Source organism: Ruditapes philippinarum, unplaced genomic scaffold (assembly GCF_026571515.1).
Source record: "Ruditapes philippinarum isolate M1 unplaced genomic scaffold, ASM2657151v2 ctg6475_1_1_1_1, whole genome shotgun sequence".
Classification (NCBI taxonomy): domain Eukaryota; kingdom Metazoa; phylum Mollusca; class Bivalvia; order Venerida; family Veneridae; genus Ruditapes; species Ruditapes philippinarum.
Genome location: NW_026855765.1, coordinates 3,435 through 75,523, shown reverse-complemented (window position 1 = coordinate 75,523; position 72,089 = coordinate 3,435). Strand labels below are relative to the sequence as shown.

Sequence of the window (72,089 nt, the reverse complement as noted above, 5' to 3'; positions counted from 1 at the left end):
ACTTGAAAACTACTGGTTGGAATTCCAAACAACTTAAAATAAAATTTGATACACTTTTGATTAAAGCTTGAAAGGCAAGACAATAGACATTTTTTAGTTATTTTGCTATGTGTTTAGTAGCAATAGCTTTAGACGTCGGGGCTTCACCATAATAAACTATAGCAAGCTTGTAACGGCTTATAACAGTGTATTATTAGCATCCTGGTTATAAAGTTGTTAAAGAAAGCAAACAATAAACATAAAGAAAGCAAACAATAAACATGCATGATAAGTCAAGTATAAAGAAATGACATCATGGCTAATGGTTAAAAATGTCAGACTAGTTATCTAAAGGTTGCTAGCTGTATGGGTTAAAACCCAGTCAGGGGTAGACTGTTGTTTCCGTTTTAATATGAAACTACACTGATTAGAAGGGCAAAAATGCGAACCATTTAAAAGGTGACTAAATAACCATGCAAAACTTTTAAACAACCGTATAAAAAGAATTCTAAGATTTTAAACTTTAACAATAAGATAGCACATTTTGTTTGTATTTTGTTATACTTGACACCAATTACAAAAAATATCTGATTACGAAGTACCATTGTCTGATAAGACTGTACTTCACAAGATAATATAGCATGCAATTGGGAAAAAAATCAACTAAAATACAAAGAAAATGTTAAATCATATCATAAATAAACACATGTTATGTTAAAAAATAAAACCCTATCTTCGTCTGTTGGTCTTGAATACTAACCTATTTCATTTTCTAACCGGTTTTTAGCTAAAAGGCTAAAAACCAACCAAAGGCGTTTAAACGGAAAAACGTGACACTCCTACTGATTACTTAGTTAGTTCCAAGAATGAATTCCAAGAATGGATTGGAAAGTGTGTCTATCAGTTTTACTGTATAGCTTTGTACACGATTGAGCTAAATTAAAGTCTATAAACTTTGTACAACTTGACATGAATGAAAGGTATGATAATAATAACAAGAATTGTCAGTATTTATTATACTAAGCTCCACTTTATGATGAAAAAAGTAGAGCTATTGTCATGAACCACTTGTTAGCAGCATTGATTAACCTTTTTGTTAAGGTCCATTTTCTCTGAAACTAAGCTGTTCTCTTCTAACTTGATAAACATGAACACTACCTCAAACAAAAGGGCAACATCAAGTTGTAATTTGCAAAGTGTTTTCCTATCTCAACATTTTCTCCATTGGTTAACTTTTTTTATTAAGGACCATTTTCAAAAACTATCTAAGACTAAGGTACTTACTTTATTCTTGAAATACTTTTTTTTCAAATTTGAATGCTATTTAGCAGGCCAGGTAACTTTATTTTTTGTTTTTCAACTGATAAGTTCTTGAATATTGGGTATATATTTCATATATTATAATAACAAAGCCATTATTTACCTTTTAAGTTTATTTACTAAGAATATTAGTTTCCTTGAAGCTGTTAACAATATTCACTTTAAACTTGAATTACTTGTTGACTATCGCTGTGGGTTCGAATCCCGACAGGGACTTTGGATTCTTTCATGGTCTACCTCCACCATTAAAGCTGGAATGTTGCCATATGACCTATACTGTGTTGATGTGACAAAAAACCCAATCAAACAAATACTGTCAACAAACTTGTTGACTTTCAAGGACATGTAAGTCTCATTCTGCCAAGCACATTTGCAGAATTTATCCTCTTTCTAATTTGGCATGTTATACAGTAACAGTAACAATACTTCAATGTTTTATATACTTTCAGAGCCTTGCCACAAAAAACTAACAGATGTGGGACTATACAGTATTGCAGGGCTGTGTGCAGTTTCTATGTCACAATTGTTCAGTGAGGAATGTCAGGAGTAGGTTTTATTACTTATATTACACATATTTATATACATGGATACACAGTGATTAATATAGATGTGCGTCTTGCGTAAAATACGCATAAACATCGAAAAAGACGCACAGTTTCAAAATATGCTATTTCAATTTGATGCATGCAAATATGGTAGTTTATAATCCAAAATATCAGGATTAGTGATTTCTATGTACCGTTTGATTACTTTAATTTCATCTGTTGAATAATTTAATTTCCGATGATTACAGGTGCAAGACTCATCCCCCATTTGCTTAAAATGTTAAATCCCAAGCAGTTGTTGCTTGTGATCGATAACCGCCCATTATCGGCATTAGCCAATCAGAGCGTCCCTTTTGCATGAGAGCGAATCGCCTACAATGGTGAAATATAAAACGAAGTTGAGGAATGTATCATACATGTATATATACACTTACTGAAAACTGATTCATTTCAAGGATTTTTATTTCCAAAGTTTTGTATCACTGATATTCATTATATAGCCTATTGCTAAATTTATGATCATTTTTTCTGTAAAAATGAATTCATTGTTATAGCGTTGTCTACCTTTTAATAAAAAAAAGCCCCATTTCTAAATATCTTTACAACAGTCCAAACAGTGAAACAATACACGATTTGATACATTTATTATTTACATAATACTGAATTATACATATTTTAATGGAAGAGGGAGACATTAGAAACCCTATCGTTATGATAAGGTTAAAGTAGATGAAACATATTATACCATTTATAAGTTAGCACAGGAAGAAAACTAATGATATACCTGTAGTGGGATTCAAACTTGAACTTGTGAGTGGTGAATTATAAATAGTCAGCATAATTATTGTGTAAAAATTTAGATCTTTGTTAAAGTTGTGTATACATATTATGTTTCTTTTTCATTTTTAGGAACTTCAAGAAGAAAACACTTACGAAGATACTGCATGAGTTTGGTCAGCCAAAACAGGTAAGAAGAACAACAAAAATCTGTTAGTTTGTTGATAGTACACACCAGAGCACTGTTTAGTGAATGTAGCAACTTTTCAGTCATGCTAGGGTTGTTTGAGATTTAGAATCTGTCAGAAAAATAAGATTTTAAAGTTTTAAATGTGAAAATTGTTTTTCTTAGTGTTTTATATAGCCAGAAAATGATATTTTCCATGTTCCTAGTAAGTTGTTAAATGTTCAGTCTTGATAAGTGGGGAAAAAAAATGGTTTAGGGTTTAAGGTTTTAAATGAAACTAGTATCAGAAAATAAGATTTAACTTAACTAAAAAAATTATTAATGTTACAAAACAACAATTTTTCACCAAAATTAGGTGAAAGACTACATATTAACATGGAAAAACTAGATTTTGGGTGATTCCTGAGTTTTTCATCATTTTTTGTTAACCCTTTACCTCATATATAGTTACACGAAACAATGCACTTTCGACCCTCCCCCCCCCTTTTTTAGGTCTAAAATAGTGAAAAAATGTCCTATTTGGGCCCCAAACACATGTTTTCGTTTGAGAAATGTTGCAAAAAAAAGTGAGCATTTTTTCGACACCGCCCCCCCCCATCCAAAAGATACATCAGGGGGTTGCCAGAAGGGGGATGTGACCCCTTCTGTTTGGGGTGCGATGGTGGGGCGGAGTCCCCCTCATCGCCAAGAAAATTTTGGACTTGTGAGAGGCTAAAAATGACCCCAAGTCGATCATAAGGTAACGTGTAACCAACGCTGAAAAGCCTTTGACTCTATCTCAATCCCTTGAGAAGTTGCAGCACTTTGAAATCAATTTTGATGGAAAAAATCGAGGCAAAATAGTGATTTTTGGCAATTTTGAGATGTCCCCTCGTTGCCATGGTAACAGGAAATTTAAGACTGAGCATGTCGTTACAAAGGCAATGGTCCAGTCAAGATTTGTGCCAAGTTTGATTAGTATTGAAACATTTTTCATAGTTTCATAGCAGTTTGAACTTGTAAGAGGAGGCTTTTCAGTGAAAATGGCCATTTTTCACAATATGCTCATGGGGGAAAGGGTTAAGTTAGCAATTTTCTTGTATTTCTTGTACTTGTAATTTAGAGAACCCCACTTTTATAGATAGCAAATGATTCTCATAACACAGGAAGCAAAAACTGCTAATTACCCATAGTTGAATGCTAGCGGTCAGTGCTTCAACTTGGGTATCTGCTTGTGTCAGAGTAACCTTAAAAGAGAATAATGTACTACAAGAAGGAGCACCTGGGGTCTTTCTCAGTAAATCTGGAAAATGGCCATATAGCCTTTTCAATGTTGGTGACTTAAAATCCAATAAAATAGACATAGAATACATTGATGTTTCCTTTTCTTGCTTTTCAGAAGAACAAATTCAGTTAACAAGAGAAATAGAATATACGTGTAGTTGTATTATAAAGGTGCAATTTTGCTGTAAAATAGAATTGTTTATTATATACATATAAATGAGATATTGAGAAATATTGATGTCATAAAATGCATGCTTTCATTTTCTGTGTTTTCACTGTAAAAAGTATATTTTCCACTACAGTGAAACATATTTTCCATATTTTTACTGGTGTCTTGCCATACTACTTTCTTCTAAATTCAGCCAATAAACAACATTATAGAGGAAAAATCTTTTGAATTTAAAGGTCAAAATAGAGATATGTTATTTAATAAACAGAAAATTCAAGTTTTTCTATAAATATGACATTCGTTTTTTCTGTGGCTTATTGTGAAATTTTTATTTTCATACTGCCTGTATTAATAGAAAAAAACTTGAATATCCTCTATTATTATATTGCTAGTGAAGGTAACAAAAGTAAGGAAAAAAATTCCACTGACTCACTTTTATGATACATTCCAGACAAATGACTCGATGTTTGCCTTAATGGAAGGGGAGATAATGACAGAATGCGATGCCTTTGTAGACTCTTTAATGGCGGAGGAATGTTTGAAGGAGTCCAGACAACCCCTTATAGTTGAACTTATTACAATAGCAATCAACGAAGGTGAGAACCAAGTTCATCCTGTCCCCACTGTTTTTGTATAGTGGACTTGTCCATCTGTGAATTTTGAATGTTACAATATTGTAAATAAATATAGGATGTGAATGTGTATTCTTTTAGTTTATACAGAATTTATTTAAGTTTGATTGTATAGGGAGCCATAAGCTTATAGACTCACTCTCGAGCCTGTTCCTGGAACCAACCAGTACTGAGCAATTAGTGTAAAGTTTCTATCTCAAGCAAACAATGACTTGCCCCTGACAGGGTTTCAACCCACATTGTTAGAAAGCATAACATTACAAGTCAGATGTGTTAACCAATTGGCCATGGCACCTCAAGAATTGTTTTCTTTAGAAAATGTTTAAAATTGTTTTAATAACAACTCTGAGTGATAGGGACATTATTTGTGTTAAACTGCAGAGTTATGTCACTTGATACCCAGTTTTTGTAATAAATATATAATTGTTCTGCTACAGTAACATTGATTTTAAGAATTTCAGAATTTGATGCATGTAGACTTTATCGAACTCCTCAATAACATAAGATAAAATAGCATAAATATTATTTTCAGAAAATTACTGCATTGAATAATTGCATTGCATTGAATACAGTGTATTTTAGTTAACAAATACTTTGTGTTTATACAGGTTGCTATGATGCTCGGATGCGAGTATTAATCAAGCATATTGCCTGGCAGCTGAGAGTTACGTGGGATGATGTTGAGGCTATCGAGGAAGAATTTGCCGAGACATTAGAATATGATACATACGTAATGTCAGAGTAAGTTTTTACGAACTTTGAAATTTTTTGATTGAGTATAATAGTCTATGAGACATGGTAACTATTGTGCAAAATCATTTGAGTCGCGTCATGACAAAACCAACATAATGGGTTTGCGACCAGCATGGATCCAGACCAGCCTGCGCATCCGCGCAGTCTGATCAGGACCAATGCTGTTCGCTATCAGTTTCTCTACTTGTTGTATGGTTGGTAAGCAAACAGCATGGATCCTGATCAGACTGCGCAGATGCTGGTCTGGATCCATGCTGGTCGCAAACCCATTATGGATTGTGCATAATAAAATATAATGAATATATAATAAATAAAGATATATAAATATGATAAAAAACTGAGTGTCAGCAAGGGGTTTATGGACATATCTTTAGGAACAAGATTTGCAATAATTACTTTAAAATGATAATATTCTATCAGCCTTTTCTCTTGAATGTTATATCCACATTTAACATCTATCTCTACTATGTGTACATTTGAAAATTAAAAAAAGAGACTATGTAGCAGTTATAAAATTTTGGAGCATAATATATCTTTAAATAATAAAACAACAATAGATATAAATGGCATAAATAACTAAAGCCTGCAAGCAAATTTTTAAAAATACATTTATCCATGGGCAAAAGAAAAAAGTCATCCACACCCCAGTACAATGTAGATGAAATTCTATTTTTTCTGATAATTTAAGTCCTTCCAAGAGGGAGAGGTATATCTATGTGTTGTCAGTGTACATACACATTGTTCTTATTATTTCTTGTAATTTTATTATTATTATTATATTATTATTATTTAAATGTTAGATAGCTGATTAAAAGGCTTTCATTTTAATTTAGAATGATTTATAATTCATTACACTTTTTGTTTGTTTAATTGTTTTAGATTTAAAGTGACTATGTTATTGTTTATATTAAGCACTTTAAGGCTGTGCTGTGTTATTGTTTATACTAAGCACTCAAAGGCAAGCCTTAAAATTATATTTGTTTCCCGTCCTTTGACCCATGCCAGTTTTGGTAAAGTAGGTACCATAGTTAAAGAAAGATTTTCCCCACCCCCACCTACTGTATAAGTAGATATTTATGGGTCACAAAAATGTTCGTCACAAAGATTTCTTGAATTGTATACTGTTTGTGTGATATCATTAATTAAGCAGGTACATGTTAAGAATATGCAATGATTGTAATTCTTCTATTAATTTGTTTTATACCTTTCTTATCTATATAATTGTTTGAAATATACATAGTAAGTTTGATAAAGGACCCAATCACAAATTTCTTTATCATATTTTGAAACATTCTTTTGTTATATGAATAACCTATTGCATTATTAACACATATATTGTTTCTTTAAATCATTTGTGAATTGTTAAGACCAAACTTAAACAAACAAGCAATGAGGAAATTTTATCTCATTGCCAGAACAGTCAAACTTATTCTTGTAAGATGCTATTTGAAAACGTGTTTTCAAATGATAGAAAGATTGTCCAAAAATAAATAATTTTTGCGCAATTAAATTTTTGCGAATAATTTCATTTCGCAAAAATCACAAATATTTCCATGTCGCAAAACTAACCCCTTATACAGTATTTCAGTTGCATTGGTTTGTATTTCTTTTTTCCTTAAGAATTCCTAAAATGAACATACCGATGTTATATTATTTGGTACTGAAGATGGTCATTGATTTCAGATAACTTGCCCAGTTCATTCATTATAGAGTATTTCAGTTTCTCAATCCTCTTAAGACTAAACTCCATGTAAAACACTTGTTCTTACAAATGTACTTTACCTCTGTCAGCATTAATTTGTTCATATTGTATTGTATTGATTGATATTGAGAAGATTGTAAGGGAAACTTTGATGGCTAGTAAGCCACTTGTGTATGGTTGGAATAAAATGTTTTATTGATTAATGAAATCTACAGTTTAACTTCCTTGCACTTTATTTTTCTGTATATTGTACCATTTATAACAGATGTTTATTTTATATTTATTTATTATACTTACTTGTATTGAAAATGTTCTTTTATAATTTAAATATAAAGCAGAAGAACATAATGTCAGATGTAGGGCTAGTATTATCTTATTAATATACCAATATTAGAGAGGACGTTATTTGTACATGTACATCATTGCAGCAAAATCATGCATGGCTAACTGATATAAATATGGAATTAAGATTGATAGGGGTATTTCTGACTGCATCGTTGGAAGTTGACTAATTCTTGACTTTAAACTCCTAAAAACCATATTTTTCTCCAAAAAAAACTTTATACCAAAATGCCAAGTACAAACTTTCATACAACTTTCACCCATGTGAATAAATTATAGAAATGTTTAATGGCTTTATTATGACGGATTGCATTCAGAATACAGAATTTTTATTATATAATTACCACATTTATTGTTAAAAATCTACAGTATAAGAAAAAAGGGTAATGACAACATGTTATACAGGGAAATTTGATATAAATTTCATGCTTTTTTTAGAGAAGAAATGAAAGAAAAAGCAAAGAAATCCAGAAATAGAAAGGTAAAAAGATATGCTTTGATTGGCCTGGCAACAGTAGGAGGCGGAGCTTTGATAGGTAAGAAACTCCCATATTGAACTTTATTATTTCTGAAATGAAAGCAATGAGGTAAATAAGGCTCCACCCTGTTAGTTTAATCATTATTGTCATCAAAAAAACATAGTTGGAAGAATTTCAAATGTAAATTATTATCAGTCAAATAACTTATTATAAGTTCAATGTGCTAAGTTCTTAAAAATACAAATTCTTGAAATCTTTTTAATTGAATTTTACTGGAATTGTTAAGAATTATACTGTGTTTGTTGTAAAGTTTGGATCTCTGGTTGTAATTTCATGGTTGGTGATAATACTTAGATACACGTAGATGTTAAAATGAAATCTATATAGTATTACATTTATTAGTAAAAAATATAGACCTGAATTTTAATAATAAATTGATTTCTTTAAAATCATATATTTAAAAAAAAAAAATCTGTTTATGATTACTTTCAATGGTAAAAAGTGGAAATATTGTTTACTTGTAAAGGTTTGACTGGGGGATTAGCTGCACCATTGGTAGCAGCAGGAGCCGGGGCTGTTATAGGTGGAGCAGGTGCAGCGGCACTTGGATCTGCTGCTGGTGTGGCTATAATAGGGTCACTGTTTGGTGTGGCTGGAGCTGGCTTGACTGGTAAGTTATTTCTAGAAGGGGAATCTGTTGCTGAGTGGTTAAGGTCATTGACTTCAAACCACTTGCCTTTCACAACTGTAGGTTCTAATTCCCCAAGGGACTTTGTATATTTTCCTGGGAGGAAGCATATTTTCCTGGAAGGAAGCTATCCAGCTAGCTTACAGAATGTCTGTGTGTATATTCAGGTGCCAGCTTGTGCTTAAATTAATACACAAAGGGGCACCTATTAGGTTTTTCTACCCTCAGTAAAGCTGGAAAGTCACTGATTGACCTTAACAGTGTGACTGTGTCTATGAGACATTAAATCAAACAAAACAAACAACAAAATTAATATTACTCAATGTCAGATTGAAATTAATGATTATAACTTAAGGGGCTTGATTGTTAAAATGTATGTGGCTCTCAATAGATTAATGATTATAACTTAAGGGGCTTGATTGTTAAAATGTATGTGCCTCTCAATAGATTAATGATTATAACTTAAGGGGCTTGATTGTTAAAAATGTATGTGCCTCTCAATAGATTAATGATTATAACTTAAGGGGCTTGATTGTTAAAATGTATGTGCCTCTCAATAGATTAATGATTATAACTTAAGGGGCTTGATTGTTAAAATGTATGTGCCTCTCAATAGATTAATGATTATAACTTAAGGGGCTTGATTGTTAAAATGTATGTGCCTCTCAATAGATTAATGATTATAACTTAAGGGCTTGATTGTTAAAATGTATGTGCCTCTCAATAGATTAATGATTATAACTTAAGGGGCTTGATTGTTAAAATGTATGTGCCTCTCAATAGATTAATGATTATAACTTAAGGGGCTTGATTGTTAAAATGTATGTGCCTCTCAATAGATTTCTGGTCCTGGCCTTACTGAGGTTGCCATCATATTTCTTTATATATGAGCAAAGTTGGTGAATATCACTGTATGTTTGTCTGTCAGCAAAACAATTTTGTATTTCAGCCTTACTCTGGTTCTTAAAAATATTTCCCTATTTACTTTTGCACTGGGTTATCTAGATAATGATATAAATGAGTTCTAAGCCCTCTTAGTGTCTACTTTACAGTTTGTACAGATTCTAGTGAGGATAAAAAATATATCAGTGTTTTGGAAGTTTGATATACGATAGTTGTTTGTTAAAATGATGTTTACATGAAAGCATTGCAAATTATTTTGAAAATTTTTGTCATTTTAGGTTACAAGATGAAGCGGAGGGTTGGGGCGATAGATGAGTTTGCCTTTGAACCACTAACATTGATGGGTAGTCGACTGAATTGTGCACGGAGCGTAAAACAACTTCATATAACTATAGCAGTCACTGGCTGGATCAATGATAGATTACAAGGTATTCCAAACCTTTCATTATGATGATATACATAGTATTGTAATATTACAGTGGTTAATGTAAAAACAAGTGAAAATTTGCATCATTATTCGCTAGGGAGCGTGAACGAAAACTAGCTTATAGCAATGTACAAGCCCAATCAGACCAAGCTTGCAACATTTTCAATTTTGCCCTGCATCATGCTACTATGTAATACTTGTATATAAGTGTTGTTCTCAGCCCCCCCCCCCCCTCTTTTTTACACAAAAAGTATAAAACTTAACTTGAGTACAGTAGATCTAAATAATAAATGAAAGAAAGTGTTGGAGTACCACACTAAATACCATATTCCAGAATATACCGGACAAGGCGCTTGAATGATTAAATGTTAAAATCTTGCCTTTTCACCCAAAAGAATAAACTTTAAAATGTCTACTGGTAATTCATCTTTTCTTATCGATTTATATACGATAATGAATAAAAAATGTAAGAATCGACAGAAAAAGCGATATTTTTCTACTTTGTGATCATGAATTCTGCCAGGGTCTATTGGTACTGCTCCAACACTGAAGTGAGTTAAATTCAGTGACCAGTAATAAACACGTTTAATTTTCAGATTTTAGAATTCCATGGAGTGCATTGGCTGATTCTAAGGAACAGTATAGTGTGAGATGGGAGTCCAAATATCTGTATCAATTAGGGGAGGCATTTGACTATCTTCTACAGACTGGACTTAGTATGGCTACCACAGAGGCCTTGAAATACACCGTTTTATCAGGTACCTTATACTTACTTTAAAATATGAGTTTTATTGAAATTAGCAATGGAAATACAACATAATTATATGACTATCTGTAGCTTGAAAATTAGATTGAAGGAATATGGGGTAAGACAGTGTGAAATAGGGGATTGACCTGTGAATTTTCAAAGGGCTTACATTTTCTATCTGTTTAAACTGGGGATTTATATTAATTGATGTCTTAAACTGTAAAATATTTTAGGAATTTGAAATTTAAGATTTTCATGTCAAACTTGACTTCAAACTAATTACTTTCAGTTCCAGTGGGTTACATGTTAAAACTTTATTATGTATATAAAAAACAGGGATAATCAGTGCCATAGCCTGGCCAGCAGCGTTGATTGCAGCATCAGGGGCTATAGACAATCCATGGCATGTTTGTACACAGAGAGCTACTGAAACCGGGAAACAGCTCGCTGAGGTTTTATTAGCTAGAGAGCAGGGAAACAGACCCGTCACTCTGATTGGTTTCAGTCTAGGAGCTAGAGTTATCTTCTCTTGTTTAGAGGAACTTGCTAAAAGAAAGGGTATTTTATTTTTAATTAAGTTATATTAAGCTGTTTTTCTGAGTAGTTATCATATAGAGCCATCTATTGCAGGTCAGTCATAATTATAGAAGTATAATATTTTTCATGAATCAAAAACTTCCAAGATTTAAGATACTTTAAAGAAGCTTCAATGAGGTCATAAAGATTAAAAACATAAAATTGGAAACTCTTACTTTGATTAAGTGAAGGACTTAACTGGGAAAATCTGCAAAGATGAATAAAGGAATTTACTTGAAATTAAATTCAATATTGATGTATTGTGCAATTTTAAGCCTGATTTTAGTTAAAAGTGTTGCATATTTGTGTCATTTTGCATATCAAAAATAATTATTCTGGAAAAACTGAGCGGGAGAATGATCTGTTCACACAAGTTATTGGACCAGCCTTACATCAAATGGTACACAAATTTCAGAAAAATATTTTTGGTCCTGTCATGTGAAAGTGGAATTCCTTTAATGATGGTTTGTTTATCAGGTAACAGAAAAGGAATACAGTAAGGTTTTTATTTTCATAAATTCACTGGTAAATGATTCATCCCTATAAAAATACTGATGAACACTCACAAATTAGTGAAATGTAAATCAAATTTTAATAATATAATTTCTTATCAAAGTTTTCAATGATGTTATGTTATTTATGACTTCAGGTGGTGAAGGTTTGGTAGAAGATGTGATATTGTTAGGTGCACCTGTATCAGGGGACCCAAAAAACTGGCAACCACTTATCAAAGTTGTAGGTGGAAAAATTGTAAATGGTTATGCCAGGTGAGTTATTTGCCCACAATACACGTGGTCAAGTAAATACATGATGTTAAGATGTTGTCATTAGATTAAATTTTAATAAAAGAGAGACACCGTCAAGGTTTCATATTTATGCCCTTGATTGATTCAAATAAGTTTCTTTCATAGAACACATTGGGTATTGCTTTGAAAATTATAGCTCTTTTAGTTGAAAAAAATTACTGTTTGTTTTTTAGCTTGTTTGTTTTAACTATTATGATCCTTGCATTGTCATTGTCATCATTTTGCATAAATTTGAATATAGCCCATTATCCAATCATTTAAAAGTTATCAACTTTGAATATTTGCTTATCACAACAAAAGTGCAGTCGTTAGACAAGGGGGATAACTCTGAAAGCTATATTTTTTTAGTTATACCCGTTTCTAATTAAGTATTTTTGTTAAAACTAGTTGCACTTAACAGTGAGTGTTAACATTGCATGCATGCTCTTTTTTTTCAGACTCGCTACTGTGAACAATTAGCATACTGTTCTGTTAACAGCACTTGTCTATTACTAGTATTCTGTTTTGTTTGACTTATTTAGAGGTTTAATTTTTTATTGCAATTTAAGGCATCTGTTTAAATATTAAGCCTTTTCAGATAATTAAATTTACATAATGAATTCTGCTTCTTTTTATACAGAGGTGATTGGTTGCTCAAGTTTTTATATAGAACAGCATCTGTCACATTCCATGTAGCAGGTCTGTCCCCAGTGAAATGGGACAACAGAAGGATGCACAACATTGATCTTAGTGATATAGTAAGTTCTGACTCTACTATGTAACATTTTTTTTATGTTTAAAAAAACATTTGAGGATCTTTTACACATAGGTTAATGATGTTACTGTCTTGGAATACCCTGATATTACTTGTGATAATGGAACTACCCCGAGGTACTAAACGCATAAAAACATAAAATTTGAAAATCTTACAAATATCAAATGAAGCTCTTAAAATGGAAAACTATGCAAAGGATTCCACACATGATAGAATCCAGTCATTAATGGGATTCAAATAAACAGTGGTGATGGGCAAGTGAATATACTGTGGAAGTAAATAAAAAACACTTTTACTGAAATTATCATAAAATAATTATGATTTTGTTCCAGGGGATAAAAAAATTCCATTTTTCTAGAATTTATTCTTTTGTCTGTCTTTACACAGAACTGATATTTTTATGTTGCTTATGCAGTTATGAAGGAATGTTGATTGAAAGGAAGCAGATTTATATCATAATTTGTGTAAAATGAAGCGAAGAGATTTTATGATGTATATTACTGTATACTCATGTTATCTCGAAGACTGGTTATAAATGGCCATGATAAATATTTGCCACTAATAAAGAGTAATACCAGTCTGAAAATGAAATATAATTATTAACTCTTTATTATGAATATTTTAAATTTTTATAATATTTTTAGATTGTTGGCCTTGATAAATATTTGCTTTTAGTAAAAATAATGAGCATTTTAAATTGTATGATATTTTCAGATTGACGGGCATGGAGATTATAAAAATAATCTAGACATTATTCTAAAAGCTGTTGGTGTTCGCACAAAAGATGAACTGAAAATTACACAGAAATTTACAAAAGAAATTGGTGAATTAAAAGAATTCCCTATAAAACCTGATGTTGAAAACGTGAATGGAGCTTGCGTTACAAACACAGGAAACGTTAGGGAATCAAACTCTGAAAGTAGAAATGACAATGAAGCCAATAAATCTAGAACTTCTAGTGAATTGAAGCTTGAAGACTCAAGTTTAAAATTTGTGGACATGGGTGAAGCAGATACAGGCAGCAAAACAACAGCAACAAGTGAAACTCCTTCCAATGTTCAAACTGATGATAATATTACTAAAGGAGTGAGAGAAGACAGTCATGATGAGCCTGCAAGTGCAATTAAGAAACAAAGTGCAATTATTGACAAAACATCTGAGAAAAATTTAAATACTCAGGGAGACTTAAGCAATGGTGAAAGCATTCCTAATAAAGATGGACATGAAAATGCTGGTGATAAATCTGGAGATGGTTTGAATAGTATGGGGTTTGTATGTGTGACAGATCAGGACAAGTTAAAGAGCAAGGATACTGATAAATGTGTAACAGCAGGAGATGAAGATGAAGAAGGGTGTTACTTTACAGATTCAAATCCTGAATCTGATGAGGAAGATGAAAATGTAGTAAAATCATAGTTATTAACCACCTATACCAGAACATATACACAAATACTTTCATTTATTTGCGGCAGGTACTTTACTAGCAAATATAGATATACCTATTAACCACCCAGAATATGATTAATACTTTTGACTCAAAAATGAAATAAACCATATTCACATGAATTTAACTTTCCTGGCAAACATTTTTTTTCTGATAAAAACCATCTAGTTTTTAGGAAAAGATAGTTGTTTTAGATAATATTCTTTGCTAATTGAAAAGAAATCAACTGTTATAATAAGTAAATGCCTTGTGGCAAAATACTGTAACCGTGGTACAAGTTCTTTGGTTTAAGGAAAAATAATATGTAGTGTTTATTCTTGAAGCTATTTGATGGCTCAGTGCTTGTTGTTATTGTTGCTGTACAAACTGAAGACAAATTTATATGTAACTTGATTATTATATACATGTCTAGAAATGTTCAGTTCTTCAGCAGAACATACTCTTAGGGTTTGCAAGATGTAGACACAAATTACGCAACAAGTGATCTTAAGAACTCGGCAAAATGTAGCTTTAGAAATAAACTGTACAAGATGGTTTGCCAAAACTACTGAAAGAAATTGGTTGAAACTTCATACACTTTTTTGAGAGCATAATAGGAGGTCCCTGTTCTACACCCATAACTGTAACATGGACTTTAACAGAATTATGGCTCTTTTTGAACGTGAAAAATTCTTCTCTTGTTTTACAATCAAGCACTGAGAATAGTTGTGCACGCTGTTCTACTGACAGGTCTTGTTGTTACAAGTTTTTGGAATAATTTATATAGCCTATTTAGTATAACCTTAACATAGGTATAGTTATTTTATTTTTCACATTGATTAACTGTATCTTGTACAGGACAGAAATTTCTCGCACTTCACATAAATTATGATCATTTAATTATATCATAATGCAGTTATTTAGTATCATTCATTCTTGTGATAACCTTATATTTTTTTCTCAAGATATTCTACAAAAAAAACAGATAATGGATTTGTTTTAAGAATTTTTTGAAGGCATTGTTATATAAACTGTGTTCATGTATCATACATTTTACTTATGATTTTCTTATAAATATTTATCATTGGTGCTTTTAATAAAAAATAATCATATTTTTGTTTATATAATCATAAGAGGTATCTCTATCAGGAAATTATATTGTTTTTGATTTGATTCAAATAGGCCAGGCCCCGTGTTCACAAAGATTTAAGGATCATGATCAAATTTAAAAACTGAAATATTCTCCATTATTTATCCTCATGAATTAATTTTACAGTAATAACTTAATAAAACTGGACCTGAAATAGCATGTTTATGAAACTTTAGAATGAATTTATTGTTATTTTTAGCTCACCTGTCACAAAATGACAGGGTGAGCTTTTGTGATCGCTTTTCGTCCGGCATCCGTCCGGCATCCGTCCATCCGTCGTCCGTAAACTTTTACTTTAAATGACATCTCCTCATAAACCACTAAGCCAATTTCCTCCAAACTTCACAGGAATGTTCCTTTGGTGGTCACCTTTGAAAATTGTTCTAAGAATTTAATTCCATGCAGAACTCTGGTTGCCATGGCAACCAAAAGAAAAAAACTTTAAATATCTTCTAAAAAACCCAAAGAGCTAGAGCTTAGATATTTGGCATGAAACATCTTCTAGTGAGTGTCTATCAAGTTTGTTCAAATAAAAGCCCTGGGGTCAAAATTGGCCCCGCCCCAGGGGGTCATTGATTTTCCCTATAGGCATATAGTAAAAACTTAAAAAATCTTCTTTTAAAGAACCAAAAGAGCCAGAGCTAAGATATTTAGCATGAAACATCTTCTAATGGGTGTCTACTAAGTTTGTTCAAATAAAAGTCCTGGGGTCAAAATTGGCCCCGCCTTAGGGGGTCATTGATTTTCCCTATATACATATAGTAAAAACTTGAAAAATCTTCTTTTAAAGAACCGAAAGAGCTAGAGCTAAGATATTTAGCATGAAACATGTTCTAATGGATGTCTACCAAGTTTGTTCAAATAAGAGCCCTGGGGTCAAAATTGGCCCCGCCCTGGGGTCATTGATTTTCCTTATATGTGTATAGCAAAACTTAAAAAATCTTCTTTGAAAAAACCAAATAGCTAGAGTTTAGATACTAAGCATCAAACCTCTTCTAATGAGTGTCTACCAAGTTTGTTCAAATAAAAGCCCTGGAGTCAAAGTTGGCCCGCCCTGGGGGACATTGATTTGCTTTATATGTGTATAGCAAAAACTTAAAAATCTTCTTTGAAAAAACCTGAATAGCTAGAGTTTAGATATTAAGCATGGAACATTTTCTAGTAAGTGTCTACAAAGATTGTTCAAATAGAAGTCCTTGGGTCAAAATTGGCCCTGCCCAATGTGTGTCATTGTTTTTGACTATATGTGTAAAGAAAAAACTTGACCAGCTAGACCTTAGATGTTTAGCATGAAACATTTTCTAATGGGTGTCTACCAAGTTTGTTCAAATAAAAGCCCTGGGGTTTAAACTGGCCCCGCTCCGGGAGCGACTTCAGGGCTATCATGGCCCTCTTGTTACAAGATATGGGTATTTTACAGTTGATCCAAATTTTGATCTTGATCCTAAAATAGATCCTCATTTTGATCCGATTATTTTTGTATTTGTTTTGTAATTTGTTGATTTTATCCCAAAATAGGTTGGTTTCTTTGCAAATAAGCAATTATTTATATTTCGAATATTTACCATTTAATTCTAGCATAATACGATCAGTTTTAGTTTTATAAAACAATGAAAATAAAGTCAGGATCAACTGATCCTGATCTTTTCTTTGTGAACACAGGGCCGGGTTTTTATGAGACTCAGAAGCAACAAGTAGTATTTTCTAGCGCAGTCCAAAGTCTTGGAGCTGATAAGAAGAAATAGATTAGGACTCAATGTTATAAAATATTTCCTCAATTTTCAGGATTTTCATTGGCCAATTGTACACTCAGATACCCAAGCTGAGAAATTTCTTTTTAACATCATACCCTGAATTCTTGCACATCAGACAAGAATATCTACTGTTTACAATGATGCTAGAAAAACCTGTCTTACACCTACCATGTAAGACAAGTCACTTGCTTTGATTGATGTCATTCCCGCTTGCCTTTCATGAATGATTTGCATTCTTAGAATGACATCAGTTTGACATTATGAATGTTGTAAATCCATATGCTTCTATAAGAAACTAGAAATGTGTCCATAGGACACAGATACCCCCACACGCCACTGTTCTGTCAATCTTATGACTCTAGGTCAAATATTTTTTGGACTACATGTGCCACAAGTAGAAAACTAAAATTCAACAAAGGGCCATAATTCTATTAAATTTGGTCGCAGCAAAAATTCCTTCCTTTACTACCATCTACACATTAAGGTTGTTAATCCCTGGAAGTTTAAGCAAAATCTGCCATCCGGTTTAAGAGGAGTTGCGTTCACAAAATTTCTACATAGTATATAATGAAAAAATCAACAAAGGGCCATAATTCTGTTAAATTTGGTTGCAGCAAAAATTCCTTCCTTTACTGCCATCTACACATTAAGGTTGTCCATCCCTGGAAGTTTAAGCAAAATCTGCCATCCGGTTTAAGAGGAGTTGCATTCACAAAATTTCTACATAGTATCTAGTGAAAAAATCAACAAAGGGCCATAATTCTGTAAAATTTGGTCGCAGCGAAAATTCCTTCCTTTACTACCATCTACACCTTAAGGTTGTTCATCCCTGTAAGTTTAAGCAAAATCTGCCATCCGGTTTAAGAGGAGTTGCGTTCACAAAATTTCTACATAGTATCTAGTGAAAAAATCAACAAAGGGCCATAATTCTGTTAAATTTGGTGGCAGCAAAAATTCCTTCCTTTACTACCATCTACACATTAAGGTTGTTCATCCCTGTAAGTTTAAGCAAAATCTGCCATCCGGTTTAAGAGGAGTTGCGTTCACAAGATTTCGGGACGGACGGACAAGTGCAACGCTATATGCTCCCACATTGTGGGGGCATAAAAAGTGCTAAATGAAAATAGTAGTTATCGTAATTTCTTTCCTTATGATTAATTTGTTACATGGAAAAAAAGAATTAGACATTTGCTGTCATCTCAGATACGAATATCTAGCTCTCGGTTTTACTCGGCAGAGCCTTACTACCGTAAACAGTTACCCTCGAGCTAGATATTCCGGCCTGTATTCTCGTACAATTATTGTTTTATAACATACCTCAATGAATTTAAACTATATATTCAACTGTTACTTATTGCCACAATATCATCAATGTCATTCTGGATACATTTGTATACATAGTGGATAGTAGTATTTTTATGTCAAACATGTATGTGATACATGCAATAAATACACTCCTAATCTGTATAATAATAAATAATTGATTCAAGACCAGGATTATACTAAAATCTGATAATCTGTTAGTTTTTTAATCAACAAAATTTGCTCATAATTTTGAAGAAAGAAGTGTTTATTTACAACTTTGAATTTTCATAGCAGACTTACTTTGAGGACTTGTAGCTGAAAAGAAATATTGAGGCTACACTCAGATAAGTTTCCATGTAAATATTGCACATATTATTTTTTTACTTTGCTAGTGTATCAATGAGACCACCTTGTTTTCATTATGTTTCTTCATTTTTTATTAAAATGCTATTTGTTTAGATTTCTGTTATTGATTTGTTTAAAGGGGAAATGCAATATTTTGAAAAGCTGCTGTTTAGTCATATAAGCTTGTTTTGTTTTTTCTTTTTGCTGTTTTTGTTGTTTTTTTAGCCCACCTGTCACAAAGTGACATGGTGAGCTTTTGTGATCGCTTTTCGTCCGTCCATCCGTCTGTCGTCCTTCCGGTGTCCGGCCATAAACTTTTACTTTAAACTGTTATAGACATCTCATAAACCGCTAAGCCAATTTCATCCAAACTTCACAGGAATGTTCCTGTGGTAGTCAACTTAAAAAATTGATCAAAGAATTTAATTCCATGCAGAACTCTGGTTGCCATGGCAACCGAAAGAAAAAACTTAAAAAATCTTTTTTAAAAAAACCGAAAGAGTTAGAGCTTAAATATTTGGCATGAAACATTGTCTAGTCAGTGTCTACCAAGTTTGTACAAATAAAAGCCCTTGGGTCAAAATTGGCCGGGGGGAGGGGGGTCATTGATTTTCCTTATTTGTATAAAGTAAAAACTTAAAAAATCTTCTTCTAAAAAAATCAAAATAGCTAGAGCTTAGATATTAAGGTATAAGGACCCTAATGGGCACTATAAGGAACTGAAAAATTGACATCATAGGTCAGATGTATACCTTAAAGTACACCTGTATGCAAAATTTAAACAAAGTTTACCGTACGGAAATCAAGTTATGGCCACTTTTCTGAACTCAAGCTAGGATGTTATGAGGGCCCTTTTTTAGAAATGAGGAATCTTTAAATAATCTGCAATAACTTTCTAATGAAAAATGTTTTCCCATTAATTTTTGGTAAGAAACAAATAGTACCATTCAGCTAACAATCCACATAAGCAAAATTATAGTTTCTACATAAAATTTATGAAATCTGTATAAAAAATGTTACCCTACCCCACCCATTTTTACCACGTGTCTGACCATTTTTCTACTTAGGGAGCCTAATTTAAAAAATTCTTTAAATTTACCCAAATGAATGCCTGTTTTCAAAGTTTCCCTAAATTTTTAAAAAAGTATATTGGTTGATCTTGTAAAATATGAAATACTTTTACCGTCTAGTTTTGATTATATTACACTTTGAAAATATCAGGTATCATATTTATTACTAGATTTAGCATAATTTAGCCAATAAATACCTATATAAATTAAAAAATCAAAATTAAACACTTTTTTCTTTCCAAATGGGACATGAGAGATACATAAATAATGTTAAAAGAAAAAAAGAAAGAAAAAAAAAGTTGACCCTTCTGGGGATTGAACCCATGGCCCTCATTTTCAATGTAGTTAACAGTAGTTCTAGCCTATTTGAATACTCTTCAACGCGGAGGTAATGCACCTTAAGCATGAAACATCTTCCAGTGGGTGTCTACCAAGTTTGTTCAAATAAATGCCCTAGGGTCAAATTTGGCCCCGCCCCAGGGGGGTCATTGTTTTTTCCTTTATGTATATAGTAAAAACTTAAAAAATATTTTTTTAAAAATTATGTTGTCACCAAAAAAAATCTAATTCAGCACATTTTTTTGGTCATAAGATTGTCTGCTGTGATTTTCTTAATTATGCCTTGTTTATGGAACTCTCACATGTTCCACATGTTCCTGTGATATATTTTGTCTCAAGAATCCATATTAGATTTCATTATAATTTTATATTCTCCATATAGAATATCATTTTATATTCTATTAGCACTGTTCAGATTGAATTTAATGAATGTTGTGAATGTTAGACTTTGTTGAATTGATAATCATATTAAAACCATCACTTTATATTATATTATATATGAAATCATAGCTTTATTTCTGATTTCTTTTCCACTATTTAACAATATCTACACAAATGTATTATAAACCAGGAAAAGATTTTGATTTGTCAGAATATTTTCCTATTTCTTCATAAATTTTAAAGCTGAATGCCTCCAGATGAACCAAAATATTTCAAGAAAACCAAACTTGAGTAAAAAGTACTGACATTTTAAGAAAAGTTTCAAGGTAAAAGTTCCATGTGATTTATGACCCATTTTGCAGTATTTTTCACCATATTTCAACTGTGTTACTAATGCATTCAGGTTTATTTTTGCATATTTTGACTTCTTTTTGGTAAATTTACTTTGGTTGCAATGTGAAAATTATTTTCTTTGTTTACTTCAAAATATTTTACTTTTTGATACATTTTCGGACTTTTTTTTAATGAAAATTAGCAAATTTAATCTGGAGGCATGCTGCTTTAATGTACAGGTAATTATTAAAATAGTATAAGCCTTAATTAACTTGAACCACCTGAGACCATGCAGAGTTTTTATGTGTTATAATATAGCTTTTTATAAAGATTATGAATTTTTTTATCAATAAAATAACTTTGCTACAAATGTTGTTGTTGTTTGATTTGCATATAAATCTGTTTGAAACTTCACCTAAAATAAATGGAGTATGATAAAGAAGATGAGGTTGAATTGAAAATGATTGGATTGTTCCAGGGCATGAGCTGGGACACTAGGTTGGAGACCAAAATATTCTATGGAGAAAAAAATGCCCCTTCAAAAGACAAAAAAGAGGCAATGCTTTGGAAGTGTTTTGATATTCACTGAGGTCAATCAGTGTATGCTATCTACCATACTAATGAAGTGCAAATTTGTATTGTCCGCTGGGTTGTGTTTGACATAGAATGTCTTCAGACTGAAATCAGTCTTGAGACCAAAGGTGAGACATTTTTGCATTTCAAAGAATATGTCAACATATTACTCCTATGTTTTGATTAATTTCTGAATTGCAATGTAGATGAACATTAACACATTGCAGATCAATGTGCATATTGTTGTATTTCTTAACTTTTCTCTCTTAAGACTTTGACTAACAATTAAATGTTTGTCGAACTGGTCTTACAATGTAAGTTGGTCTTACATCCTAGGATTTGGGACCAATACGTATTTTCGTTTATAACAGTTCCTTTCGCTATTAAGGTTAAAATAAAGACGCAGTATCGAATTATTTTTATTTTGAAAGTGTTTAATGGTAGGCCTACATAATAGTCATTTCTTTCCATTATTTTTTATGTATATTAAAATTATTAAATAAGTATTATGTCGGATAAGAGGACCTTTGTCAAAAATTATAATCCGAATATTTGTCTAACGTTTGACAGCGGCCTTGACCTTACACTTACCTAGAGGTTGATTAAAATAGTTATTGACATAAATATCTACTGTCATGACTTAAAACCTTAATATACAAGAAGTAAAATGAGGAACAGAAGTAATTCTGGCGTTCGGCTAGATTATTTTCAGCGTCTCGTGAACAAAACCATCCTCAAACATCAGGTAAGATAAAACTGTCAGTCACTCATTGATATTTTTTTTTATAATTTTTTTTATTAGTAGGGTATTTCCATCACTCTTTAACTTTTAATGTTGATAACTGCTTAATTTTCTGACCAGTCTTGATTGCTTGATTGTATGTATGTGATGATCCTCAATCAGTTCATGTAAATTAACTAGAAAGATTCTATTCAAGTTTGGGATTTTGTGGCCATTTGATTTCAAGCCACTTAAGTTGCCATTCACAACAGTTGTTGGTTTGAATCCCGTGATGGACTTTGAGAATTCTTCCCTATGAAGAAACTATCTAGCTAGCTTACCTAATGATTGTGGTTCTACCCCAGGTGCCCTCTTGCAAACCCGAAAATTGCAAAGAAGTGGGACATGACTCTTCAAAAACCAGTAAAGTTGGGGAAATGGCGGGGATAGCTCAGTTTTGGGTTTGACCCCTGATTTTTAAATCCCGAGGGCCTGGTTCGGTCTTAGGTAACACCCTTTAACTAGTCAGGCTAGTGTTTTCACCTACCAGAGGTGTGCTGGTTTAAAAAATCCAGGGAAACCTTGCAAACTTCAGTGCTATACTCTGGGATGTAAAAAAAAACCCAAAGGGGCCCATTCAAAAAGAGCTAGGGACTGGGTTTTTTTGGGTTTTATGTAGGGCCCACCTTTATCTGTCTTGAAGTGGGCGGCGTGAAAGGGAAATTTTTTCATTAATGGAAAATAGATAAAAATAGATAAATCAAACCAACTTTTTTGAAACCCTTTTAATGTGGGTGTGACTTAAACCCAGTCTTAGGGGGAAAATAATCATCAGGACATATCAAAATTGAATATTTGGAAATGGATCATCTATAGAATTGATGGATCAAGAGTGAAACCATCAAGTGTGATTCATCTTGGGAGTGAAATGTCTTCAGTGTGAAATATCTTGGACGCAAAATGTTCTGCATTCTTCTTTCATTGTTTTTTTGTTCAGATTTTAAAGTCAATATTAGGTTATATTCCCAATTGAAAGTAGTATATTTTTCGCATTATGCAGACAAACATTCCCAGTTGAAATTAAAATAAAAAAAATATTTGAAATAAATGATATCAAGAGATATTTCAAGGAACATACTTGAAAGTTCCCATGTTTGTTTTCATTTAACCAATGCTAAATGTCTGACATGCAATTTTTCCTGATTTTTAGCAAAACACACAGTAATTTTTAAACCCAAAATTCTGACAAAAGTCAACACTTGTATTTGGTAACACAGGTTATTGACATAAGATTTTACTATAGATATAAATGATTAATTTTGACATTGTATCCAACAACAACAACAACAACAACAAAAAATCAACAAAAAACATGAATAAACAAATCATTGGCAACTTTGTTAATTTATAATGCTACCCTGAAGCAGAAAATCATGTCTTGGCTAATTCTATAAAATAAAGATGCTTTGAATCTAATGAATATTTAATGATTCAGACTTTAATAGCATTTGAATTTAAGTAATAATATCAGTTTATGATTAGCAAAATACTGACCATTTAATTTTTGTTATTTTTTCAAAATTTAGCATCCAGTAACAGGCTTATTTCCTGCTACGGAACACAACAGTCATGCGTGGGTTAGAGACAATGTATATTCAATCCTTGCAGTATGGGGACTGTCCTTGGCTTACAGGAAGACTGCAGATCTTGATGAAGATTTAGCTAAGGCTTATGAGCTGGAACAGGTATATTACTGAACATGTTCTTAAAAATGTAAAACTGCTTAAAAATGTATAAGAAACCTTTGACTATTTTTTATTGATTGGAAACTCTAAGATGTGAATTTTATTTATATAGATGTATTTGTATTTTTTAGTAACTATAATTTAGATATAAATACATAAAGTCACTAAGTTTCTTAACTTTATTACATAGTTTACAATTTGAATTGTTTTTACAAAATTATTCTACAAAGCATAATAGTAGAATACAGCCATCTGAAAAGGGGAATTAAGCTTCTTTCGTTCCACAGCAGTTTATCAAATGGCTTAAGTGGCAAGGCAGTGTAACTCCAATATTGCTTTGCCATTTTTGCTGGCTTTTTTTTGTCATTTTATCTTTGTGTTTTTTTTGGCTGCTTTTCTGTTACAAGATTAATTCTAAAACATCAAATTTCTTATCATTTCTCTTGACATAGTTTCTATTAAAATACAATCTCTATTCAGCAAGCCTCTCACTAATTCATTTAAAACATGCTCAAAACGTAAAAGACAAAGGTATGCCTTAAGTCTAATTAAATCTCATATATAGCATCATCTAATCAATATGACTATTTGATTTTTTACAGTCAGTTGTAAAGTTGATGCGAGGTCTAATGAGGAGTATGATGCTACAAATGAATAAACTAGAGAAGTTCAAGATTACCCAATCCAAGAACGATTGTCTTCATGCCAAGTACAGTAGTTTGACAGGCAAGCCTGTAGTTGGTGATAACGAGTGGGGACATTTACAGATTGATGCAACATCTTTATATGTACTGTTCCTGGCACAGATGACTGCTGCAGGTATAGCTAGTTTTGTAAATTAACTCTTTTATTGCTAAATTAGCTGAGGAAGGTAGTCTAGTACTGGTGTAACTCTCCAGGAATGATGGTTAGGAAACTACCCGCCTATATGACTGAAATACTGTTGGGAAAAGGCGTAAAATGAAACAAACAAAATTGCTAAATTAGAATTATGGACTGGGTTTTGCTTTTGTTTGGAACAGTTATGTTAATTAAGAGGTTTTAGTATTAAATGGCTTAAATAGGGAAGGAGAGTGTTTAGAGTCTGGTTAGATTGTACAGTATACAGGCATGCTGTCTCATTCAACTAACTTTACTTATGGTAAAAACCTGTAGTTATCACTGCTAATGTGCAAAGAGTAAACATCAGTACATATATAAAAGATATCATTAGCAATACACATGTATGTACAAATAGGAAAATATCTTAAAATTATTGCCTTCCATCCTGATTATTCACTAAACTTTTCAAGTTTGATCTTGCTAACACTTTGAGCAGTGTAAAAAGATAAATGTATTCTGAGATTTTAATTTCAAAGGAAGTAAACAACGTAAGTTTGGTACGTGATCTCAAATATGTTATTGCTTTAAAGAATATTAAAACTGTTAAACTAAAAATGTCTATCACTGCTGATTCTAAAATCGTGTGGGATTATTAGTTGGTCTTTTGCTGTGATATTGGTAATTACTGGTTAGTTAATTAGGAAAGCTGATTAGGAGGATTGACTGTAGAGATATGACCACAAAATATGTAAAAATCGGCTTAAAAACAAGAAAAGCAAAGAATGTAAAAATTGAACCAAGGTTGAAAGCCTTCTACATATCGTTATTAAAGTTTCAGCAGCATGATAAATATGTTCTCTGTTATATTATTGACTACAGGTTTACAGATAGTGTACACACTAGATGAAGCATCTTTTATACAGAACCTTGTTTTCTACATAGAAACTGCTTACAGAACACCAGTAAGTTCTTAATTTTTTTCAGAATTGTTATTGTGAAAAGTACTTAAAGCTTCATGCCTCCAGCTGAACCAAATTATTTCAAGAAAATTAACCTTGAGAAAGATTTACTAAGATTTTAAGTAAGAATATTCATGTTTCAAGAGATATTTGCAAGACTTATTTTATTAAATAAATTACACATTGTTGTGTTCACTGCTTTTGATTTGAATTTTTCACTTATAGTTGAACTCTTTTTACAAAGAAACTAATAAGCTATTAGAAAGGGGACATAGTACCTCCCATTATTTAACAACCCTTGTTTGAAAAAGTACACCGAAAAGATCTGTGGTCTTCCTTAACCAGTGAAAACATGACATTAGAATTGTTATTATAGCCTCATAAATGAATCATAAAAATCAATAACGTATTTAAAGTCACTAATTATTTGTGTTTTTCAGGATTATGGAATCTGGGAAAGAGGTGACAAAACAAATCATGGTCTTCCTGAATTAAACTCTAGCTCCATTGGAATGGCAAAAGTAATACTTTAGTATTATATTCTATGATAAATAGATTTTAAGCATAGCTAAATATATATTATTGCTAAATGTTTAATGTAAATGAAAATAGGGTTTTTAAGTCTTAAAGTATTTGTGTTTCTGTTTTGTTTGTTTTGAATTTTCATTAATGCTAGGGGCCTTTTAATTTTGTTGACTTCAAAAAACCTGCCATTCACCGCTTTGGGTTTGAATCCCTCCAGGAATTTTAATTCTTTCATATCATAGGTCTGTAATACTATCTATACCAGTGTCTGTATGTGCCTGAAATTGTGCACATAGGTGCACAAGATAAAGCTGAAAATTCACATTTGATAAACAATATGCATGTTATTTAAAATTAAAAAAAAAAATGAGTTTAGTAATACTATATTGTACATTGTTGCAGGCAGCATTAGAGGCTATTAATGAGCTAGATTTGTTTGGGGCTCGCGGTGGACCTGCCTCTATTATACATGCCCTGCCAGATGAGGCCCAGCAATGTCAGGCCATTTTACACTCCATGCTTCCCAGGGAATCTAGCTCTAAGGTAAGTTTCCCAGTTATAATGTTATTAGTCAATTAGATTCTCTTGATGAATTACTAGTATGACACTATTAATGCTTGATTTTTAAGTCTGTTATTAACATCACTGGTTTTGAATTTGGAACTGTCCTCTGATGGTGAAAAATTAAGAGATTTCAATGTCAAATTTGCCAACAGTGAGAATTGTGCTTTGACTGCTGCATAGATAAACAAGACAAACTGGGTATGTGCTATTAGCACTTGTTTGTTATTTATTACCTTAGCTGTACTTAGGTAACAGTCAAGTTAAAACATTATTTTTCAAATTCATTTTATTGATTAGAACACTGTACCTGTTATTTTAAGTCTGACATGTAGAGATTAATGAAAAAAATGTTTGTATATTACGTTTTTATGTATCAATGAAGCCTACATTTAGGAGCTTACATAGTTATATTTGTTTTGATTTAAATTGCTTGTCAATTTTCTTATATTTGGATGAGATTTGAAATCTTCTCAGTTGTAACTGTGTAATGCAGGTGTTTTATATGAAGATAGTAGATTTATCACAAGCATTGCCGTGGCTATTAAAGTGATCAGTGTTTGAAGTTATGTTGATAGTAATGATGGATACATTATTTACAGGAGATAGATGCTGCCCTTATATCTGTGATAAGTTTTCCTGCCTTTGCCGTTGACGATATTGATATTATAAACAAAACTAGAGAACAGATAGAAACCAAACTTATGGTGAGTTAAATTTCTTTGTGCTCCATTCAACAAGATCAGTATCATTCAATTTAGCTCACCTGAGCTAGCTCAGGGTGAGCTTTTTGGATCGTTGAATGTCCATCGTCTGTCCACATTTGTTCGTTAACACTCTAGCGGTCACATTTTTGCCTCAATCATCATCAAACTTTGTCAGGATGCTTGTATAGGTAATTGCTCGGATGAGTTCCAACATAAGTCATCTGGAATGAAAAACTAGGTCACAGTAATGAACTTACTTGACGCTTGAAATGAAAATACTTTATGTTTTCATGTCAAATTTTTTACCTATTCTGTATATACACTGGTTATTATCTGTATTGTTAGCACACATGAGATGGGTCATCTAGGGTCAAAAACTAGGCCACAGAGCCCAAATATGAAAAACCCTTGTTAACACTATAAAAGTAATATTTTCAGCCCAAATAATTGAAAATTTGTCAGGACTGTTGTTTAAATGATCTCTAGATCAAGTTGGAATATGGGTCATTTTGGGTCAAAATCTAGGTGACAGCCCATATGAAAAAATCTTGTTTACATTAAATTTTGTACTATTTAATGTGCAGATATGAACGTTATATCAGTTTAAGATTTTGACATTTTATCTGCTTTTCATTCATTGCTTTAATATATTGATTAAGAGCCTTTATAATCAGGTGAGCAATATGTGGGCTATCATGGCCCTCTTGTTTCCAAAACTTCCATTCAGGATGCTTCTTTTGTGTCACATTGACTTCTGTGTCACATTGACTTCTGTGTCACATTGACTTCTGTATCACATTGACCTCTGTATCACATTGACTTCTGTATCACATTGACCTCTGTATCACATTGACTTCTGTATCACATTGACATCTGTGTCACATTGACTTCTGTGTCACATTGACTTCTGTGTCACATTGACTTCTGTGTCACATTGAGTTGCTAGAATTTTAATCACTGTCTTTGCACAATATGTCACACTAATTTACTTTTTCAGGGTAAATATGGTTGTCGAAGATTTTTACGTGACGGTTATAAGACAGCTATGGAAGATTCAAACAGACTTCATTACGAACCTTGGGAACTTCTTGCATTTGAGAAAATCGAAAATATGTGGCCCATGTTCTTTGCATACTTTATACTAGATGGATTGTATAGTGGGGACGAAGAAAGAGTGAGATATTTTTATCATTTCTCTTAAAATACATGTATATCATAATGATTTGAATGCTTGTTTGTTGATAATGAAATATTGTAAACTCTTTGCTGTTAATTTTCCTGAGTACGAAAGTGTTTTTATACATTGTTTATTACTGAGTCTGTAAAAGTGTATCAAACTACCATGGCCACATTTATATAGTGTATAGAAGACTATTGTTAAAATGATGTGGATTTATAGCATAAAAACTTTGAAAATTTAGCATTACATTGACTTGGTGAGCTAAAATATTGTGAAAAATAAAAGTGCATTGTTTAAAGATACAATTTTATCTTGACCGCATAATACATTTGTTTGTATATATTTATTGGTTGTAACTGGTGTTTATAGGTGTCCAAGTACAGGTCAATGTTGGAGAGTGTAATCTTAAAAAATGAAGAAGGGATACCAATGATGCCAGAAATGTACGCTGTGCCAAAGGATAAGGTATCTGACATCATTTTCACAGCTAGATTCGTAATTAAGATCATATTGAGATCTTGGGGGAAAAATGAAGGATTTAAAAGGAGCTTCACTATGGTCAAAAATCCTAAAATATAAAAAATTGAAATTCTTACATAGTGAAGCACTTAAAATGGAAAAATCTGTCTGCAAAGGACAGTATGAAATATACTTCGAATTATATTGAAAATCTTTCTTTTTTTTTGTGCAATTTTAACTCTAATTTGAGTTAAAAGCATTTCAGTTTTTTGGTCATTTGGATAATAAAAAATCATGATTCTGTACAAAAAGTGGGGGGAGACTGGGAATGATCTGAAAATTTGCATACTACATGTAGTTATTTGTCCAGTCTTACATTAAATGGTACACAAATCTTCAAAAAATATTTTTTATTCTGTTATGAAAAAAATTCAATGGAATCCCCTTAAGTATAACTTTAAATGATCATATTTTGTAGTAGCTTATTATATTTTTAAATCAATTATAACCATTATATAAAACCCAGGGAAGCAGATCCGTGTTTAGTTATAAAACTCTCAAGCTTTCATCATAGGAAAGTTGAAAGAAATTCACTTAAACTGATGAAACATTTTGCTATTAGACAGAGGAATACTATGCCTATATTATATATTTGAATTGTTATTTTCACTGCATGAATGTAGGTTGATCAAGAAGTTAGAAAACCTGACAGTCAGAAAAGGCAACAGATAGGGAAACCCTTACATATGTGGGGACAGTCTCTATATATACTGGGCAGGCTTATTGAGGAGGTAAACATATTCATTATTTCACAAACATGATTTACAACAGTTAAACAACTTTGCTGAGATTTATCTCAGAACTTTTTAATTCAGACGATGTTTCACTTAAACTTTTGTTTAGTACTTGTTTTAAAATAAGCAGTCTACTCAGTTGCCCTCTCATGCCTGAAGTAATGTACTTAGGGGCACCTGAGGTCTTCCTCCTCCAGTAAAGCTGGAAAGTAGCAGGTAATTGTTAATAATATTAAATAATGTTTATTGGTAAAGAAAAATGTAAAATGCTAATCTGTTGTCAATTTTCTGTCTAGAAATTTATTTCCCCTGGAGAGTTAGATCCTTTGAATAGAAGACTGATAACAGAGCCAAGACCTGATGTTGTGGTTCAAGGTATGTAGTGTCTGCTGATGTCTTTATTTTAAAGCACAAATTTTAGTCTATTTTAGGAATGGTATCTTTCTTTGTAAACTACATACTTACAATGATAGGCCAGTAGGCCCATTTGACAGTCTGGAAAGCATGTGCATTTGTGAAGTCTTAAAAATAATAATCAGTTCTGCTTAATTCTACACATTTTGACCCTGAAATTGTTTGTCAGCTATTTTCTTACATTAAAAGTAGAGGTGTCATCGATAAGGATTTTTGTATCAATATATCGGTAATGAATTATCGGCGATACAGCGATATATCGATTGCCAGGCTAAATTTTAGCTTTCAAGTCATTTTAAATGTTTCCTTAGAACACTAACAAAGCAGTTATATTAAGACAAATGCAATAAGATAAACTATGAAAACTGAACAATTTGTTACTTTTTTTATCATATTGCTATAAATGAAAACTAATGACTAGTAACTATAAAGTTTAAAGCCTTTTGTTGCTATTACGCAGTTACTGATCATGCTAAATCCCGTCCTTGCCGTTCCAATTAAGCCGGGTTTAATTGGCAAATTATAGTGTTTAGAACTTGAATAATTATTAAAGTTTAACATTTTGTTATCATAATTTTTACAAAGAAACACTGACAAATATTTCTTGGCATTTTCCCTTTTTGAAATCTGAATTGAGGGATCTTGACGTCCACTTAGCAGACGTGTGAGATTACAACGAAATTAGGCAGCATTCGTTAAAGACACTGGGAGGTTACTTTGGCATTGATTTCCGTTTTCATTTTAGAAAAAATGTTTCTGGCTTCCATAACTTTATAAGTCGCTTTTATTCTGACGTTTTGCGACAGTAAACAGGTCTATCAGTTCTATAAATCCTGTTCGCTGAAGTCTCTTTAGCTAGAAATATATGTGCATTCGATATACGATATTTAAAAAATGATTGAATTGATGACACCCCTAATTAAAAGCTTGCTAAAAATAACAACAGTAATTTTTGTATCTCTGAAAAAAATTTATTCCTTGATATGTTCTTAAATTTGATTTACCAGTTATAAGTTATTAATTGAAGAGTACGGAGAGCTATTGTACAAGCCACGGCGACAGTGTTGGCGTCACACTTAGGTGTTAAGTTTTTTGTGTGCAAGTTTGTATCTCCAAACCTACTGAAGGGAATTGATTGAAACTTCACACATTTGTTCTCTGTGATTATCTAACATGTTAAGCACATGTCCCATTACTCATTAGTAATCTTTTTACAGAGTTATGCCCATTTGTTTACTGTCAAGCCCTGAAAATAGTGGAGTGCATTGTCTTACGGACAACTCTTGTTTAAGAAAATTGTTTGTGTATTTCCAGTTGTAATCCTGGCAGAAGATGTGACAATACAAGACAAGTTATCAGAGAATGGTATATTTGTGCAGACCATACCGGAGGTGGCACCCATACAGGTCTACCCAGCTAGAGTACTCAGTCAAATTTACTCTTTACTTGGTAATTTTTCACATTATATATAATTCAATGATATATTATTTAGCTCAGTAATGCCAACTTTGCTTAAAAGTTTAATCAATACATGTATTTGGAATTGAAAGGAAATATTGATATAAAAACAGCATGCCTCAAGAATTTAGATTCATAATAATTATCATAAAAAAAATTGAAATTGTATTTGAAAATGAAATATTGTGAACTGAACAATGAAAGTAATTTACACAATGCAAATGGCAGTAACAGTCCATATAAGTTATCAAAAAGATGTCAAAATATGCAAAAAAAATAGCCCTTTCTGCCTTAGTCATGCAGTAGAAATATTGTGATGAATATTTTAAAAGCAGTCATTACATGTAAATTATCATTTTGGATCTTTTTACTTTTCTTTGAATTTTAGTACATTTTTCTCAAATTTGATTTTCTTGAAATATTCTTATCTTGAGGCATGTTGCTTTAATAGAGCAAAAAAAAAATGATAAATTATAAATGTTCCTATAGTAAAAATTAAAGATTTTAATGCAGCAAATCGTTTAAAACTAAGGACATCAATTGTGCCTGGTTATTTCAGGTAAGAATAAAAGGATGGGTTTGACAGGACGACCTTCTAGTGAGATTGGTCTCCTAGCAACCAGTAAACTATATATCCTACAAGACCAGATCCTAGCTTTTATACCACAGGTTAGTCTTACCATATATCTATATTATATGTGATTGTATAATACATATATGCTAAGTCATGTCTCAATGTCTTTGTTGATAAGAGACCATTTAAGTCATAATAATTCTATATGCTGTTCCGTTAATGTAATTCTCTGGATTTATATTTTATCATAGTTTAGTACATAATTATATAAGAAATTTTAAAGCAAGAAATGAAGACTCAAATGTATAGTACAAAAAGAAAGAGATTGATTAAGTGAAGTCAGATTGTTATATCAAATCTGAATTTAGAAGTCTTATCATAAACAAGATTTCAAATGGTAATACCAAGGTCCAAGGTTATAAAGAAATTCTTCAAACTCAAACTTGGATCTCAGGTATTTGATTGGTCAGAAACTCTCACAGAATGTACACTGACCAATGATTATCCTGAGATTTGAGTGAAGATTCAGAAAAAAAATTTATAACCTTGAGCCCTAACTAAAATGCTCACTATCAGAGAAACTTTTAATATTTAATGTTTTAATGTTTAAAAATATTCAATACAGTGTTAATTACTGTCTATAGATATATATATATATTTCTTCACAATTATGTCTCTTGTTACAAGTGATCTTAATCAATTTTTTTATCTGCCTGAATGGCTTTTGAGTCAAATCCTGCCGGCAATTTTTGGATTTTTTATTTGTGAAAGCTGTTTAGCTAGAAAGCTGTTTAGCTTATTGACAGATAGTTGGGGGTATACTCTGGGGCCTGCATGTGCCTGAAATAATGAAAAGAGGTCAGCTGTGGGGCTTTTCTGTACTATTTCTGTACTAACAAAGCTGGAATGTCAGCATATGACTTGAAGCACCATTGAGACTATATCAATCAAAATAAAACAATATCAAAAATGATAAACTTTACTACTGTCAGGGTTCGCACAGGTCTTGAAAAGTGCTTGAAAACAATCTCTGTCTTGAAAAGTGCTTGAATTGAGGGTGTCCTTGAAAAAGTGCTAAAAAAGGGCTTGATTTTGAAAAAAAATCCTTGAAAATCTCTGATTCTCGTAAAAATAAAAATGATCATCAGTTAACAAGGAAAATTAAACCATTTTTGTCCAAAATGGAAAGGAAAACTTTGCCGAAAATATTTATTTACCCATACTTATTTATGTTATGAATGTTTATGAGTATAAAATGAACAGAAAATGTGTTCTACGTCATCGGTAAAAGTGTACAACGTCATCACTTTTTGCATTACTGGTTTTCACGAGTATAAACAGAAAGTAAACTTCGAAAATTATGGTTAGAAATGTCTAAGAATGGAAAAAATGTAAATTCTTACTCACATTGCTTCAAGATTATCCATCAGTTATCATATAAAGCAATGTTTGAAATGCCCATTGCAGAGTACAGGCAGATATGCATGAAGATAATTGAAATAAATGGTATACAAATGACTGTGATAAGGTTCCTGAAGTGTACAATTTGCTTTTAGATAGAAATCTTTGCTTGAAACTTCGATTGTTTGCAAGAACTCTATTGCAGACTGTCCTTGAAAATGAAAAATTGGCCTTAAAAAAGTTCTTGAAAAGTGCTTAAAATTAGTTGACAGATTTCTGTTTGAACCCTGACTGTAATTTAGTTTTTGAGTCTGAGACATTATTCAGATTTTCATTGTTACATACAGGAACTGTTTATATGAGACTTTTGTTAAATCTTATCTGTTGTAATTTTTTTATTTCCTCAAAACAGGCAACAAATTAGATGTAAACCAATGATTAAAAAGCATAGACTGTTTGCATGCAACCTAATAGCTTTTAAATTTAAGCTGAAAAGAGAATTCAGTTTTTCCATTCATCATCATCAAAAATATATAAAGTCTTCAATGGATTATCAGAGCTTTACAGTGCAGTGCTATGTTTAATTTCATAGAGTTACACAGCAATGTTTCCATAGAACCTCTATCATGGTCTGTCTGTTGTTTTACCTGGTTTTAAAGGGCCCCTGTGGTTAAATGATCATGGTGACTGACTGAATGAATAAATTACCCCATCACCACTGTCAGTTTAAATTCTGGAAGGTACATGGAATTCCAGTCATGTGATATAAGGTAACTAGATAGCTGACAAAAGGTTTGTGGTTCCACTCAAGTCGAGTTTGAACTTGAAATAATTCACAGTGTGGACTCCAATTTCTTTGTGCCAATAAAGCTGGAAAGTTGCTATTGAACTAGCATCTTAGTGACATGAAACCCATTCAAATCTGTAAGAAGTCTTCTTGTCCGTGTAATATGGAGTTGCCTATTTAAACAAAGCATTTGATGGATGGAATAACTTTAGTCTTGATTCCCACTGATGAAATGAAGTCTTATTATTAGGATTATGAAAAATTGAAATGTTTTGTTGTAAGGCTTTTGAATGCATTGTAACTAACTGACTTGATGCTTTCTAACCAGATGATGTAAGAATAATGTAAGATGTGAATCAGAAAAAAAATTGTCCTAATATGATAAAGCTTGTAATGTCATTGTCTTACTATATTTTAACCTAGGAAACTTGTTAGGTATGGTATTATTTTGAAAGGGAAATTATCAGCACATATTTTTTTTTTTTTTTGACAAAGAAGAGATAAGAATAAAATTTTGAAAAGGATCTATCAAAGTTTATGCGTTTAGTTTACTGTGTAAATTTATAGGAAACTAACTCAATTATAACTGAAAAGTTATAACTGGTGCATTTTAAAATATATGTATGACATGGGTTTTTTTTATAGTGGTAAACAACAACCTTAGATTAGGAAACTGGAAGAAAATCATTCTTTGATTAATCATATAATTATAGCAATATTTACAATGATCTTAACTTTCTGCTATAGTTGAGTAGTTATAATTTGTTAGATTTATTGTATTTGAATCATTTCATTGCTTTCTTTCCCCCTGCTTATGTTTTTTTAGCTCACCTGAGCTGAACATAGGTATTTTATAAATTTACTGAAACCTGACCCACTTTGTGTGTTTGACATCCTTTATTTTTTATTAGAATTTATTCTAGTTTGATTGTGTAGGAAGCTTAAAGCTTATAACCTGTTCCCGAAACCAACCAGTACTGAGCAATGAGCGTCAAGTTTCTTGTTCAAGGAAACAACGGCTTGCCTCTGATGGGGTTTGAACCCACGAGGACAGCAATTATTAGATAACTAGTCTGATGCAATAACTACTCGGCCATGCCGCCAATGTAGTTTATTGGATAATTAATGTATAAGAACTGTATTGTTGATAAAATTTTCAAGAATCAATATTCTTTATAATCTTTGAAATGTAGCTGTTGATTTATATAGATATTTGGCTGACTAATTGCTAACCTTGAAATGATCTTTGTTTCCCTTCCCACGACCCATGCCAGTTTGGGTAGGGTAGGTAGGTAAAAAAAAAATTGTCATCCTTGAACATTTATGTTTGATTTATATATGGCTTTCAAAAAACTGTGCTAACTTTTGATGAGTTTAGTTTATATAATAAATCCAAAGTTTCAAAGTTTAAGTATATTTACAAGGCAAAGACTTTCAACAGATGTAAATATGTGATTCTCTATGATTAACTGCGGAAGGGGAAACAACAACTAAGTGAGAAGTTGGTTTGTTGTTTAAATCTCTGTCTCTCAGTCTAGGGGTCTGGGTTTGAACCCTTCTATTGCCAAAACAGTTTTTCTTTATAGAGTTCCAGTATTCAATCAGGTCCTAAAAGTTGACTCGAGAGAACATGTAATTGAAATAAGCTAAAAGATTTCTGATTGGAGCATAAGTAATCAAAGCATAGTAACTAATTCCAAATGAGTACCAGTATATAAAACAAAACAAAGTTGTCATTTTACAGCTATATGTTTGCAACTTACTAACCAGTTGTATTTATGATATAATGCTAAGGATACATGTTATTTATGATGTAAGTAAATGATACAATGCTGCAAAAGAAAATGGGGTTGGGCAAGGGTGGAAAAACAAGGTATATACATGTATATTGGCTAACATTTCTATTGGCTGAATTTAATAGTTTAATGATGTAATGTATATAATTAAGTAAGTGGCATGTTACAATATACAAGTAGCATGTTATAAGAATGGCAAGAAATTTGCAGCAGACGACATTTTTACAGCTCTAGAACTGCACCATTTCAGTTTGTAGACCAACATCAGTTCTACTTGCCGCTCGATATGGATTTTCTTGTAGACACAATGAAAAACAATATGGACGACTTGGCACACAACTGGAGAATGATGGGAAGGCCGACATTTATCTGTCCTGTAAACAGGTCAACATTAGGTGCGAAACTATGATATTGTGATGAAGGAGTCATTATAGAGTTATATTTGTTTATCTGTGCATGTCCTATTTTTCTATGTAATCCCAGGCTTTATGTTATTTCGTTCATTGTGCTTAACTGTGTAGTAAAGCAGTCCTCTTCTGACATTTTCTTTAGGGTTCCTGTATGATTTTCTAGAGGCTAATAACATATATTTTATGTATGTTCATTTTGATAATTGTCTCTTTTTTGTGTTTCTTTTCAGAATGGTTTGAATATATTTTTTTTTCATATTTTAGAAAATATTTGCCGTTTTCATTATCGAGACTAAACTTGTGTACATTGAGTAACAATTTTCATGAGTATAACATATTGATGTAAAAAGCAGAATTTGCTTCTTGGCAATAGTATATATTGAGACAAGGAAACTCATTTTTGTCTTCTATTTAATGTTTCCTAATGCATTCCCATTAACTACAAATTTTAAGTAAATGAAGGATATTTTATCAATTTAATTTTAATCCCTTTCAAAAGTGGTTAGAAATATAATTTCTGCAAAGAACATTCAGAAAAGAAGAAAGAAAAAAAAACAAAAATCAGAAATAATCGTGATCAAGTCTTTGTTTTGGGGTGGTGGGTGGGGTAAGTAATATTTCCCATATTTTATTTGGGTCAGAAGGGGATTGTATATGGCTGTGATCGACCATGCTTTTTCCATTTTGTTTATACTTATTACAATTACTATGATCCTGTCTAAAAAAAGCTTAAAGCTTGATGCTCAGGCTTCTTTTTGTGATTTTTTATTTGACAGTTTTTGGACCATCAGCAATTTTACACGTCACTAGATGCCACTTTTATGGTTGACATTCTTCGTTCGGAAGTTTCCTATATAAAAAATTGCTGGAAGGGCATGGGGCGACCTTTAATGGCCATTAGTATTTCCTCCGACCTCTTTGGTAAGAAAAGGTCAAGGTTTTAAAGTGTGCTATAAATAGAAAACTTCCTAGAAATGTGGTATGAGGTAAACAGTGATTAGAGTTGTGATTTGTTGATGAATCTGTGAATATATTATGTGATGTCTTGTAAAAGTTGAACTTAGCACGAGTTCAGCGTAATTGATCGGTTTAGACAGTATTATCGACAAAGTCTTATGTCTTACATTTCTAAAAGTCATAAATGATTTGTAAGAATTTGATTGTAAAATAATAAATTGTACGAATGGAGTAAGAAATTTTAGAAGTTTTGAAAAACCCTTTAGTAATTGATATTGATACTGTATTAGGAATGAATTAGTAATGCTTAAAAAAAAATTTAATAGTTTATTCTAATTAAGCAGAAAATTAATCTATAAATAGCCAAGATACGAATCAAGTTTAACGTCACATGATATATTGACAGGTTCATCGAGAATATGGAGTACATTAAACAAACTAATATTGATGAATTTCTAACAAACTAATATATCTACATCTCTCTCTTGATGGTACACAATTTGTGTTATTTAATGGCTTTTTGTTATACTTTTCGTTACATCACATGTGGGTGGGATTTCGGGATTTGTTTCATATATGCTTCTAAAAATTTTTGTTTACTGCTTTTGTAATGGAAGCTTCTGTAACTGGTTATCAGAACTGCTCTTGTTATATATGAACATTGACATACCTTTAGCCTGATGATAGGTACAGAATTTGCATATCTGACCAGTGCAGACAAAATGCAGACGGCACATCTTTCCTGTCTGATCATTGTCTGCACTGTCATACAGGATGTACAGTACATATTTTAATTTTTTTCCCTAAAAATGATGAATGGTTTTGTCCAAATTGAAAATGACAATTCCATCTAAGATATTTAGGGTGGTTAAAGTTATTATGGCTAGATAACAGTTTTTGTAGAATCATTGGTTGAAAAAAGTTACATCAAACTTGATGTTAAAACAAATACTTTTTCCATGATACAAATTCTGTTCAGCAGGATGTGAATTTACTTCAGTAGATATTGTACTTACATAATATAATCAATGAGTTTTAAAACTTTAACATTTTATATTATATATAAATTAATTCTAAAAAATAAAAGTGGTAATGACTTAATATTTTAGATTTCTAAATTAAAGATATATAAGCCATATAATGGTTTTATACTTGAATATAACCTCTGAAACAAAAAAATTAATATCAACATATTAATAAAAAAGATACAGATGCTAAGATAATTAATAACTTACCAGTAAAAATTTCAATTCACAATATATTTACTTAGCATCTAAAAAAAGCTTATCACCTCTTTCACCTCTACCTACATGTATCTCTTCTGCAGGCTGTCTAGCTGGCCCTACTTTTTCCTACATTTATCACTCAAGCTCTGTTTCCTTTTTATTTCCACAAAAATTATTGCCAATTGCTGTCAAATATGAAACATTTTAAAATGTTTCAAAAAGTTTTAAAATTAATTACCCTACCATATTTAATTACCCTACCATATTTAGTAGGGTTTCATTGTGCTGTAAAGAAGCTTCACAAAGTAAATTGATATTAAGTACAAGGCACAAAGAAATGTAAATTTTATACGAGGACAGTGCAGGTCACTTTTATTGTCATTGATCATGAAATCCTTTCTATGGCCATTCACACTGTACCATTGGTTTGGCATGTACAAATTTATCAGTTCCTTGTGAATGTGAAGGCAACTAGTACTGGTAAACTGCTTGACAGTCTGCCCAGGAATGATGCAGTTGCTGAACTATGCTCTAATGAATTCAAATGGCTTACTGCTATGATCCAAAGGATGTACTAACACGACCACCAATGTACATTTTATAAAAGAAAGTAAGGAAAGTAGGAGGGTGGATGATACATGTCAAAATGCTTCTTATTACCAAAAGTCAGTAACAAAGTCCATTATATGAAGTATGATAAGGGTTTCTCATAAAATATTTTGCTGGTATTTTTTTTTTCATCAAACAAAATGATCTCCAACTGTTTGAAGATTGTTAATATTGTGTATATATGTTGTTGTTGTACACTGTTCGTTATTTTGCTTGTTTCTCCATGTGGGAAGCCTTTTGGAATAAAATAAAATGTTTACTGTCCACTGTTAAAATGGCAAACAAAACAAAAAAAATTGTTAAAATGAGTGTGAAATGAAATACTTCTTAAAGGAACTCCACTGAAGTCCAGATGCCTAAAAACATTAAATTTGAATTTCTTACACAGGTTAACTTGGGCACTTTTTAGGGGGATTCTTAACCAGATTTGAGTTAAAAGCAAGTTAAAAGCATTTAACTGTTTTGTATTTCTAGTTTATTTTTAGCCTCACTATTTAAAGAATAGGGAGAGCTATTGTACTCATCCAGTTGTCAGCTTCTTAGCTTGGTACAAGGTGTTATCTTAAAAAGAACTAAGAGAGTGGGTTGGAACTTCACTCACTAATCTGACAGCATAATAGAGGTCTTTGTCCAAGTTCCGTAACTCTAACATGGAATTTTATAAAATAATGTGGCCTTTTTTGAACTATGAAATCTCTACATGATCCAAACTCTTGTTTTACTATCAAGCATTGAGAATATTCAAGCTCAAGGTCCTACCAACAGCTCTTGGTCATAATTCAAATAATTATGTTGGAAAAATGGACTTAGTGGACAATCTTAAATTTTACACACAAATTATTGGTCAAACTGGACATATACATATGTATATGGAAAAAATACTTCCAGTCTCGTCATGTCAAAAAACCACAGATGAGTCCCTTTAAAGTTAAATGATATTCCAAAATTGCCAGATACAAGTTTTGTCAAGTTTCTTGCCTGAATATATTTACCGTAAAATTCCTATTAAACGCCCCCCGGGGCTAAACATTTTCCAAAAGGGGGGCTATTATTAAAATACATTTTTCCTAAATCAAAAAATCACTGTAAATACATTTAGTGTTAGCAAGTGTTGGTAATAACATTAAAACTTGTAAAGGTTTTTTAGTTCATATTATACATATTTGTGTTTACTATAAAATAAAATGAATGATTTGAATAATATTATGTATTTAATTATGAGTTCAGCACTGATGAGTAGATTATTTTCATTATTAAAAGACCTGGGGTGCTTTATTAGGGGAGGGGCGTTTATTAGGAATTTAACGGTATATGAAGGTTGCAGGCCAGGTAAGTAACCAACAATATAGAGTCTAGATCAATGCTAAACAGTTCAGAGGCAGGTTAATGATTAACTAAAAAAAAAACGGAACAAAAAAAACTAAGTTTTACCCTTTGCATATGGCAGATGGACCATTGTAGATGTTAATTAAATGTTGTTGGAATATATACTGTTTGTACTGTACTGTTTTTGGTTGTTATGTTTTGCTGTTTTAGATATAGCTCTAAATTAAAAAAAAAAAGGAAAATGAATGCCATCTTAGGTCAATGAGAATAATATTATAGAAAGTAGTGAAGCTTATAGGTGTTCTGAATTAGAATTTTCAGATTTAATGTATGTGAATATAATATCCTGTTTGAGATTGCTTAGTTATTTTTATAGTGATGGCATAATTATTTTTGTAGTGATTGCATAGTTATTTTTGTAGTGATTGCATAGTTATTTTTGTAATGGCTGTTAGGTAGTTTTTCCATTTAATTAGAAATTTTTGTTTTGTCTTCCATTATTGTGTTCTCTGTATACAATGCATGCTCTCTGGCGTACTGTACTGTTAATTTTTAAAGTTTCTTGCTCAAATAATTTTCTTAATTATATTTTCTGTGAAAGATTTCACAATCGTAACTATTTCTAAACCTCAGAAATTTTATTATTTTGATTATAGAATAACTACTTTTGATATATATTAACTTTCAGAAAATTTTATCAAGATTATTTATAAACTTGTGAAATATTTAATATTTTTAAGTTGGCTGATTTTCTCTTTATTTCAAATGCTATTCTATGATGTCTTTTAGGTTTAAAATTGTTATCATTCGGTTTATCCCTTAATCTGCTGGAAGCAAAATTGATAAACCTTACCACCAGTAGAGAGCCAGGCTGCACATCTCTGTAGTCTGACCAGGCTCTCTATACTGTTGGGTGACTAACTTAAAATTTTGATCTTGATAACCCCAAAGTTCATAATGGACTATTCCAATAATGGAAGCTGGACTAGTCCATGTTAGAAATTCAGCAGGTTAAAGGCTTATACTGCTCACAATATTTTACGAATATTGATTTATTTTGCTGATTTTGTAAAAAAAAAGAAAAAAGAGTAATACCGTACATGTATAGTTTCAACTTCTGTAATGTATACAAGTAGATGTAACTTGGATGTAATATATATTGTTTCATTTATAGATCAATATGGAGAACCCCCAAGCTCTCTGATTGGTACCCTGAAGAAGTTACAAAGTGGTTATATAGCTGGTACCCGTGTTCACCTAGGACTGTTGTCAGATTTCATCTCAACTTCCTGTGTAACCAAACTAAGTTTTGTGAGGGATTTTGACCAGTCTAATGAAAGTGTGTATATACAAAATATATAAAAAAAAATGTTTTACTAAAGCGTTTAATTAATTTTGTTCCAGTGATATGAGCCTAGAAGCCTAAAAAATATGGCTTTTTATTGATACTCTATCTAACTTGTGTGTAAATTTATATATTTATAATTTATGTTCTTTTATCATTATGAGGGGAATCTTTCTACAAGTAAAAAATTTACGAGACTATGCTTATCAATAACTGTTACATGTACATTTAAAACTAGGTTTACAATGCAAAAAGGGTAAGTAATTTTTAGTCACTGACTTAACTTCTTGTACAAGTTTGAAGTCTGAAATGGGCAACGATTCTTGTATGGGAAAGATACCCTGTTACTGTAAAGTAGATTGTCTGTCTTTAGTCAGTTTGTGTGTTGGTTATGTATTTAGTGGCACAAGAGGTTTATATATGACATATTGCACCAAGAGTTAAGTATGAAATCTGTTGTATGACCCAAATATACAAGCAGTGCATGGAATAGTCCATTGATAAAACTGGCTTGTAATGCAGGGAGTGTGGGTAATTCCCTGCTACTCGTGTTTAAGATACAAATATTAATATTAAAAGGTCTTTACCTCCGCTGTTTGAAGAGGCTATCCTACACCAATATCCAAGACTCACAACTATGTAAATGGAATCCTCCTCTATGTTAATTCTTACATTTATAGCTAGGCTGAAGTTTTATAGTTTTACTATCAAGCACAGAATTGTCGAGCATCCTGTCCTTCTTATGGCTGGTGTTAAATTATACTTTTACAACTAAGTTCTGGTGTACTGGTGCTTTACATTTGTGCTTTTTGATCATCTGTGGGCATAAATCTCTAGAACCAAGAATCTCTGTACACTGCACTCTATCCTCCAATGAAATATCACCATTTTCCTAGAGAAGGTCCTTCATTTGGGTTTCAAGTGGCAACTGTAAATGTGTATGACACACAAAATATTAGCATTATGTAAAGAATACAATGGCATCATCCAAGAAAATTACCGTATTTCTCCTTATTAACATGCCCAGGTGCATAACTTTTTCCAAGGTATGTGTCTGTTTGATTTTTTTTTTCCTCTTTTCTTTAAGAAGCTCGTGCACAGTTACGACTGAAAATCAAGAAAACGATTACTATATTGAAACAAAATAAGAGTCCTCTGATGTAGGTGGAACTAAGTAAACACTTCTTTACCTAAATTGATGAATTAAGACAATGTTTTATTAGTGCTAACTTTTGTCAAGATTGAAAATGGCACTCCCATTGCAATGGGATGAGGGAGCCGCAATTAGGGCAGGGATAATAATAAGGAGAAATACGGTACCATTATACACATTAAGGTATTTCTGGTTTTTATTAGCTCGACTATACAAAGTAAATGGAGAGCTGTCCTACTCGCCCCGGCGTCCGCGTCCAGATTTTAGATTAAAGTTTTGGTGCAGTAAAATATTTTTCACTATAACTTTGTCATTTCTTAAGGTATCAACTTCAAACTTCAAATATATGTTCCTTATCATCAACCACATCTTATGTGACAAGGTTCATAACTCTAGCACCAATATTTTCAGATTTATCTCCCCTTGAACTTAGAATTTCCTTAAAAAATACAATTTTTTACTGTTACTTCTTTATTTCTTAGGGGATCAACCTCATACTTCAAATATATGTACCTTATCATCATCCCCATCTTATGTGACACCATCTTATGTGACAAGGTTCATAACTCTAGCACCAATATTTTCAGATTTATCTCCCCTTGAACTTAGAATTTTCCTCAAAAAATACTATTTCTTACTGTTTCTTCTTAATTTCTTAAGGGATCAACCTCATACTTCAAATATATGTACCTTATCATCATCCCCATCTTATGTGACAAGGTTCATAACTCTAGCACCAATATTTTCAGATTTATCTCCCTTTGAACTTAGAATTTTCCATAAAAAATATTATTTTTTACTGTTACTTATTTATTTCTAAAGGGATCAACTTCATACTTCAAATATATTTACGTTATCATCATCCACATCTTATGTGACAAGGTTCATAACTCTAGCACCAATATTGCAAGAATTATCTCCCCATAAACTTAGATTTTTTTACTAGAAAAATGTTATTTTTTATTATATTATTTTTATTTTTAAAGGTATCTACTTCAAACTTCAAATACTTATTCCTTATCATCAATTACATTTTATGTGACAATGTTCATAACTCTTGAAGCAATATTTACAGATTTATCTCTCTTTGAACTTAGGATTTTCTTTAAGAAATATAATAACTTCTTTACTTTTTAAGGTATCTACTTCAAACTTCAAATATATATTTCTTATCATTACACAAATGTTGTGTGACAAGGTCCATTACTCTAGCATGACTATTTCTATCTAGAATTATTCCCCTTGACCTTGGAATTAATGTTAACAAATGTTATTTTTTTACTATAACTTAATACATAATTATACATAATTGATTTTTCTTTCATAGTTTTGTCCTCCTTACTGCGTCCAGTATTTTATTAGTTGGCTTCGCTGTCTCCTGTGACAGCTCTTGTTTTCTTCATTGTTGTCATTAAGGATATGGAAAAACAGATATAAGTCGATCATTTAATCTTGTTCTATGTATAGCATAACATTTTACCTCCTTAAAACATGAGGAGGAGAGTACTCGGTTAAAAAAATAGTTTAGCATTACACTTTAAGTATCTTATTATTTTGTTTTTTCATTCATTTCAAGTGTACAAATTGTCACGGTTCAGAACTGTTCACTATTTGGGAAAAAAGATGTTTAAGTGGCCGAATAGCTAAGTCAGAAGATCAGCAGAACGGTATTCCGAGGGTCACTTGTTCAAGTCCCGGTCAGACTGCAGATCTTTCTCACCCTGTGACACAAATTAAAGAACTTTTTTTTTCATACAGTTGACACACAGCTGATGAAGTTGTTGAGTGATGTATTAAAGAGGTCATCACCGCGACAAAGATTACTCAGTTTCGGCAAGAAGGCAAGCCGTTCATACAGACATAGTTCCGTTAGGGGAATCGTACGACGGTCAAGGTCTATAAATGTAGATGCTGTTGACGTTCAAGGTAAGACAACATTTTATGACTTTGTTTCTAAATATAGAACAAAATAAACCTTCTGCCTCGGGATCTTTGGACTACTTTATGTTTATATATAGAATGAATAGACTGTTGCTAAGGGTCTTGGGACTTCTTTATGTTTGTAGTTTAATTTTCATTCTTCACATTAAAATGGCCAGTTTAATCTATTAAATTTTAAAAATTCAGAAAGTGAATTTAATTTTTAAAGTTTTCAACAAAAAAAATCCATTTTAATGTGATGAAGTTTTTGTTTCGTCAGTATTTGTTATTATTTTCATTTAAGTAAATGAATAGCATTTAATTTGTTATAATTTTACTGTATTTTTCATTTATTGTTGATTGAATTCTTTTCCTATACTTTCCAATATTTTAACATTTTATGTTTATCTTCAGTTATAGTAATTTATAGATATTATCTGGTTAAAATATGAGTATAATATAATTATTATCTAACAAATTAATATATTTGTAAGCATGACTTTGTAGAATTTTTATTTAAAGTATACTCTAAACTTTCTTGTTTTTTTTATGTTATATAATTTGCAGTCAGTTCATTTGCATACCCATGTACGTCTGTGTCGGTGTTCATGTCTGGAATTATTTGTATATTAGAAATAAGGACATGTTTTCTTATTATAAACTTGTGTAAATAATTGAGAGAGAGAAAAAAACATACATTATATTGTCTCCAGATAATCCATGCATTTGCATATTTTAAATTGAATTTGCATATTGATATCATTAATTTGCATATTGATATCATTAATTTGCATATATGGTATTTAAATATGTACTTTGCATATTTGAATTATAAGTTATTGTGTATATTAATTATAAAGGAAGCCCCATGATAATTCTGTATGGCTATTAATTGTTGGAAAGTTATAGCTGATAAAAATTTAATAACTTTTATAATCATTGTATTTGCATACATTACCATAAAGGATTGCATATTCATTAATATTCATAACCTGAGACTAATTAATATTAATGATATTTAGCTCTTCGACAGACAGGTATGGTTAAGATTATAACACAAACATTTTACGGGAAAATATGACTGAAAATCTTATTGCTTTTGCCTGGCAACTGCTGCACGTTTGTTCAAAGATCAAAGTATCTTCTATAACCAAGACCCTTTTTATTTAAAAGATAATTTAACAAAAATTTGAATAAGAATTATTTAATATTTTGGTACTGATTTAAATGTTTGAAAAGAAAGAGTTAAATACTAACAAGAGTCAGTATGATTTGTAATAAAAGAAAGTACAGTGAATATATGCCTGAGTCTTGCGAACAAATGAATTTGGTTTGTTGTAAAATCTGAATTTTTATGCAAAATAATGGCAGGTTTATTAACTTAATATTATTTGCACATAACCCTTTAACCCGCCAGCAAAATCCCTTTTTTAACTGGCAATATTGGCGAAATGTTAATAAATTTGAGCCATATATAATTATTGTCAATAATACTCATTAATATTGTATATTTGTTATTATATGCATATTTATGGCTTTCCTTACCTTTGTTAATACATATAATATTGTACTGAATAAATTAATTTATGGTTAATTAAATAATTGATATTCTTTTGAGAGTGAATTTGGAATTAAAATGTGGTGAATTGAATCCTTGTAAATGAAAGTTATGGTAGTAGTGAGTGGGGTCTATATAATATATGTAATTGTTGGGCTTTTATAATTATGTTCTCCCTTTGTACACAACCTCCCTGTAGGGTTTAGTAGGAAACTCTTGTATTTATACTTCATTTACAATTGTTTTACTTTATACCCTCAAAGTCAACTGTTTTACATTATACCCTCAAAAACAATTGTTTTACATTATACCCTCAAAATCAACTGTTTTCCTCAAAAGCAACTGTTTTACATTATACCCTCAAAATCAACTGTTATACATTATACTCTCATTAGCAACTGTTTTACATTATACCCTCAAAATAATTTGTTTTACATTAATCCAGCAAAATCACTGGGTCTTTTTTACTCTAAAAAAACAACAAAAAACAAATACCAAAAAATGATAAGGACTTTTATGTTGGAGGGAATTAAGAACTACTTTTGCAGAAAATTTTATAAAAAAATGAAGTTATGTGAATATTATGATAGCAAGGCCAAATTAATCGGGCTCTGCCATAACTTAATTTTATGTTTTAAGTAATAAATTGCTTACAAAGTCATGTATTTAACCCAGGGATAAAATTTCATATATATTTTGATTATGAAAAAATTATAATAAACAAGAAGGTAACTGGTAAATATCTGTATGTCAGATAAATTCTTTTTGCGGAATTTGAGAGTACATGTAATGTTTAATGTAGAATCTAATATTGAATAAAATTTATGTTTTTTTCCATATTTTTAGTCATTTGAATACCAGCTACAACTATAAAAAAAATTAAAGAAGATTTTAGCTGATACACAGATTTTTGTATATCATTTGATTGAAACAGAGACTAAAATTTTACAGAAACTGTCTTTGACCAAAATACTTACAAGTTTCTTAGCAGCTCTACCTAACTTGTATACATGTATCGTGTTTATGTTTTTATTGTATATGTTTTTATTTCGCTGGCTCTATGTTTGTTTTTCTTTCTTGAGCTATACATGCTCAGTTAAGGCAACGTGGGATTCACATTGCCCCGTCTCCAACAAGTCCAGGTACGTCTTGCCTCTAACGGACAGGAATTCATGTACCTTTTTATTTAACTCTTAACATCTTGCTAATATTCCATCCTACTTTTTCTATTGTGAGGTGATATTTTACTTTATACAAACAGAGATGCAATTTGTCAATGAATGGGAACATTGAGTCTTTTACAAAAATTATACATCTAGAAAAAAATACACACCAAACAACGCAACACCTTTTTAAAGATCAATGTTTAAATAATTAGTTTTGAAGTTATATATCTGAAACAAAATTTTGAGATTTGGCTTCAAGTGTGAAAAAGTGCCTGAATTTCTGTTATTGGCCAAGCTCACAATTTTGTATGTAAGATATGAATGACAATTCTTATTGAAACATAATACATGTAGATCTACTTGTAAAATGTATTTACAAAATACCGTTATTTGAAAATGAATAATGATTATCATGGCATTAATTCTGCCATTGGAAAGGCAGTATTGGCTTCCATAAATTGATATCGGAAATAAATTAAGTTTGATAGTTTGCATCTCTGACAGTAAAGTATGTGTAATTTTTCACCTGCTTTATATAGTGAAAATCTACTGCTTTTACATTGATGCACACACACAATTATGTTGTGTACTGAATAATTCAACATGGCTGATAGATGCGATATTATTCATATAATGCACATTGTGAGGACTGTGTAATAATCATTATTTAAAGTGTGTAAAAAAAAAAAACACACATATATATATAAAGGACTTGTTTAACAAATTTGAAAGATGCCGGCAATATGTTGTTAGAGTCAATCATTTCTGCGCTCATTTCTGCGCTTGATGAAGCAAGTTCACAAAAGCCCTTTTATTTCAGGGACTCCACTGAGGTTTTTTGACATGAAGGGACGAAATATTTTTTCAAGATTAATGTTCGATTTGATGTAGGTCTAGACCAATGTTTGTGCAGAACTTCAGATCATTCGTTCACTCCATATTCAGAATAAATATTCTAATTGTGAAAAATGACAAAAGTTGGCAATCCTTTTCACATAAGTTGGGCTAAGAATAGCACAAAAATACGATTTTTTCGTTTTTTTCGAGTATGTTTCTAAAATTAATGATCTTTTGATTTTCTGTTTTAAGTGACCCAACTTATCTATGTAAGGAATTCAAATTTTGTTTTCTTAGGCTTTTGTGCCTCAGTGGAGTTCCTTCCACATTTTACTTATTGAAAATGGTAATGTGAAAGCAGTATTTTTCTTGTGTATTTTTCTAACATCTTCAACATGACAGTTTGGTGTATACATTATAATAGGTTGTAGGCAATATGGCGATTTATATCGTAATTTAGGTTCAAAAGCCTTTTAGCATGGCACTTTTATTATATACATATTATACTCCTTGTAGCCTATACAGACTGTTAAATATCTCTTTAATTATATATAGTTACACTTGTATACAAGTATGAATCTTCATTATATTTCAGCATTTCAGAGGATTCAATAATATTAAACATTTAGAAATGAGAATTTATATTGTAGAAAAATCGTTCACTGTGTACATGTATTAAGTAATAAATATTTCCTACAAATAGTTACATTTTAATGTTGATAAAATATCTGATACATGTACTTTACCTCTCTGAATAAAGTAGATTTTGAAATTGAAAAACAAAAAGAAAATACTTTACCAGTACTGAGAATAGAGAGGTAAATTCAAGATACCATAGATATAAGAAAATTTTCATAAGTATTTTTTTTCTGCTTTCACCTTTACTGACAAAAAGAAAAGTCTTTTGATCCTAAATATTTACTGCTGTTCTTAGTTAATACACAGATTAAATGTGTGTTTTTTTGCTTTAACTTTCTGTTTATAGAACCATTTTGCGTTTTATCCTATATGTTTTCTACACAGAAAATAGATGTTAGTCAAGCATCTTGGCTTATTTACTCTCATGAGCACAAAATTGCTTATGATGAGTCATTTGGATCCCCTCTGTCCGTTTAACTTTTTGTATCCACAATGTCTGGAAAGAAATCCTGTGTGTTCGTGTCAGAATGGTTTAGGTCATTGACTTCAAAACACTTGCCCCTCACCACTGCGGCTTCAAATCCCGACTTCCAGGTTGTACATTCATGCCTGAAATAATGCACCTGAAGTCTTCTAAAGCTGGAAAGTAGTCAAATGACCCATATTGTGTATTTTGACATGATAATCCCTTAATTAAATAATGGTCACTTCCCGATTTTTAGAAGAAAAAGTCCCTTTAATGTTGAACTAGGCTGCTTTGGATAGGTAGAGCGATAGAAGGCCATTAAGGTCATCTTGTATCAATTTTGTTCTGTTTTATCATCATATCATGCATTTAATTCATCTTGTTAAACACATTTCACTTAACTCAGTACAATGTATCAAACAGGCTCCCATTACTTTTGATAACTAACATAGGTTTTTATGAGTTTTACAGAAAATATGTTTAACTTTTAGCCTGCCGGATTCCACCCATGTGACTAGTGCAGACCAAGATCAACTTGCACATCTGAGACTGATATTGGTCTGCACTGTTGTCAGTACAAAAATTTAAATTTTTCCTTAAGAAATGATAAATGATTTTGCCTAATTGAAATACGGACAAATAGGTTTAAGACTTAAGTGTGGAAAGGGTAAATTTGATTCTGTTATGTTTTGTTTGTAGTCTTGAAATAGAATAAGGAGCTCTATACCTCTTTAATGTAAAGTTAAGCTAGAAGTGAAATGATATTGATGTCGGAAAAGTAATCATTGAATCAAATTAAACTTTTTTTGTATAATGATCTCTCAGAAAAGAAGAAAAAGTTACTTTTGTGCCCTTTTATATACTCACTTGTTCTTTTATTTTATTATATATAAGTTGTGTATTGAATTATGTTTCATATTTCTTTCTACAAAGTTTCATTATAGATTTCTATACTTTATATACATATACTTATTATACCATGTAAAATGCAGAAAAAATAAAGCATTCCAAACGGATGGCAGTGATCTTTGGGCGTATGTATGATTTGAAACTTAAACTAGCTTTGGATGACTAGGGGAAATTTTGTAGATGTTTTCCGCTTTGATTATTTCTATGCGTAGCTGCAAATATTTACAATACACATTTATATAATTTATGTCTGTGTCTTTTTTCTATTGCATATTTAAAAGTTTTTTTTAGCATATTGCAAGCTAGAATTTTTTTGTCTGAATATTTGTAGATTCAATTTATTGCTTGCAATTATAATTTATATCACTTTCAGAAATTGGCAAAATATTTTTTTATGAATATGAAAACTCATTTATATGTTTGTACATTCGTTTGTATAGATATGTAAAACTATATTATATGTACATGTACTTGAAAAGTTAAAATAACAATTTTTTCATTAATTTAGATGATATTTATTATTATAAAACAGTGTAACTTAAAGATAGGAAAAAATCAAGGTTTTTGTTGCTTTTTACACTTCTATAACATGCTGTAACTTTTAACATGTTTGTAAAGCTATTAGCTGTAAATAAAAAAAACTTCCAGGCAACTTCTTACATTAATTGTGTTTACTAAAAAAACAAAATGCCTGACAATATTTATAGAGACACTGCCAACTTAAAAACAATCTATTGACTGTTAAAAAGTGAAGTTGAAGTAAAAGTTTAATTCATTGTAACACCATCTAAATACAATGCCGTTTTTACAAAAATCATGAAACTCCACTAGAATTATCTTCCTGTCAACTTCCGAAAAGTTAGGAAAAAAAAGTTTTATGACCTTATTAAAAGCAATTTAGATCCATTGGATTAAGATTAATTGATACTGTCTCTCTTTGATTACAATTTAGTGTAAATGGTGTAGTATTTATAAAGGGGAGTAACTCATGGGAAAATAATGTAAACATTGTCAGTGTTTTAACTTTCATTTTATTTTTTCTGTCGACTTCTCAGTAACTAATATTTCAAATACTTAAACAGAAAGCAGATTGTGTAAAGACAGTACAAACTTAAACTTTCATACTAACTAAGTCTTGTATTTTCCTGAATACCCATTGTATTATTGAAAACTTATTTCCAGTTTGATTATTTGTAAACAGGAAGTAAAAATATCAATTGTTCAAACAGGTTTTAGAGCTAATCCCTGTTCCAGCACATTTATACATGTAGATAGTTCTTAGAAACAAACCACCTTTTATACACGGAATTATAGGCTTCCAAACTAACATTTTTATCACCATGTCTTTATTTTTGTACATGTCTTGTTCAGTGATTATTTACATAATACATATGTGAAAATGTTTCCAACAACGAAGATGAATTTGGGTTACCTATGTGTACATTGTGGACTTATCACTATAAATGAGCCCTGTCATGACAAAACCAACAAAGTGGGTTTGCGACCAGCATGGATCCAGACCAGCCTGCGCATCCGCGCAGTCTGATCAGGATCCATGCTGTTCGCTTAACCACTCTATTACAAGTAGAGAAACTGATAGCGAACAGCATGGATCCTGACCAGACTGCGCGGATGCGCAGGCTGGTCTGGATCCATGCTGGTCGCAAACCCACTATGTTGGTTTTGTCATGACGCGGCTCAAATACTGGAATGATGATGTCAAAGTGGAAGTGCTTCCAATTCCATTGACAGCTTATATAGAATATGTTGCTAGTGTCTGATATTACAAAATTTATTAGGCAAGGCTTATCAGGCATGCACTGTGAGACGTCAATGTAATGACATGATAAAAGCCTTTCTGTGAAGTAAATTGTTAGGATTTGCTTTCTCTATTTACCAATGTAAGATACTTGTTATATATCTTATGATATTTGTTTGCTGCCACACTTTGAATCTGTTTTTACTATGTGTTACAAGGCTAATCAAAAGGTTTTGACTTGTAAAAGTATTATTCCAGGCAGAACTGCCAACCTGGCATTTGACATAGCCTGTAAAAATTAGTGACAGATTTAACAAGTTTGCTTTTAAAATCTTTGGATCTGAATGTGTGTTGTTTTTGTTGGTTTGATTTTGGGGTATTTTTTTGGCACAAAGATGTCACCACAAGACTAAATCCTGAAAAATGGATTTTTGTGTCTCGTTTACAAAACAATACTTTATTTTATTGCCCATTTGCACTTTTACACTTGTTATATTCAGATGAAGTTTTTCTAAGTTTTGATGGAGGAGGTAAAATCAGTACGGCATGATTTTGTGCATGTTATTTTGGGACTTGATATTACTTTGTATGGTTGCCACCTCTGGGATTTCTAGGGGTCTTTTTGCAGTAATTTTCCTGTCTCGTTTTGCAGTAAATTCTTGTTTGGGATTTTTTCATCACTTGACATTAATACTTTCTGTGTACCATTGTCCTGTCACAAATTGTCAAACTGACTCATAACTTCATGTATTTGTGAAATTATAACAAAACAAAGTTGTTATTCAGTTGTCCACTCCAGTATTTTCTTGTTACCTTTATAATATTGCATTTTGTTTTTTCTAATATACACAATAGTCTGGGTTTCATAGCTTATGAAATTGACAGTGTTTTAAGGTGAACTGTTTAAAGCAATTTCAAAGCAATTGTCTATCTTGATGCGGAGCTCTTTTTTCTCTCCTCAAAATGTTTACTTTGAAATAGCTAGGGTTTTTATATTTTTGACGGAAGACTATAAGTTTCCTGCGAGGGATTATTTGTTTCATGAGGGAATATTTGTTTCACGACAAATCTTATGTATGAATATCTTTTATGATAGATAGTGGAAACTGATTGTTTAGGAAGATGCAAAAAATATTTGTTTACAGGTGTTAAGAATAGCATATAGTTGTGTATATTTAAATGAAGAATGTTTGCCAGTTTTGGAAGAAGTTGAGAAATCTGGAGTTTCATGTCTGTAAATATGTCTTGATTAACGTGCTTCTGATATATATGCTCTTGTATTTTACTGTGTATTACTTTTTTATTATATGTTTATGTGTTTCCTAATGTATCATTGTTATTCAATGAATTTAATTGTATGAGCTGTTTGAAATGTGGCGTTACGTTCTCAACTATAAATGTAATCCCGAACTGGGCAAATGTGGGGTTTTGTCCATGTAGTCCTGGGGTACAAACAAACTTTACCATTTATACAATTTCATGGAGCATGAATATGCTGAGGCCCACATGGAAGATCAGGAAACCGAATGTGCTAGCCTCATTAAATAAAGTTGTTACTTACTTACTTACTACTATTCACAATAAAATGATCAACCTGTTACACTTAATATTGATGTATTTATCAGGATACGGACAAAAAGCCCCCCCCCCCCCCCATCTAAAAATAACAAGGTGGACAAAAGCCCCTCCATGAAATTTACACATAGGACAAAAGCCCCCCATCAAAAATACAGGTAGGACAAATGTTTGATGGAATGGGGGGGGGGGCTTTTGTCCTACCTGTATTTTTGAGGGGGGGGGGGCTTTTGTCCTATGTGTAAATTTCATGGGGAGGCTTTTGTCCACCTTGTCATTTTTAAATGGGGGGGGGGGGGGCTTTGTCCAGGGGGGGGCTATTGTCCTACACTCTTATTTATCACATTGTGACCATAAAAGTTTGTTTATACCCCAGGATTACATAAGGAAAATGATTTTTTAATTATTTGTTTGAATTTCTTTGATGATCATATCATCATTATAAATCTACATAATTATAATCAGAACATGCAACATTATATTCTACTAACAAATAAATGTTTGATTTGACATCTTGCGGATCAAGGAAGATTTACATGATGTATTAACAGTCCTTAAGTGGAGATAAGAGGTCTACTGCGTTTTGCGTCTGGCCAAATGTTTAAGTAAATGTCCATCATAGCATTGATTGGCAATTTTGTTGACATTGAAGTTTTCAGAACAAAATTTTTTTAATTGTTGTAACATTTTAAAGCGCCTGAAAAAATTGAACTATTGTTGACATTAAATTTTGTTCTTCCTTTATATTATTATTGCATTAATAGGAAAATGGTTGAAATTTACCATACTAGAAAATTTTAAATGACAAAAATCTAAATAGAAATTTTAGTTCTTTTATTGTTAAAAAAAGGTAGGGTCATTTTACTTTATTCATCATTCCTTCATTAAACATACTTTATTGCAACATTTCATCATGCTTTGAGTTTTATCCTTTATTTTGATATTAAAGTTGTTTTTTGCTGTGTATTGTGTTTGTGAAAATGACTTGAGAGTGGTTCTTAATTTTTAGAATAATTGTCTTGCAAACTAATTGAATATAGTTTTACTATGAGTCAATATAATATGATAATTTTCTTAAATAATCGATGTATATCATAATATTTAATTTTTATATAGATTTAAAATCAAAGTAATGTACAGTAATATATTTTTATTTATAAGTAACCCATATATCACAGATTTTTACTTAATGTGTGCCTATGAAAAAATGAATTATACAAATGAATATAACACTTTCTTAATAATAAGTAAATTATACATTTATATTATCATTGCATATAAAACTGATGTGTAACAAACATATTGCATTGTTTATTTCAGAAGACCGCCCATTACCTGGCTCAGAACACCCAGAAGGTAAATATTTTACTCTGTTCAAGAACAAACAAACTTGATTACATGGGCGCTCACCAGATGGCTTTAACACTTTCCTTCATGAGCATAGTTTGAAAAATGGCCGTTTTGATTGAAACGCCCCCTGTTACAAGTTCAAACTGCTATGAAACTATGAAAAATGCTTGATACTGATGAAACTCGGCACAAATGTTGATTGGACCATAGCCTTTGTAACAACATGCTCAATCTTAAATTTCCCATTACCATGGCAATGGGGGACGTCTCAAAATTGCCAAAAATCACTATTTTGCATTATTTTTTTTTTCCATCAAAACTGATTGCAAAGTGCTGCAACTTCCCAATGAATTGAGATAGAGTAAAAGGATTTTCAGCTTTGGTTACACGTTACCTTACGATCAACCTGAGGCCATTTTTAGCCTTTCACATGTCAAAAAAATTTTGGGGGATCAAACATCCCCTTCTGGCAACCCCTTGATGTACCTTTTTGATAAAGGGGTGGCGCTGAAAAAGTGATCACTTTTTTATCAACATTTGTCAAATGAAAAAAAGTGTTTAATACCTAAATAGGGCATTTTTTCACTGTTTGAGGCTTCAAAAAGGGGGGGGGTTGGACGAAAAGCCGTCAAAACATGTCTATATGTGGTAAAGGGTTAAGGAAATCGGCAGAGTGTGGAAATAGCAATGTTTCAGAATGACTATGTTCAAGTAGTTTTGCATTGGATTTTCCAAAAGCTGTAAAATTGGTACAGTTGTTTTTGTTTGTTTGTGAAGTGATCACTGATGTTACTTGGCAGAAATCAATCAGCCGTTGTGTTACTATTGTGTGTTCATGTAAAAAGTAAAGAAAATAAAACTTGAAAGGAAAAAAAATACTGGCATGGATGGTTTTAAGCTGCAGAATTAAATCAACATAAGCTAATATTCATGAAGCCAGGTTTAAAAGAATTTAGCTGTAAAAAGTTAATATCTAGTCATTTTAATATCTAGTCATTTAATCACATCACAAGTTCAAGGTCACACTCAGAGGTCAATGTTTCAATACATAAAATATACACTCTTGTTCGTCCAAGCACTAATGCTCTTGCTTGTACCATGTTTTAGCGAAAGTTAAAACTTTTTTGAAACAGAGCAAAACCGATGGGAATAAAACAATTTTCCTCTTTATGGTATAATTTAATAAGAACTTGAAAACTAATGTTGCATTGATCAGTTAAGACTTTTCTTCTAAAATTTAAAAAATGTTTGTTCTAAAAATAGACATAATTTTCTTGTGAAAATTATATGATTATATATAGATGTTATACATTATAACTAACTTAATTGTCAATATTATCTTCTACAGAATCCTCCCACCATCATTTAAAAGATGCATCACCCTGGGCGTCTCCTGCACCTAGTCCGGTGCCGAGCCCGAAAGCAAGCCCACAGGGTTCCCCCAAGTTACAGAGAAAGAAATGGGCATTCAGTGAAAAACATGCTTTTACACAGGAAAACAACTATGAGAGTGTGAATGCCCATGAGTTAGTGGAGCAGCTGGCACAGTCAGAAAATCTCCAGGAACAGGCTGATATTATTCATTATCTGTACATGAAAAAGTAAGTGCTACATTTTATGTATTAGAAATAATGTAGGTTAACATTTTGTGATAAATGGAATAAGAAGTTAATGCAAAAATACAGAATGATATTTTTTTGTATTTTATTTTTAATGGCAGAACACTGTGAACTAACTGTGGTTTTCGTGTATTCTTGAGGTTAAACTTCATAATGAATTTCCTTTACGATGTATGATATGTTCATTTCAGAGGTACAGATTGGGATACAGAAGTTGATGGGAAATATTGTACAGTAGGAGAACTGTTATTGGAACTGTATGAAAAGGTATGTAAACTGGACATTGTTGTCATAACAGTCAAAGCTGGGTTTATAGACCACCTCTGTCCAAGTCACCCAAGCATTGTCTTATTCTACATGTAATAATGCTATCCTGTCAGCTTACGATACATCATCGGTTCTACTCAGGTGCCTAAAATAATGCACAAATGGGCACCTTAGGTCTTTCTCCACCATCAAAGCTTGAAAGTTGCCATATGAGCTATGCTGTACTGATGCAACATAAATCCAATCAAACAAAAAAACAGTTTTCAATCATTTCAAATGACAGGTTAATCAGCAAAATCTCTTGATTTCTTAAAATTGGAACAAACTTTTCATACACAATTAAATTTTTACTTAGAATAAACTTGTATATGTCAAGGCTACAAATGAAACAAGATTTTTTTTTATCAGTCCACGTTTGATTTCAGTGATAATTTGCCAATAAGATGTCACTTTACTTGTTTAATTATTTTCTAGGCCGGACATTTCAAGCAATGGTGGCTAGTGAGGCACGCAGCTGGTATGTTAAAGAAACGGGTTGAAGACCTGGCCCTAGCAGCCACTGATTTACTTGTGCGTCAGAAACAGCTCTCTGTTGGGCTACCCCCTGATAGCGAGAAAACTATTACCAGGTATATGATGATATGAAAATATGCATTGTTTATCTGACTTTCTTTGGTCTTATAATTTCATAAATGTTTTTTCTTTATAAGAAAAAAAAATAGGCATGGAAAAAAATTGCTTCTGTGCTTATTTTAACAACACTGCGAAATATTTATTCTTTTAATAATGCACATTAATTTTGTAATATCAATTTTCTTGGGATAATTATGATGTTTATATTAACCATATACACTGTTGCTATAGATTTATTAAACTGTTTGTATTTTCATTTTTCTTCTCAAATGACTTGTGTTGTATCATAAATTTGGTATAATGACTTTTGACAGGTTATATTGCCATATACAGTCCAACCCCGTTTATTCGAAGTGCCTGGGACTGAATATTTACTTCGAATAATCGAAATCGGAATCTTGTGATAGACGAAAACTACTCTACTTTGACCAATCATCGCAAAACTACCGTTTACAACACAAAACCTTGATAATGGCCGTGTTGTCACTACGGTATTTACAGCTAAACTCTGGTATTTTCGATTAGGATAAAGGCTCTCATGTAGCGTTACAATTAATGAAAAAATTGTTTTGGATGTTTTGACAAATTCACATAATACGGAATGTATAGAATTATTGCTGTCATCTTCTAGCAATTACAGTAACAAAATCGGACACGGTGCATAGCTTTTCATTTTCGGTAATTAAAGAACACACAAAGAGTTATTATCATGATTGTCTAATTACACGCATGACTGTGGATATTTTTCACAAGTCGACTGGTCAGCGAGTGGATCTGCGCCAATTAGTCTGGCTACGAATAATAATTATGCTGGCTTCGAATAATAGGCGTGAAATTCTTTCATAATTATATAATCGGGACCGCAATTTTACTTCGAAAAATAGGAGGTATTCGGATAATGCATTTCGAATAATACGCTGGTATTTATATTGTTTTATATAGAGACAAAAACGGGACCGCCGATCTACTTCGGATAACGCCGGGTATTCGAATAAAGGGTTGTCGAATAACCGGGGTCGGACTGTATATAGAAAGGTTGTTTTGTCCTAAAGCCCTTACCATACAGCTTGGGTTATATAACCTTTTACACTGAACCATATAACCTGTCAAATAGCCTTACAACTTATATTCGTTTCTGATGGTCATATATCTCTCAATGATGTTTCAGAAATCGTGTCAGAATAAAACTCTTGTCTCTTGCAGAGAATTTGGTTATTCATGGTTAGATATCTAGGAAAGCTGATTAGATGAACTCACCACCAAGATATGACCAAAAATAAGTTAAATTGAGAGTAAAATCAGACAAATTAACAAACTTATATTATAATATAATAATTATGTTAATATACAATTAATAATATATTACTATTTTCAGTCCATTACCACCAGATGAGCTTGCCACCATTATATACAGTGTATGTGGGGAAGATCTCAGCACAGCTTCTCTTACTCAGGTATTGATAGTTTTATAAATAATTCTAATAATATAACTGTACTGCAGATCTAAAATCTATTTATATTACACCTACATGGTTATCTCAACAGAGATTGTAAGTGATCTTGTTCAGACCCGAGTCTCTACATTGGGATCTCAGAATGATTTGGTTGTAGAAAGCCATTTGATCAAGTGTGTAATTTAAACAGTGAAAATGTATTCCATAAACTCTTGTAAAACAAGTGCATTCTGGTGTATTACCAAATTAATGTTTATGGCTTAAAGTCAACTTGCTTAATATCAAACAAACATAAAATATACTGTATGCTTAAAGCTTTTTACTGTCTTTTTTTACATGCCATGAATGGTAAAATATTTTTTTTTTAATCTTGACATCTTTGAGAGAAAAAGCAAAATATTGAAAGTGTAAATGAAATATAACTATTTATTAAGAGAATCTGATAACCTACTGGTAACTTAAAATCTGTATTTAATTATTTCAGGAGCTGTTGATATACTTAGCCATGTTTATCAGAACAGAGCCAAAACTTTTCAATGAAATGTTACGATTAAGAGTTGGTCTAATCATACAAGTGATGGCTACAGAGTTGGCGCGTCTCTTTAAATGTACAGGTATGTTACGACATCATTGAAGTCTTTCCAAACTAAACTGTTGATTTGATATTTATTGCATTCATTGTGTGTGTATATGAGTCTATTTTTACTCACCACTGGTTGCCCATATGACCGAGTCCTCCAAAAGAGTATTAGTCATTTTAGATTTTGGAGGATAGTGCAAGACACAGATACAGAAAGATGCCCGAATTCCAGAAGCTTCTATGGTTCTTTAGCATGCCTATTGTTTAAGCACCTATACACAGGGCCTCGATTTAAAGTCTCGTCCAAAAGACTGATTAGTAATTTTGGTTGGCCAGCCCAACTAGAATTAATAACAGTAATAACTTTCGTATGACAGCAGTTTAGAGCCAAGCCTGTCTGTATATATATTAACTACACTTTATATAAAATTCACAGCTCTATTGTAAAATTTCAAAAGTCCTGACATTAACTTTGAGCAGTTTTAGTTCTAAGAAGAAAAAGTCTATGATATAAACTCGTAATGATAACAGATAACTGCTATTTCAAATGTTGGGGGGGTGGGGGGTTTGGATTTTTTTTTTTATGTTCAGCTTAAATCTAGGACTGTTCCAATTAGATAAATATGTTTGTGTTTTAATCTAACTTCACAGATTGTCTTGTTTTATGTTTTGTTTAGGAGAAGAGGCCAGTGATCATCTTCTGAACCTGAGCCCATATGAACTTAAAATGATGTTACATCATATATTGAGTGGCAAAGAGTTCATGATTACTACAGGTAGGGAAACTTTTACTATAATTATAATTAAGTATAGGCAAATACCTAGTTTAGTCATGCCAGAAAGCTCGTCCCTGCAATTTTTACTAGACTCTATATTGCAGGATTTTAGAATTGTTGATCTTGAAATCTCTTTAAGAAAAAAGTCTTCAATTTTGAGCTTGTCAAATCCATTTCACCTGTAAAATGATGTAAAAGTTATTATCGAAGTTTAGATTAGAGGTCTGTTTGCAGACACTAGTTGTAATATTTTTACTCAGAGAGATAGATAAATTTTACATTAGATAGTAGCTTTTAGAAAATTTGCATTAGATATAGAGGCATTCAAAAAGAAAGAATTTACTAAGAGCTTGTCAATGTCTTCTATTACATTTCTATTTCTACATGTCACTAAAATCATCATCGTTTCCAGCAGCCTCAATTGAGCTGGGGACATATTGTTTATTGTCTTGACTGCCTGTAGATAAATCTATTTCAGAAATAATATATGGCTAGAATTTTCATACTTTGGCAAAACTGACCTATGAAAGGATCTTCTTTGTAACTTAATAAGATATGATCTTGATTCATACAATACCTTGGAACTTCAAAGTTCTGTTTTCAGTTTTAATTAAGGAAATTTCACCATACATTTTTATTGAAGAAAAGAATTTGAATGAGGCCATTTATATTTAATGAATGCATCTTAATTCTTTTAGATTTGTATTCATTCATTTATTTCATTCGTAAATGTAGAAACTAAATCTTTAACAAAAATTTCTGATTCTACAGTATATCAATATTGTGTTGAATTTTACTTTCTGATTACTCTTTTGAAGTTTAAAATTAATTGATTAAGTTTGTATGATGAAAATTAAAAGGGGAGGATGTAGACAGAGAAACCATTTTGGAATTATGTGAGCATTTTATTTGAGCTTTTTTCCCCCTATTTTATTTGAAAGGAGGTACAGGTCTTACATGGTATTTAGTCTCAAAATTTAACATCTGAGCCGTGTAACGACCAACATTATGCGTTTGCGACCAGCATGGATCCAGACCAGCCTGCGCTTCCACACAGTCTGCTCAGGATCCATGCTGTTCGCTTACCAACCCTATTACAAGTACCGAAACTGAAAGCGAACAGCATGGAGCCTGATCAGACTGTGCGGCTGCGCAGGCTGATCTGGATCCATGCTGGTCGCAAACGCATTATGTTGGTTTTGTAGTGACGTGGCTCATTTCTTTTTATCACATGACATAGCTTGAATTCAGTATAATACAATTATTGCGTAATTCTTTATAACATAAGGAAGCTTTTGCCATTTTTCAGCATTTTCTGGCTTTTAAACATAATGTCATTGTGATGAAAAGAATCTTGCATTTGTTGTTATTTCATTTCGACTTCCGATACTTTTTTTTACACTTGTTTAGCGTAAGTCTGCTTGAAATGTCAACTCATGTAAGGCCCTTTTATCTGTGTATGTTACAAGACAAATAGTTTTCAAACATGCATACTAACGCTGTTGTAATAGTTAAGTCAGCTTAGAATTTAGCAAACCAAATTGTGTAGTTTTCTGAATTACACTACTTCATTCATATTGAATTTTATTAATTTCTATCTTGTACATTGAACAAGAAGAAATTGCATATACCGTATTCCCGCATTTAAGCTCTCAGCTCCCTCCCAAGAACTCAAGTATATGTTTTTAGATGCAGAGTTGTATTAAGTGGTCTGAATCTTTGGACAGGGGGGGGGGGGTTAAATGAGTACTGGACAATATGCAGACAGAACTTTAAACAAAAGTCATTAGCCCTTAGAATTGTCTAAATGAGGATATTTGATACACAACAAATACCGAACTGCTCTTTATATTATTTTTTAAAAGGCAATTATCATAAAACTTAAAATTCTCAGTGTATGTATGTTTGACAATTATTTTCTTTAAGTAGAAGTATAGGTATGTCTGTTATGAAGGTGGTGTAAATGGGATTTTTCATGATTTCCTGTGGTATAGGAGGAATTGGTACAGCTTGACAGCACATTATGGACTTGTCCATGCCACCAGTATAGAGCTTGGTCAGCGGAGACACCCTTGCAGACTTACCATTCTCTTATATATTGAAATAAGTCTTTCAGTTCACAATTCCCTCAGTCCCAAATTCTATTTTATCATTGTTAGGCTAGCAAAATATTTTGATTTTATTTGTGGCAGCATGACCGAGTGCTTAACGCGTCAGTCTAGTAATCTAATGATCGCTAGCCGCATGGGTTCAAACCCCATCAGGGGCCAGTCGTTGTTTCCTTGAGCAAGAAACTTTACACTCATTACTCAGTACTGGTTGGTTCCAGGAACGGATTCGAAAGTGTGCCTATAAGCTTATAGCTTCCTACACAATCTAACTAAAATAAATTCTGTATAAACCAAAATATTTTGATAACTGGACACTGTATACTGTTGACTGCTAATACCTCATATTCACAATGGACAGACTAGTTCCAAATTCAAAGCTGGACTAGTTCATAACACACATTTTAGCAGGGAAGGGGTTATATAATAAGATTGAGGTAGCACTTTGCTTCGGGAACTTTAGTTTGACACTTTGTGGATACCTTATCTTCATTTTCTCAGAATTTATACATGTTGATGGGACTCTGTACCTCACGATACCAGGCTGTCACTGGCAGTGATATCAAACATCAGTAACAATATCACTAATAAAAGAAACTTTAAGCACATATTTCAGTCCTAGGTCTTTCTTTTTTTCTGTATACGTTTTTAGTTTGACTATTCAAAGAATAAGGAGAGTTTATAATTGTACTCATGTCAGCATCATACTTTGGGTATGTTCTTGCTTGCAAGTTGATATCTTCAATACTACGAAAAGGAATTAGTCTAAACTTATTTGAGAGCATTATAGGAGGTCACTTTTCAAGACCCATAACTCTAATATCGATTTTGACAGAATTTTGCCCCTTTTTTAACTTAAAAAATTCTACATTATCCAGGCTCTTGTTTTACTATCAGGCTATGCTCTTGTTTTACTATCAGGCCATAGGAATAGTCGAGCATACTGCCCTACCAACAGGTCTTGTTACAGACATAATGTAGCATTTATTATTTCAGGAGTTATTTGACTGGTTTAGCATCAATTCTTATTGACAGACTAATTTGACTCAGGTTTAACATTAATTCTGTCAATTTTAAGATATAATTTTTAGAAATGAATATCTGTACCTCCTTATTACATCTTTGGTTTATCTGACAAATAGATTCTTTAACTAGTATTAAATTTTGTATTATGAACATGGGTATATAACAATATTTTTGTCGCAACATTTCTATAATACATTTGCAGGGTCCTATGTTAAGTTTAAAACTATAGTCCAAATAAAGTTAGTTCATTGTATTTAATGTTTAAGGGATGGATCTATTTGTTGGAAAGCCTGTTTGCCAGTTTTTTGTACTAGTTAAACAGAATATTATTTTCAGTTCTTTAATCATTTCTCTATTCTCTAATTGTAAGATCTTTGACTTTGAATCTTAAAGTTCACAATAGAATTCTCACAAAAGTGTAATCAGAAATTGCTTTTTACAAAGAATACCTGCTTCTTTTGATCAGTCTTCCTGTATTATGATAATAACTAGACATGTATATTAATCTCCTTTCTAAGAAAAATAATTTGTTCACTTAATTTTAATATTCATTGTAAGATTTGATAACCCCCAATCTTTAAAATGTGAAAGTTTTTATTCCAAGTTAACTTTTAATTTCAAATTTTCAGATTTCTGACTCACCCATTAATTACAACATAGTTTTTAATGTGTTCTTTAAAATCATAACAAGAAGTTTTACATAAAAAGAAAAAGAATTAAAGAAAAAATATTGAAATAGTCATTTATGGTGGAATAAGCCATAAAATGTAATGAAAGGGACCAACATTTTACCTGTCATTTTTCTTAATATTAAGATAGGCATCATAATCTTTATATAGTTACATGAGGTAATTAATTAGCTATTGAGATAATTTAATTGTTGAAGTAAGGGAGGTAACTCAGGCTTAGTGCTTGCTTGTTCAAAAGCTTGAGTTACCAAAATGTTTACTTTTCTGCAAATTTACTGATAATTTAATATGCAGTTTTGTAAGAAATGTGGTCAAAACAAACTCAAGCATTTTTTTAACTTTCAAAAATTATAAATATTTTTTTATTTTAAATGCTTGTGCATCAACTCAGTTATTTTTTAAGCTACATTTATTTGAATTCATTACTTTTGCAGAAAAGAGTTACTGTGTTTTTTATATCCCGTGTGTTAAGCATGCATGTTAAAGTTTTTACTGTTGCGATCTAATTTTAGTAACAACGGATTACGATGATGAATACAAGCTGTCAGTCGTCACGAAACACGCGAAAAAAGAGACGTCTGCATTTGCGGAGAGACTGAGTAAAACGTCGACCCCCTCCAAGGTGCTTTTACGCCTTAAAACACTAACAAGAGTATTTCAAAGCTGATGCTACTATTATTTTTCGTCTTATTTATCTATTTTACTTTATGTGTGAATTTTTTTATTTTACCCCAATTGAGCCAACTTTAATTTTCAGGAAAGAAAGATTTTTCAAGAGTTTGTTCTTTAGTTGAAAGTGATGTTCTGTTTACTTGTATGTTTTCTTAATAAATTTCCTGACTTCTTCCTGACGATGTTTTAACCATATTTAATTAATTTGTTAGTTATGTACAGTAACTTATCTTTGTACTTTTGTTCTTATTCATAGTTTTCATCATAAATTATAAAGTCTTTTAAACCTGCAGTGGAATACACTTTTGAGTTTACAATCCGTTGTTTTGAAATTACAGCCTTCGAAAATGTTGAAATTGGTTTAATGTCGTAAGAAATAGAAGAATTAAATATTATAATATTTTGGTATTGGTTTATTGATTAAGTTTTAGGGAACTTAGTGGCTGAGTTTGGGTGGGTAGGGGGTGTCCATATACATATGTAATTTTAAAGAAAGAAAAAAGCTTTCAAAATTGTATTGTTGCTTAAAGATGAAAAAGATAGGAAATACCTATGAATCTGAATAACCTTTTGAATGAATTTCATTATTTTCCATTCTGTTTATTGTCGCTCATCTTGTTTTTTCCATGCCGTTCTGATTAACCTACTTGTATACCCAGTTCATTTAATGTTGCATGAAAGTTTTATCCAACAGAACTAACAAGACTTTGGTTTACTTTTTTCTCTTTTATTAAGAAAATTAACACGATAATTAAAATATTCCTCTTTTTCTATTTACGAAGACCTTGAGGTAAGGACTGTTGGGTCGGTGATCCCGGTTCACGCACCCAGTATAGCCTCGAGAAGGGCGTCACACATTGTAGTAAGTATGGCATGGCCTCGACTTCTCGGAGTGATAAAATGTTTCTGCTTTCTTGGTTTCATAGAGCAGATCAGCTTAAAGATTATTTCAAAGAGTTGTGCAGAAAAAAAAAAAAAACACCAAAAAAAAAAAAAACGTTCATTGTTACTGCTTTTAGAAGAGCACCTTTTGCCCAAAATTTGCAATTGTCCCAAGCCTTTTTGCTGATTGTTACATATTTCAGCTTTGATTTGACAAAGTGAGAAAATTTCTGAACATATGTATTAGAAAATCTTTTTGTAGCAAAGAATATTTTTATATAATTATATGTTTTGTGTATAAGTACATATAATTTGTTGTTAAGGCAATAATCATTTCAGAATTATATATTTTTGTATAGAATATTTTACTTCATTCTAGTCTAATTTGAAAGTAAAAAAGATACTTAATTTTATTCATAGAATTTCTTCGATATTTTTGATTTAATGTAAGATTTATGGCTAAGTACGCATCTCCAGACCTTGTAGAATAGTAGATTAGTCCACTAATAACATTTTAAGATTGCCCTTGCAGAGTGGTTATGTCCCTTGTTCAAAACTAGCAGTTTTTATGTAGATCTAGTTTAATATAAAAACTATATTCTTTTCTTTTAATGCTGTTTAAGATGGAAAGAATAATTTTCCTTTTATTTTGACATTAAAATTATGATATTTTATACAGATGTTTCTGAGGAATTAAATGAATAATTATGTTCAGTGATTAGCAGAATCACCAATTAAAAGCCCATGTTGATACTAGCAAATTGTCACCACTAGTATAAAGTCAGGTCAGCCAGCACATTATAGAAGTTGAGACTTTACTAGACTATTGTCTGCTGAAAAAATTGTAATATCAAAGTCTTCTCTCAGTGGAGAGAGTTCTAACTTTGATGCCAAATTTTGAATCCTGACCTGTTTTAGCTGGAATAGAATTAATTTTACTGTGTTATCAACTCAGTTTGGACTTTAGATTTAGATAGTGATGAATTTTGGTATCTCTTTTAAAAATTTACTTTATTGACTGATTTAATATTAAATCTATGAATGGTGAATTTACAGTAATGTTTATCATATAGAAATTCAGGTTATCTAATGCATTTGTTGTAAATAATATCATAGTTTCCTTGTGTATGAATTACTTTACCTGCTAAAGACAAGACTAAAGGAGAGAATGCCAATTACAAATCTTCAGTAAAGGCCAGGGTGGTTCATGACTCTATGTGATCTACACAGCAGCATCTTTTTATGGGGATATAGATTTGTCCATCTTTACTGCTATCACACTGTCTGCCCATGGCCTGACAAACAGTGGAATAAGGGGGCTTTTATAGTTTATATTTTTTTTTTATATCATCTTTTGATATTCATAATACTTAAGCTGTAACTCTTAATAATTTTTCCAGTGGACTTTAAAGTTGGCTCTAAGGTATATGTTTAGGGTAGATGATAAAAAGAATTTGTCTTTTAGGCTGACATTATTTTCTGTATGGAAAAACTAGGAAAACAGTTTATTCTATTCACTTAATTTATCTTTTTACAGAATTTGATTTTGTCTGATGCCAGGTGCATTTAATCATTACAAAGAAATATTCAAAAAATTTGAATAAGAAATACATGTAAAACATTGTAGAAAGACTAGCCACTGTTTTCTGAACTTTTCAGTATAGTTTCTATGAATAACTTATTTTAGTTGTTTACAAGTATATGTTGTGTAATAACATAGTAAATATTTAAACAATAATGTGAATTTAAGGTACCAGGTGTGAGCTTCACACCTCCCGGAACAACCTCCAGAAAGAGTGACATGTTTGAGTCAGAAATGGAGGACAGACAAGGTCAGTGGCTACGAAGAAGGCGCCTTGATGGCGCACTAAATAGAGTACCTGTTGGTTTCTATACTCAAGTCTGGAAAGTATTAGAAAAGGTAGGTTTTTATTAGGTATTGTTGAATTAAGCCACACCTAAAGCAGCATGCCTCCGAATTTATGCTAATTTTTATGAAAATTTTGAAATTTTATTTAAAAGTCAAATATTGTGTAGTGAACGAAGAAAGTTAGTACATGTAACACATTACATACAGCTTGTACAATCCACCTAAATTACCAAAAAGAGGTCAAAATATGCAAAAATAGCCCTTACTGCATTAGGCAAGCAGTAGAAATATGGGGATAAATGCTGAAAATTCAGTCATTAATTATACATGTACATAACTTGTAAATTATTACTTTAATCATAAAACTTCTCTTTAAATCTTCATTTTTTAGTGCATTTTTATCATTTGTGAAATTTATGCATACAATCGTTTGATAATAGATTCAGGATTTCATAAAAATTTGGTTGAATTAGAAAGGGACTCCACTTAGATTTTTTTAGTATGATGGGACTGGAAATGATTTTTGAGATTATGTTACATTTGATGTAGGTATAGACCAATAACTTGTGCTCATTCACTCACTCTGTATATCCAGAATAATTTTTCTTATAGTGAAATTGAACCAAAAATTAAAAAAAAGCATTACAATGCTTTTTCACTCAAATCAGGCAAAAAATAGAAAAAAATATTATTTTCAATTTACATGTATTTCAGAGTAAATTTCTTAATTATCTTTTGCATATTTTTTTGTCTACAAGTGCCCCAGCTTATCTATGTAAGAATTTCAAATTTTATATTTTAAGCCTTTTGGACCTCAGGCTCAGTGGAGTTCCTTAAACCCTTAATACTGCAAAGTACTAACCTGTATTAGAGTAAAAACAATGATTGACTTTCAAATATGATACCTTAAGTTTGTTAATATGAACAAGTAAAACCTTTTTGATGTACAAATGTATATAATATTCTTTGTTTTACAGTGTCATGGTTTGAGTATTGGAAATCATTTCTTGCCACACAGTCTTACAAGAGAAGTATGTATATTATCTTTTAAATGTATTTTGAATTATATTATTATTATATATGAAAATGTTGATAATATTATCATCATTATTATTTATGTTTATTACATTCTGCTGGCAACAATTACTGTTTCTGCAATGGAAAATGCTACAATATTTGAACATGTTATTATCATTTTTTTGTTGACAATTGTATCTCATTTTGAGTTTTAATTGACATTTAAGGCCTTAACCACTTTATAACTTGTATATACTACTTCAACTGTACCTTTCTTATTTATGCTGCCAATAGAGCTTTAATTGCCTTCTTGGTACCTGAAAATTTTATAGTATAATGGTGCTCTGAACCTTGCAAGGCTCACGGCCATGTTTATGACACTTGCAAGAAATTGTTTTGAGGGTGCTTCAGATAAACTTTAAAGATTTTGTAACAATCAAGCTCGAAAATGTTATTTCATAAGACTATAGCAAAAAAATTTTTTTTTGAATAGAGGACAATATTGGATGTAGGGAACTTGATAATATTTGTGAAAAACAAAAAATAATCTAATTTTCTACTTTATGATGGATGAGTTAGCATTAGTTAAATTATTATTTATTAAATTGTTTTGTAATCAGATGACATCAGGGGAGTTCAAGTTTGCGTTACAAGTGGAGCGCGTGTTAAACATGATACCACAGCCAGAGTTCCGACAGATGATGGTAGAGGCGTTGATGGTTACCACGATGTTGGTGGACGGAGACTGTCGTATCAACCTGAGTGGTCAAGTCATACATATTGATAAAATTGTATTTAATGCAAATGATATATTCATTCAAGAACAGGTATTTGGTGTTTTTGATTTTAAGTTTAAAATCACTTTGAATTGATAAAACATGCACATTATAGGGTTTCTGTTCTGTTAAAAAGAAGCAGGAAACTAACAAATGTATTAGTGAATTTTTTATTAAATTTAATGCTAGAAGGCTGTTGGTGCTGTGCACTATTTCTTTACTGGTGAAAAAGACTGGTTTGATTTACTGGAAAAATGTGCAAATTTTGAAATTAAATACATGTACTAGTGAGTAGTAGTAATAAAAAAAAAGAAAAGTAACTTGTTTTGTTAGGAAATGTCAGAAGTATACAATGACAGTTGATTTTTGAAGAAAAATATAAAAAATATTGATTGTTTGACTTAAAAACACCATGAATAGTATTTTGAGAAATACGTTTATCTCTTCTTTTTTTTTCAGAAAATCTCACCGGAAGTTGTAGCCTCTTCACAGGGAGCTGCGGGTATATGTCAGCATTTATTTGATACAGCCCCTAGTGGGAGATATGGTACAATGTCATATATGGCACGAGGACTTGCAATGGCATTAAATCTCGATCAGCATCAGAATCTGGAGTGCAGTATAAGCTGAGAGTTCCCCACGCAGCTTTCTGAGAGGACTTTTATGGAGTCTTAATACTGTTAATTCACTTAATTTCGTGGGCATGAAATTTTGTGGTTTTGTCACAAAGAACATTTTTGTGAGAACCTAAATTTGTGGTAAAATTTAAATAATGTGATGCAAAATACTAGTAGGTAATCTTACAGCAGATGAAATGAAATTTGTTGGATCTTAATTTCGTGGATTGACCTGTCCACAAAAACCACGAAAATTAGTGCCTCACGAATAATAATGATTTTGCAGTATCCCTTTTCCAGGAAAAAATGTGTAGTGAACTAAACACCTTAACAGCTTTAATATATAGAGAGTCATGTTTATAAACATGTTTACCCAGTTTCAAGCCTTCAGAACCATCTAAGAGTGACAGTTTTAAGATGCTTGTAGTAAAAAGCTATAGATATAGTGAATTTACTGTCAAACAGTATTTCTTTTCATATGTGTGCAAGTTCCCTAAAAGATCTGATTTGTCCTTGTAAATGAAGACTTATTCTTTTCAGGACATTATTGGCAAATGTTCTTATTTGTTGTATTCATCAATTTTCTTCAATATTGGCAAATTTATTTTAAATACTACCTGGCTTTTTTTCTTGCAAAGCTTGCGGCTGCCTTAGGGTAGTTGTTGATGTGCCAAATGTCTGTTTTTGCTTTATTCCTCATAGTCCTTGTACAAAAAAGTTTATTACAATTTAGCTTTTCAAATAAGGACAATATTTACATGTGTTAGTTACATTACTGGCGCATATTATTGTGTGTAAGTTACACTACTGGCACATATTTACATGTGTTAGTTACATTTCTGGTACATATTTACATGTGTTAGTTATGCTACTGGCACATATTTTCATGTGCTAGTTACGCTACTGGCACATATTTCACTTGTACATGTTTATAACTTTGGCAAATGTACATGTGTTGTTACCTCATAAATCTTAATACCCTTGGCAAACACACATGGGGATGGCTAAGTGATCAACAGGTCTTACTTGTACTCTCAGGGTTGCTATCTACCTAGATAGAAACCTTGTAACTGGCAAATCATTGTTACCTTGAGCAAGAAACTTTACACTGATAGTTCCAGGAATGGATTCAAGATTGTGTCGCTTCCTACACAATCAAACTAGAATAAAAATTCTATATACATTTAATGCACATGTGTTAATTTACTGTTATTATCAGCCTTTATCTTAACATATTAATAAACCACTTGCCTATTACTGTGGGTTCAAATC

General features: G+C 31.6%; 2 protein-coding genes across 12 annotated transcripts in view; both read left to right on the top strand.

Annotated features, from left to right (window-relative positions):
- Nucleotides 1-21,520, top strand: part of LOC132744300 (transmembrane and coiled-coil domain-containing protein 4-like) — a 24,374-nt gene extending 2,854 nt beyond the window's left edge. The window contains exons 2-13 of the mRNA XM_060732965.1: nt 1,749-1,845; nt 2,754-2,811; nt 4,692-4,836; nt 5,481-5,613; nt 8,108-8,205; nt 8,675-8,818; nt 10,018-10,167; nt 10,763-10,924; nt 11,251-11,472; nt 12,140-12,257; nt 12,916-13,033; nt 13,765-21,520. Coding sequence (XP_060588948.1) covers nt 1,749-1,845; nt 2,754-2,811; nt 4,692-4,836; nt 5,481-5,613; nt 8,108-8,205; nt 8,675-8,818; nt 10,018-10,167; nt 10,763-10,924; nt 11,251-11,472; nt 12,140-12,257; nt 12,916-13,033; nt 13,765-14,466 — 2,147 coding nt within the window. The 3' untranslated portion in view covers nt 14,467-21,520. The remainder of the gene's footprint in view (nt 1-1,748; nt 1,846-2,753; nt 2,812-4,691; nt 4,837-5,480; nt 5,614-8,107; nt 8,206-8,674; nt 8,819-10,017; nt 10,168-10,762; nt 10,925-11,250; nt 11,473-12,139; nt 12,258-12,915; nt 13,034-13,764) is intronic.
- Nucleotides 21,521-22,303: 783 nt separating this feature from the next.
- On the top strand, nt 22,304-70,865 carry LOC132744299 (probable phosphorylase b kinase regulatory subunit alpha). 11 transcript variants are annotated; one of them, XM_060732954.1, is made up of 31 exons: nt 22,304-22,468; nt 24,031-24,189; nt 24,792-25,008; nt 25,891-25,973; nt 26,411-26,491; nt 26,898-27,038; nt 27,659-27,763; nt 28,761-28,937; nt 29,313-29,408; nt 30,086-30,193; nt 30,493-30,571; nt 31,925-32,059; nt 32,628-32,737; nt 37,813-37,957; nt 42,329-42,493; nt 45,411-45,578; nt 48,213-48,272; nt 51,231-51,272; nt 55,802-55,837; nt 57,180-57,432; nt 57,642-57,717; nt 58,192-58,346; nt 59,726-59,804; nt 60,289-60,418; nt 61,062-61,160; nt 62,021-62,056; nt 65,496-65,605; nt 68,288-68,458; nt 69,385-69,438; nt 70,045-70,251; nt 70,660-70,865. In XM_060732954.1, the coding sequence occupies exons 1-31, from the start codon at nt 22,391-22,393 to the stop codon at nt 70,828-70,830; spliced, it is 3,726 nt and encodes a 1,241-aa protein (XP_060588937.1). In that variant the 5' UTR covers nt 22,304-22,390; the 3' UTR covers nt 70,831-70,865. The 11 variants fall into 11 exon arrangements, with proteins under 11 accessions (XP_060588937.1, XP_060588936.1, XP_060588942.1 ...); XM_060732953.1 differs by lacking the exon at nt 37,813-37,957 and adding an exon at nt 36,877-37,021 and having other exon boundaries at nt 22,305-22,468; XM_060732959.1 differs by lacking the exons at nt 37,813-37,957; nt 48,213-48,272; nt 51,231-51,272 and adding exons at nt 36,877-37,021; nt 46,595-46,609; nt 53,407-53,436 and having other exon boundaries at nt 22,305-22,468.
- The last annotated feature ends 1,224 nt before the right edge of the window (nt 70,866-72,089 follow it).

Coding starts and splice junctions, on each gene's coding strand:
- LOC132744299 (XM_060732954.1), top strand. CDS start 22,391: ATGAGGAACAGAAGTAATTCTGGCGTTCGGCTAGATTATTTTCAGCGT. Junction 32,060..32,627: donor TCAAATTTACTCTTTACTTG/GTAATTTTTCAC, acceptor TGGTTATTTCAG/GTAAGAATAAAAGGATGGGT. Junction 32,738..37,812: donor TCCTAGCTTTTATACCACAG/GTTAGTCTTACC, acceptor TTTATTTGACAG/TTTTTGGACCATCAGCAATT.